Here is a 71182-nt window from a genome sequence, read left to right on the forward strand (position 1 = left end):
GAGCATTGTCTTGGTTTACTCCAAGGACAGGGAACACCCAGGGTCAATGACACCTCGGAGAGCCCTGGTGCAGTGCCCAGGCTGTGCATGCAGCTGCTGTGCTGAGTCAGCATCATTTCAAGGTCTGATTTTAAATCCTTGCTTCTCACACCCTCCACAGGCTTGCTCCAGCGTTTTGTTTTGTTTTTTTTTTCTCTCCACTTTTTCCAATCACCTGCCAAATAATTTTACCTCTAGCAACACCTCCCCATGTGCAGGTCTTGCAGAAGAGACTCGGAGTGTCTCTCCAGTTCACTCATTTCTTTTTATTTCTCTTCAAATAAACACCTCACCTCTTGCAGAGCCCTCTATTCCTCATCTATTTCATGCTGTTCAGTGGGAAACAAATCCCACAGGACAGGGTTGTGTTGGAACCAGCTCGCAGAGGGTGCAGGCACAGAAAGAGCCTTCACAGGGTGCTTAACCACTTGGAGTGTTTACCCTGACAATCATTTGGATCCTTAATCTGAGCAACAATGACTTTTCAGCTTGAAATTCAATAAACCAGCCTGGAATTACAGTCCTTTGGGCTGGCTAGCTAATAAAAAGCGGTTTAGTCATTCCAATGCACCTTATTGATATAAATGGGTAGTGACATGAGCTCTGAAAAATGTACCCCAGTGTCGGCATCCAGTGATGCTATTTAACCCCTGCATGCTAAGGATGGACAGCTCAGGCTTATACTCACACACACTGACACTGATCTCTGAACCAATATTTTAATTCAGTCTCATGTGAGCTCATAACAGTCAGCGGGGCTGAAGGAACAATTCATTACAGCATTGTGGGGCCACAACACACTCTGGCTCACGAGTTGGCTAACAAGTCCCAGGTTTGATAAGAAATATTTGGCAATATTTATTGTGTGTACCTAACCTGATACGATTCAGCAGCTCACCTGACTGTGTCTCTGATCAAGCTTGCCAGCATATTAAAATTTGAATTAAAGTTTCACCTACCTCGTTGCTTTGTTCCTACTAAGTATTGGTTCAGGAATTGCTTTCTGCTGGCAAAGGAAGCAACTCCTGAGAGTATTAGATGTAAGGGGGCACCAGTCCCCAGTGTCATTTGTGCAAGGTCCTTGCTGAGGCCAGCACTGCTGCATTAGCTCAGGGCGGTGCCTGAGTCCTGCTGCCTGCCATGCTACACCTGACAGCTCAGATGTGCAGGGGGGAGCCTTCACAGTGCACCGAAGGGATTGCAGGGGAAAGGGAAGTGCCTCATGGCATCACACTCAGTCTCATCGCATGTTTTTTACCAGCAGTGTCACCAAAAGTGACTCAATGGGATGGCTAAAACTTCTCTCTCCCTTCATGCCTCTCCAGAGCCTCCGTCCCAAGGGCTTTGGGACAAGCATCTGACAGCCTGTCCTGTCCCCATCTTCTGAACAGAGAGGCAGAAGGGACTGCTAAAAGCATTCACACCTGGAGCCAATTTTGCTGACAGCAGCCTTCATTTAACTTATTTTGAGACTATCAAAAGGTTGCACTTCGATAGAGAGAGATTAGCAGTCTCAGGCAAGGCTTTGGAGGTGTGTGAAGGGAGAGAGGGGTTTTAGCCATGCCAATGCCCCCAGGGCCTGAAAGGCTCCCCCAAACCCTTCCCAGGACAGTCACTCTCAGTGGCCAAGCCCCCAGTGGGGTCCAGGCTGATGGAGGTGCGTGACAGTGACAAGCCTGGACACTGAGAGCACTGCTGACCGTGCTGTATTTCAGCCGCTTGCTCAGAAAAGGGCAGGCACTCACCATCCCTGAGCTGCTGAAAGGGAGTTGATTTTCATTGCTGACAGCTCTGGATATTAAGGGGATAAACAAATATAAAGTTCTGGGAAAGGAATGTTTATAAAGGGTAAAAGGAGAACAAACATGTTGGCAGAGAGAGTATCCCTGCAAGAAGGGGGGTGCACGCTTCTACCTTGAGGGGAAAGAAAAACTTTGGGGGTAATATACGGCTTATGGCATAACAGTGCTAAAATAAATGCAATTGTGTTGTGCAGGCTTTACTAGTCTATGTACATGGATTGATTTGGGTTTTTTTATAGTAAGAAAGTGCCTGAGACACAGTCCAGAGCTGCAATTTTTGCTGCACAGCACTACATCTCAGGCTCTGTTACAGTGGCCACCACAGCGACAAAGCAGCATCAGAAAATCTGCGCTCTAGTCAGGTCTGTGCTCCCCGGTCCCACGTGAGTGTGCTGCACCAGAGGTTAATAAATGGGAAACCTAAAAATATCCCACTCTAGGGAAAACTGCAAACCTTGAAGTCTTTCATACAGGACTATCTCAATACCCCTTTGATTTCCTGTTGTAAAGGGCTTCCAAATGTTATAAGTTTTTAGTTTTCCTCCAAATGAAAACCAGTTCAAAGCCATTAAAGGGCTGAGCTGACTTGATCCGAGGTGCAGACCTTTATATGTCCTAGCAACCTTAAAACTCCCCAGGTTCAGATCAGCCATTTCCATCCTGTTACTCCAGAAGCATCATGAAAACGTTTGTCTTCACCTGACACAGAGGAACAATCACACTGTGGTGCTTCTAAAATGCAGCCACAGTGTGAGAAACCACACTGAATCCTCAGCAATGTTTTTATTTCAGGTGCAGGCTTAGGAAAGTTCCTGATCCTCCTTTGCTGCTCTCCGCTTGGAAAATGGGAGTCGTAATAGTAATAATATTAATAACACTTAGTAACAGTAGTAACAGTATCATTACAACAACAATCTCTACCCTAGTGACTTTACTTGAGCACAAAATTTGGCCCTGCTTCTGCAATTTTGCCTTCAAAATACCGACGCCAACAACTCCTCATGCAGTGTTATAATTATGCTGCTGTTGTTTTAATTTTTAGCGGTTTTCTGGCACTACCAGCACAGCAGTTATGAGAGCAAACATCGTGCAGCTTGACGTGCTGCCAAGCCTTCTCTGTGACGGTGAAATAATCACTTTTTATTTATATGTCTGTTTTTCCCCCCATTGTTTTCATTTAAACCAACGGTGTCACTGGCGAGGGTCTCTGCTGACATGTAGGATTTCCTCGCTGCAGCCCCATCTCAATGCTTCCCCACACAATGCAGCAGTATTGAGATGTCAGAGTCTCTGTGCCTGATAAAGGTGTCAAGACAGATCCCGGTTGCAGCGACAACAGTGCGAACTCCGAGCCCTCCACAGTGGCCACGAGCGATCCCCACTGTTTGCCCTTGCTGAAAGCCAAACCTCCACACTGCCCGGCTTTTCCTCTGACCCAAACGAACCCTCAGCTTGACTCTTATGCAGGTTGGGTTTTTTGGGCCCCTTCTAGCAGAGCATTTTCAGCTCTGATAATATTTGCATCTATTTTCGGCGAATGAGCTGCTATGTCAAGTGGGATTAAAGCAGAGCTGTGACTTCTCTGTATGAGGCAGCTCAGCTCGCTGTCAGCAGTAACTGATGCATGTCACTTCAGCAACTCGGCCGTGTCAGGGGTCACTGAGATGACCACCATATCCCAAACCATTACTATGATAGTGACTAGATCGTTGTAATTGTAATTGTAAATGTAACTAGATACATTTAATCAGACTTTATTAACAAAGAGCAAGTCCAGTTGGCAGCAGCAAACACACAGAGTCGCGTGGAGGCTGTGATTACTCTCATCAGTGGTGGTGAGTGTGGGTGGGTGAAGTCAGGGTGCTCGAAGAGGATGGCTCCACTTCGGGGTACAGTGTGGCAGCCCCGCAGGGGGAATGGGTGCCTGGGCCATTTGCTGCGCAAGTCCCAGGCTGACCCGAAGTGCCGCACGCACAGAGCTGCCTCCGACCCACGGATGCCCTTCCAGCCCCTCTTTCCAGAAAACGCGCTGTTCCAGAGACAGGACAAGGGGACACGCCGTTGCGTGTCGCGGCGCACGGTGCCGCTCAGGACCCATCACGGGAGCGCTGAGCCAACTTCAACCTCACGTCTCCGGGAAGCGGGTGCCCGCTCCACCCCGGGGGCTCGGTGGGAGCGGCCTCGAGCAGTGGCAGCCCCCCCGTTTCCCCCGCGCAGCCCCGGGGCCGGGCGCGGAGCGGGGCGGGCGCGGCCCCCCGCGGCGGCGGCGGCGGCGGGGCGGGGCGGCGGGGACGGGGCGGGCGGCCCGGCCCGGCGGGCGGGGACATCGCGGCCGCCCCGCTCCGCGCCCGCTCCGCGCCGAGCAGACGCAGGAGCGCCGCGGCGGCGGGCGGGCGGGTGGCGGCGGCGGCTCCCGCGGGCGCTCCGTCCCTCCCTCGCTCGATGCGCGGTGCGCGGCCGGCCGCGGGGCTTGCGCAGGTAGGGCGCCCCGCCGCCGCTCGGCACCGGGCTTGGCGCGGCCCCCTTCACTTTTTTACTGCCCCCACCACTCCTTTTTTTTTTTTTTTTCCGCCTTCTTACTATCATTTTTTTCCTGTTCCCCCCTCCGCGTGGGCACCGGCGGTCGGTCGGGGTTCCCTCGTCCTCCTTCCCCGCGCTGAGCGCCTCTCTCCCTCTCCCGGCAGCGCGGCGGCGGAGCGGAGCGGTGAGCGGCGGCAGCGATGCGGCGGCCGGAGGATGTCTGAGGCGGGCGGTGCGGCGGCGGCCGCGCTGCCCCGGCGCCGCTCCGGAGGCATGCGGGCGGCCTGGGGCTCCGTCTGGTGCCTGTGCCTGGCGGCGGCCGTCGGCGGGATGCCGGCGGCGCGGCGGGGCGGCGGCAAGGCGGCGGCGAGGAGCGGCGGGCAGCCGGCAGGTAAGGCTTGCGCGGCCGCGCACACGTGCTCCGGGGGCACGGCTCCGGCGGGATCTGCGAGGGCTCTACGAGTCCTCTTCCCTGAGCGAGCGGAGGGGGGCGGATGGATGGAGACCGCCGGAGCCGTCTGTGGAGCGGGAGTTAGGAACGCGGGCGGTGGCAGCGGGACGGTGTGGTTCCAACCTTACCGTGGCTCCGGGGAGCCGCGGAGGCGCCCAGGAGGGACAAACTGCTTTTAAGAGGATCCCCTGACTGCCAGGAGCCCTCTCTCAGTGTTACACTCTGTGTGTAACAGCGGTTGGGAAGGGAAGATGCCTCCGTGCGTTAGTAGCGGCGCATCTTCGGCGCGCGTCGGAAATGCTCTGAGTGCTCTGTGTTCGGGTGGGAAAAGTAAGGAAAGTTCATTTATATATACATTTTGGGATCAAAAGTGATGTTGCGACAGCTCCGGGTAGGCACACGCTGGGTCGCAGCTGAACAAGCGGCTGTGCTGAGAAGGGAGCTGCATTTCGGGGAAGCCGGTGATGATCTCCCCCCGAGTGGCAGCGCCGCAGTTGCAAGTGAAAAAAAGTTAACACGTCGGACAAAAGCTGTTTTTTGAGTTTTTTTCTATTTCTTTTTTTTTTCTTTCGAAATAATATACAGGGGGTTTGAAACATCGTGCCTCTCTGATCCGCCTCAGCTGCTACCTGAGTCCCTGTTTATTTTTCAAAGCTCTTTAATGGAAGGGAGCCCCCTCGCAACCCCCTGTCCTCGGGCTTGCATGGACCCAGCAGAAAGTTTCCATTGTTCAGGAAAGGGTTTGAAACCTGTTTGCCAAAAAAGTGACAGGGGAATAAATGGACTTCGTGAAGGCTGGGGGGGTGGGGGCATTACTTTCATACCCCTTTTGGTTAAAGCTATAAATCACACCGGGGGTTGGTTTTGTTTTCAGGAAAGTCCTAATAAAACACCAGATTCTTAGTGTAACTCGTTTGGCTCATTTTTCACAGCCAAAAGAATTGATTTATGGGGCAACATCGCAGGGACGTGGTCAGAGCAGATGAGGTCGGTGTGCGGGAGGCAGCGGGCAGCCTGTGCTGGGTGGGAGTGACAGAAGCGAAGTGTCCCCAGTTCTCTCTGGTTTAGCCTGAAGTATGTATTGGTGCTGTCACTTCAGGCACATAGGGGCAAGGAGCAACCTCGGTGGCTGCCTCGGTGGTCCCTGGGCTTCCACCCACACCTTCAGCCTGTAGCTGGGGTTGATGACGTGTTGAAGTGGTGCTAAACCCTTCCCGTGCTCTAAGACACTTTTGCAAGTTAAAGCTTTGGGATGCCGTTGGAATTGCGGGAAGTGGTGTACTCAGAGGTCACACAGAGGGAAACATCCCTCCAGCGATGATGACTGTGAGCTGAGCGGTGGGTTGGGATCTCCAGGGCCTCCAGTGGAAATCCTCAGGACAGGCACTCTTCCCACTAGGACAGCTTTCTCCAAAGCAAAGGTGTCACTGCCAACCCCCACTGTGCTCCCTGGGAGTGGGATTTGTCCCTGAACCTGGGACATCAACCCCAACGCCTAGTGAAGTCTCCAAGAGTTGCCCCATCACTATGAGCTGTTGAAAGTTCCCATGGATGGGGACTGCAAGGGCAGAGAGGACTTTGCAGTACCAGTGGCTCTCCCACCACCATCCATGTGCGTGGGGAAGCATGAAGCCGGTGCTGCTTGCCCAGCTCTGTGCCAAAGCCAGTGGCTCCGTGACCATGAGGGCACCCGCTGCCTGTCTGACCTGGGGGGGAAAAGGTTGTGCAAAAGAAACTGTAAAGAATATAAACCTTCAGAGCCAAGTAAAAACACATTTTACTTTTTCAGTCTTTTTGAATTGAATGGTAAAAAGCAAATTCTTTCTCCTAGTCAAATGGGCCATGGGGTATTGGCTCATTACTGAGGGTTGTTGTTCGCTGGGCTTTGCATTTACAGTCTAAGGCCTTATTTTCCATAAAGGGGCTTGGAAGGATTTTTCCCCAGTGATCTAATTCTCCACACGGGGCTGTGAAGGCTATAACAGCTACTGCTTTGTGCCTATACTCAGCTACATAAAACACACATTGAAGGGAGGCATTCTCGAGGTATGTGTATGTTTGCTAATATGAATACTGGCTATTAGCAGAGGTGGAGGGGGTGCAGGTTTTAACATCTCCGCAGGGAGGTGTTCGGCTGTTGGCAGGAAGGAGGCAGATGGCGGGGCTGTTGCTGAATAGAAGCTAAACTAAAAACACCAGGGGCCTCATCTGGGCTGAGTTTCTCTTCTCTCCCGTTCTTGGGGCTGCTGCAGGAAGAACAATGTCAAATTTCCCCCTCCTTCTTTTTTTTTTCTTTTTTTTTTTATGAATGAAAGTAGAGAGGCGAGGCAGGATTGAATGTGTATGTCATTCAGCGGCTATGACAGAGATGATTAGGGAGGTCAGTGAACTCCTTTGCAGCCTTGAGCATGCGGTCACTCTATTCAGCAGCCACAGAATAGACATCAATATAAAAAAGCCCGTCCAATTTGCATTAGTATTCAGATAAAGATATTACTTCGTACGATTTGTGAATGTCAAGTAACACTGGCTGTTTTCTTAGAGAGCAGAGCAACTGAAACAGCAGCATTTCACTTTTAAAAACTTCTGATAACCAGCCTGTCTCCTGTAGCCGGTTTGTGTGTGTGTGTCTGTGTGGGGTATATGTGAAAAAGGCAATTTCTGGGCTTTTTAGGGTTTGTGTTGCACTAGTTAGCTGCTGAAGCTGTCTGCATGCATTGAAAGAGTTGTATAGAGAGCTGCTAATGTTTGATCAGGTTTGTGGAGGAAGGGGAGGGGAGAGTCAATCTGTCAGGAGCGAGAACCGAAGTTTCCTTGTTCAGCACCGGAGTGGAATTGTCACCCGGAGTTAATACTGCACAGGCAGTTTTCTAGTCCAGAAGAACGGAAGAAGGGCCGTTTTGGGATTTTGCTTAAATTGAATGGGACGGCGTGTACCAATTCCTGAGACATTTTGCTTGGAAAGAACTGGTCATTCGCTGGTTGAGGTATTTTTTGTGCAGCTGATGGCAACTGGGTTCTTGTGGCCTTTCAGCCCGTGCCCAGCAAGGGGTGCAAGGTGTAGGGTACTGTGATCTGTGTCGCTCTGCTTTGTGTATCTGAGCGTTTCAAAGTTCATCCTGAAATTATAAGGGTATTGAAGTGAGTGCCAAATGGCACTGGCTGTTCCTGGAGCTGGCCTTGGGGTTTATGTGTTCAAACCCTCTACAAAGAGTCTCTCATATGTTGATGGTGCTGCTTTTACTTTGTGCCCTAGACCAGAAATATTTCGGGTTCAGTGGGGCAATGGTAAGAGACAGTTTTGAGATTAAAAGTTGATCCATTTGTTCTTGTGAGCAGCATGCTAAAAAAGCTAATGAAGTCTTTAATGTCGAGATTAGAACTATTTTACTAAGCAATAAAATAAGAGGACACAAGTAAAGATGATGAAATATGGCTTCTTTTTTAAAAAAAAATCTATTTCTAACCTAGCAAATAGTGAACTAGAAAGTCTGTTCCAGTGCAGAGATGGACTCAGTGTATTCAATACTAGCTGTATAACATCGGGTCTTCTGTGCATGTTGACAAGGGTCACTCCAATTAAATCTGAGGATTTTTTTCTTTTAGTTAAGACTTTATTAGCAACTACTGAGTAGGGAATGTGATAAAAGTAAATCTGAAAATTGTGTAGCAAAGTGTTGATCTGCTAATTAAATCATGTAATTAAAGTAAGCTACTCTGAGTGGCATGTTAACTTGTATGACTTCCTCCAAAAGATCTTCAGTGCTGTTTGGGAAAGTGTACCTCTCCTGAAGCCTGACTGAGAGTGGGTTTTGAAGTAAGGTGAAAACTAAAGAAGTTTTGATTGTGGCATTCCCACTGTTTCTGGACCATTTCCATCCAGTGGGACCCAGTCTGTTGCCTGGATAAAGCTGAAATTTTTTGTGAAGTTGGAGGAGGTTCCCCCCCACCCCCAATAAGGCTGAGAAACAAAACTTCTCCTTTTAAAATATGGTCAATAAAAGTGAACTTTGATATCCAACTACATGCTTAGAAAGCTGTCCTCCCCGAACACTTGCTGTGTCTATCTGCTATTCACTTAAGAGACCCTAAAATATAGGGAATCAGCCTGGTTTCTGAGCAGTCAATAAAATTTCTGTTTACAAAAGCGTCGGACCAACGTGTTTCTGACAGTGATCTGTCAGCTGGCACGAAGAGCTGTGACTGAAGGCGTTTGCTGAACCTTAGTTTTAGCTAAGGTTAGGGCATGGCCTGCTGGTGGGTTTTTTCTGACTGGTCATTGAAGTGCATAGGATTGAGTGCAGGAGCCTGAGCATGAGCTGCAAGGCTTCATGGAGAATTGGCTGTGTTATCATCATAGTTTAGCTTTTGCAATTTTTACTATATATAAGGTAGACCCAGCACGAGTATAACAAATTTGGATATTTCTACTGAAAATACAGTTGACATTCCCTTCCCAGTTTGACAAGTTTTTCCCAGCTTGGCTGAACCTGATAGATAAACAATGAAACTGAGTTTACTTTTATTCTGTTTCCCTGTTTGAATATATTTTTCTCTTTTCATGTGTTCTGGGACTTTGTCTGGCTCTGCATACCCATTTCTTCTCTTTTTTCTGACCCTTAAAAAATCCCCCAAACTTGAATTTGTCCGCTGACTCAGCATCCTCCAAGCCATTCAAAGAAGTGGTTTGAAGTAGCTGCTTCAGTGTTTACCATTTCATCTCTTTTAATAGTGGTTAGAAATAAACTTCATTCTCCGTATACCAGGCTGTATGCCAGAGAGGATGGCGGCTGCTAAAATTCACCTTTTTTTTGCAGCAAATGGGACAGTGGTTCAGCACAGCCATTCATGGTATGTGACAGTGGGCAGCCCAGGCTGTTAGAGGAGTAAATCTGAAAGCACCTCTAAGCAAACACTGGGCTACAACCATGTCAGAAGATGCCTACAATGCCAAAAGCACCTGAAAATACCTTGTTACACCCAGATTTTTTTTCCTCAGCCTCCTACATAGCTTATCAGTTTAGCATTTGCCCTTCTTTTGGCTGTTTATCTGGTGATCTTGTAAAAAAAATACACTCCTTCTCTGAAGTAGAGTTGACTCCTCCAGTGTCCCCTTTCTCATATGCTGACAGCTCAGGTTGCCAAGTGCCATAGATATGACTTAAAGCCCTGTATGTGTGAAGAAGGGCTTTTATTCCTCTGGTGAATACAGTGTTCCTGGTGTACTTACCCCTGAAGTATCTGCTTCGTGGCTTGAATGACCAGGAAGTTTCTGTAGTATCAAAAGCAAACAAGAATTGTGAGATATGGGCTGAGTAAAACCTTTAGTAAACTTAATAGTTAAAATGTGAAAGGTAATCAGACGTAAACCAGCACTATTATTCTGATAGGCTATCAGGGGTTGTTGTGCTCAGGTGGATAGGAACTAGGCAGGAGGTAGTTAAATCAATTTTTTTTTTTTTTGCTATGGCACTCAGGTTTCACAATATAGCAGTGCTATTTTTGAAGAATAGCAGCACAGTCAAGTAAGAAAACATTTCTCCAGCAACTGCTTCAGTTTCAGACGTATTCATCTAAAAAAGGGGTGGTATTTGTTGCAGAAGGGGAGGTAGGTCTGGTGTGCTGGCCTTGCTTTCTCAAATCCAGAGAGCAGGGGAAGATAATGAGTTGGTTAAATAAAAAGGTTCTATTAAAACTTGGAAGCAGATTTCTTTATCACGCAGAACTGTATGCAAAACAATTACCATGTGCTTACATGTTTAGCATCAGTGAGATTTTGGGGTTGTGCCATTTCTGCAGGTTGCGAGGGGTTAAAAGAATTAATGACTCAAGTGAGAAGGGTTCCAAGTTTTCGGGTGAGGAAAGGACAGCAGCCTAGGATCGCTCTCTGGGAGCAGGCTCAGCTCTGCAGGGTGCTCTGTGTGCCGAAGGCTCTTCCCTGGGAACGCCACAGCCCCAGGACCCCAACACTGTTGTTTGCACCCAGGGCTAGTACTCTGAGCTACTGAAGTACCTGCAAATGTCACGATGACACATGGCAGCGTGTCAGTTTGGGGTTTTTTCCCCTCTTTTTGTTGAAGAAGCCAAGCCATCACTATGTTCCTTGAGTAAAAGGCTTCTAGGGAACAGACAATGATAGTGCACCATGGCATGTCAGAAACTTTCAAGGGTGCATTCGCAACTGCTGCTTCTTGATAACTGATGAAAGTGTTCATCAGCTTATCTCGATCTAATATTTTTGCCCTGGAAAGTGGAGTGTTTTGTAGTAGTGTCTTGATTGCACTAAACTCTCTTGTGCTGTTTGCAAGGAAACTCACTAAATTAGTTCAGCTGACGTAGTTAAATCAGTAAAGCTTTGGAGATAGATTACTGCTAGTTTATAAGAATTAGACTAGTACTCAGAAGTAATGGATTTGAAGCATTTTGGACTTGACCTGGGGTGAGTTGGGTGGAGGGGAGTCAGCAAAATAGCTGGGTATTGCTTAGGGGCCAAACCTTGTGGTGGTTATGTGGTGCGTAGGTGAGTTCCTACTGATGCCAAGAGGGAGGAGTGGTGTAAAGTAATAGGCAAGAAGTGCAGAACTTGACTTTTGGAGAGCTCCACGGAGGGTGCCAAGGACAGGAGCGTCTCTGGGGCTCCTCTCACAAAAGGCAGGTGACACCTGGCCTCTGCGAAGACAGAGTGCAGGCATGGTCCTTGTAGCAGGACCCATGTCCCTTAAGCCTTCTGGTCCTCTTGTGTTGCTGGTGGTGGCTCTGCAGAGAGGACTTACTGAGGGGTTTCATTGTGGAGTGTGGCAGAGGAGGTCGTGTGAACCCCGGAAGGTGTTTCTGTTCCATGGGGTACCACAGGGTAACTGGCATCACCCTGAACTGACAGCTCGTCCCCTCTTGCTCACTCCCCCTGGGGAAGGTAAAATACACGTCTATGAAGGCTTTTCTTTTGAGTAAAAGGGAGCTACGGGAGATGTCCGTGGATCCAGATGATGAGGCCAGCCTTTCTCAACCTTACGCTTTCCCTGTCAAAAAACTGAAAAGCTCCCAAGAACTGGATTTTTAATTTTATTTTGATGCTTGACAGAGCTTGTAAAGATCCTTCATAGCGAATTTGGCTCCCGGTTCTGAGGGTCATTGCTTTCTTTAGGGGTTTTGCTATTCTCTGCTGCTTGTAGTCCTGTAAAAATAATAATGAGGTCCTGATCTTGCGCCTATTGAATCCTGGGCAAAAAAAGCCCCCATTGATTTTCAAGAGAGCAGGCTGAAGCCCTTCACAGATCGTGGTGGGAGCAGCTATTTAGCATAAGCAGGGATTGTTTGGAAAGTTTTCTAATGACCCAAACATTTTAACAAGCAGAGGAAACTCTGGCGAGTAAAAGGGCTCCCGGTTTGGGGGTGGGAATCGCTGGAGCTGGCTTTCCGTGACCTCCCATTCCTCTCTAACTGGCTGTTAACACAGACCTTCACTTCCCATCTTGCTTTTTGTTACTGCAGCTTTGATGCGAGCCAGCGACAGCATCACAACCCAAACGCGAGCACCAGAGGCGGTGGCGGCGGCCACCACCCGGGTCCCCGTGACTCTGTCGCGGGTCCGCGTGGAGTCGATCCGCAGTCCCGCCGCCGTCCCCTTATTCTCCATCCTCGTTGCCATTGTATCAGTGTCGGCCGGCATTAGCCCCAGCGCTAATAATAGCTGCGAGCCGCACAATGCGCCGGGGAAAGTGTTAATAATCCCCTGCGGGGGTCTGCGGGCGAGCCGGGGCTGGGGGACAAGCGCTGAGCCCCGGGACTCCGCACCAAACAGGGGCCAGCAGAGGACCTTTCCTGGCACTTTGTGGGCAGACAGAGTACGGGGAAAGTTTTCCCATACATAGGGTTTGGCTTTTGGTGTTTTTTCATTTATATCCCTACTTTCATGTACAAGACTCAAGTGCAAGCAATTCCCTCCCAGCAAAATACTTCAGCAGCTTGTTTGGAGACTGTAGGGCCTGAACCAACTGGTGATTTTCATTTTTGTTTAAATTTTTTTTTAACTTCTCTCTGTAGATTCCCCCAGGCAAGCGTTTTGTTTCTAGCCAGTAGCAGGATCTGTGTGAGATGAGCTGAGATGTACCTTGGGAGGTGGGGGTATCACAGCTAAAAGTGAAGAGGAAAAACCAGTTGCAGTGGGAAGATTAGGGAGTTCTGAGTGTGCCCTGACAACTAGCATGTGCAAGTGAAGATAAATCCTCCGTGAGCCTGTCTTTAATTAAAAGAATGATTGGAATTAGGCATAGTACCATCTCTCCTGATCTGTATCATGAGTGTCTGTACGAATAAAGCATTTTTGAGGAGGGAGAAAAGAAAAACACCAGATTTTAATCTTCCTTTGGTAGCCGATATGTCTGCCTTTTGAAAGGACATTATTCTCCCTGTCTTGGAGTACCCAGGCTTGTTGACAGTAAACAACTGTCACTTGGCAGTTTATGAAAGAAGAATGTTTAAGAAAACATGTCCAGTTTAAATAGTTATGTTAATAAGCTGGGGATTCATGCAGAAGTGAGGGGGTCTGGTAAATGAAGGTACATAAATTAGAACCATAGAATCATGGTTTGGGCTGGAAGGGACCTTAAAGATCACCTAGTTCCAGCTTCTAGTATTTACTGTGTAAGAGATGAGCTGAATGCAGTTGGGGGAAAAAAAATTAAAAATGCTTTAACTTTTTACAGCCGGCGTGTTATGCATGATTTCACAGCTTTCTGTGAAAGCATTATTTTTTTTTTTCCCAAAGAAAGTTCGGAAAGCCTCTTTCTTCCAGCGTGTGGTGGGTTGGGCCCTGAGAGGCCCCTGAGTGGGACAAGCCACAGGGCTGGGAACCCGATGCTCCCACTGACCGGCCAGAATGCTGCTCCATGCTCCACAGGCAGCACTTAGACCTTGCAGCCACCCTGCAGTGTCCTTAGCCTTTGCCTCGCAGGGGTGATCGCAAGAGGAAACAGCAAGAAGACTCTGTCTCCTGATTTGTGAATTGATTAATTACAGAAAGGAAGGGGGGGGGGGCAAAACAAGTAAGAAGCAGCAGATGGTGTCCTCTCTGCATCCCTGCCCAAAGTTGCTACAAATCCATCACCCACCTTCTTTTGAGTTACGTTCACCACACTGGTGGATGTAGTGAGTGATGAGTGAGCGCAAAGCATTTGTTCCATCTCAGCCCAAAGCCATCAGTGTCAAAACATAATGAGTGAGGGCCCTGTGTCAGGCACTTGAAATCTATAATTAAGCATAAAAAATACATTTAAGGCTTTCCAGGCTCCTGGTTCCCTTGGCTTGGGAAGAAGGGTGTAAGTGACTACTCAGGGTTGTGGCATTAGCCTTGAAGATACTGGGTAAAACCACCCTTCTGCATCCCCAGCTGCCATCCTAGCTGGGATACAGTAAAAATGCTGTAAATACTGTGGAGTTTTAAGTACATGCAGAGTAGACAATGTGTTACAGATACTTTATTTCAGATTTGGTTATCAGAGTTGGGGCATCTTGGCAGCGGCACCATCTCTTGCCCGTGTTCCAGATAGAGCAGAGAGCTGCAGGAGCAAATGGGAGCCCTCAGAGTATTGACTAAAGCATCACACTCAATTTTCTTTTGCTCAGTGGTTCAATTAGTATTGCCATTATTTGAACTGGGAGGCAAAGGAAACACAAACATGAAGCCTCCTACCACAGAAATGCTCTGTGATCTGCCCATTTAAAAAGGAAAATAATGTCTGGAAAGTGTTATTGAGATGTACTGGGCCTTCAACTTATGAATTTTTCAGCGAAGGAATGAGATTTCTGCCTCATTTTTATGTGTAGGCATGCTGGTATCTTGGGATTTGAGAATGCAGTGGGTTTCTCCATCGTGGAAGTCTTTGTGAATGGATGGGAAGCACAGAGGTGGCAGAGGGGAGCAGCAGGGGTTCTCCTTTGCCCTGTTTCCCTCAGTGCAGGGGCAAAAAGGGGCACGTGTGTATCCACCACTCTGGTCTCAGTTGTGGGTCGCTGCCTGAGAAACTGGACTGCCCTGCCCACCTGACCCTGGACCTGGTGACCCCTTGCAATGCAAATCCTGCCTGTGAGGAACCATCAGAATGCTCTGAACAAGGTCATCTTGTGGGTGGAATGTGTTATGGCAAAAAAAAGCTCTGAAACCTCCTCAGTCAGGTGCTTTCAAAATACGTGTAAATGTTTGAAGTAGAGGTTTTTTCCCCCCCTGCCCCCTCCTCCCAGCGCATAGCAAATAAAACACAGACAAACAGCGCAGTCTTTGCAGGAATAACTTCACCCAGTGCTTAAGCCTGGCTGTTTTAGGGATGAGAAGGAGCAGTTGGAGGAGCAACATGTGGTGTCTCAGGGCAGGCAGGAAGAAGAGATGACCCTGAATTAGCCACCCTTGGAAAGGGTGGGCGGCTCTTGCTCCATTTATGGGTTATATATCAAGGGAGGCTATCCAACTTTGTTTTCACTACTGGTACTAGTGGTTCATCCCACCCAAGGGAGCATGGCAGGAGCTTAGCTTTGGTTCCCAACTTTAAGACAAATCCAGTCCTTTGGTGGCTGCTGGGCTCAGTTTCTATAATCTGTATTTTCCATTTGCCAGAGAGAAGACGCTGTTTTCTTCCTCTCTTGGTTTGCCTGCTGCAGCGGCCATCCTTTCTGTCACAACTGCATCATCTCACCTGGACACTTAGATTCATGGAGAGAAGGAGATTTTAAAAATGTTTCTGGTAGGGAAAGGAAGGGAAAAGCTGGGAAAATCAGACATTGGAGGATGGGGGAGGTATCCCAAAGTGCCTGTGGAAGGTCTCTGGTTCATGCAGGTAGGACCAACCTTGTCTTTTTGCAGGATGATGGAAATGGCCCTCTGCTGAGGGTCTGCATTTCCTTACAGCAGCATTAAAATACCTTTTCATAGAGGTGTCTAACCTGCTTCTGGCATTACTGGATCCTAACCTAGTGCAGTTTGTAGAAGATAATTATTCGGGGGCATTAAAACTGCTTGAAGGCAGTGGGAACTGAGACACGCATGACTTCCTTGAACTTTCTCTTAATTTGTAATGTGGAGTCCAAACCCTGGTGTAATAGATATGGTTGCAGGAGACCATTAAAAGGTCCGTTCTGGTGAACCTGATGCCCTTCTGTTGCTGCTGGAAATGATAAAGCTCTGCATTCGGGTTGGATGGTATGCGATGCTCTGTGTGTATGCGCGTATGCATGGAAGCTGGTAAGTCCTGCTAATTTAGGGATTGTTTTCCAAGTCTGTTTTCTATAACTCTGTAGACTTAATACAAATAAAGAACTGACTAAGTTTCCTGTGAGAAGCGCAGAACAAACGCTAAGGGTGGGATTTGAATGCAGAAAGGTGAAAACACAAATGTATACACAAACAGCAAGTCAAACAAGCTGAAAAAATATTGTAAGGTTGATTTAACAGAGCAGTGAACTCAAAGCTGTCTAATCCTTTTAGCAGCCTTCTTTAAAGAGGAGAAATAAAAGAATTTTTTACATTACCTTTTTTTTGCCATCTCTCTCGACTCTTTCTAATAATACTGAAGGATAAGACGAGTTTAGCACAAGGACAAAATGTTGCAGCTCTAGTGACAAAATTGTTTGTCATTCAGGACTTCAGATTAGGGTGGATCAGACTTCCTGAAAGGAGATTACTGGTAAAATTTCTCCAACTTGGGTACCTGGCACCTAAATCTCGCTTGAGACTCTGAAATAACAAGCTTGGTTTTAAAAGATGCTGAGCCAGGTCAGGCTCTGCATTTAAATTGCTTGAGCACTCTCAAAATCTGGCTATTCATTTTGATGCCTAGATATGGATTTCTGGGATTAATCATCGACCTTTTAATTTCAAATGTTTGACCTTTATTTTCTTTTACTAAGTATGCAGACTGAGTGGCCCCCAAATTATTACTATTTTTCACTTTTACACAGCTGAAAATGGCCAGCAGAGAAGACTTGAAAGTTCTGCGTCTTGTTACTGAGAAATAGGGATCTTTGAAAAATAGCATTTTATGTAACTCATGGGAAACTTGCAAAAAGGAGAATATTTACTTATTTTCATTCACATGAACATGATCCATCATATATCTAAACTCCACAATCAGTTGGGAAGAAAAACACCCAAACTACCCTAAACCTTTGCCCTCTCTTAATCCATATACAAGAGGAGGTGTTTTTTTTTTCAAATGTGCTCCCCCCCAACCCTAACCCCAAACCCCCCTCCCCCTGAAATAAAGGCAATTGATAGGCTCATAAACAAATACCAAACATTAGGTCCTAATCTCCATATAGGGGATCTTGACCCTTTTTATGGAGAGAGAAGGTAGAGGGAGGAAACGGGGCCAGGAGTTTGAGGTTTAATGCTTATTAAAGTTTTAGTGGGTGGGAAAATGCAATCAATAAATTTTGTTTAATGCCTCGAAACTGGTGTTAGTTTTCACTAGCTACACTGGAGAGTAGTTTTCATTTTGAAACTAGGACACTCGTAGTTGGAATGACAATTAATGTGGAGTGAATATGGTCCCAGTTGGAAGGCGATTTTTTGAATAGCGTGAAAACTCCCCCCACCTCCCCGCCTTGGCTCCGGAGTGGGGTAGCTTCCGTTTTTAATTAGCAAACCAGGCAAAATTTAGCTCATTGTGTCTTTCTGCTCCTTTGGCCCACTGGATAGCTTGGATTTCTCCATCTTGCTGTCTTGAGGCTGTTCTTTTTATTTTTTTTCTTCAGTTTTGGTGCGGGAAGCAAGGAGGGGGGGGGGCTTCAGGATACTTAGGATTAAAGTCATTGTTTGGGGGTATTTGCAGCCAGCTGCCTGCATTAAATGAAGATTAGAGGAGTGCACATTAAAAGTGCAAGGGAAATGCAGAGGACCTGGGATTTGGGAGCTGCATAGCTGTGAACCGAAGGGGAAAGGTTGGGGCTTTATGGCAGATTTTTTCTGATGCCATGTGATCTTAAAGCCCACTTCAGAAAAGCATCACAAGTACCAGAGAAGCATCACAAGTAGCTGCCAGGGCAAAGCCAGCCTGGGAATTGTAAAGGAAACAGGAGCATTTGCATCCCTTAAAAAGTTACTCTGAGGTAAACCTAAACTTCTGGGCCTGGTGAACTTATGTATTGCTTAAAAATTCATCTGCAAGAGCACTTAAGAGGTGGTGAAAGTTTCATAGAATTCACTAAATAGCTGAAAGCCCACTCCGGAGGTCAAAACTCCAACAATATTTAGTTTTTGAAGGATTTTTAGGAAGCAAAAGAGACAGTAGAGGAAGATCCCAGGAAAAATAACCCAAAAGAATTATTCAGCAAAGTGTGCTTATTCTTTTAAGTACCTATAAGAAGGTTTAAAAGTATTTTCAAAGATAAAGTGGCTTTCCTTTCCTTGTACTTTGTTGAGCACTCATTTTTGTAAGGTGCCGTCCTTGTTGCAGACTTTGCTAAGTGCTTGGTGCACTTCACCTACAAAACTCCTCCAGTTAACCTGGTCCAGTGAAGCAGGAGGGATGGTGTGGTGCACTGATGCTGAAGATCTCAGGGCCTCCACAGTTTAGCAAGACCAAGTTCTGGGGACAAGCTTTGCCCAGTCCGTTGGGATGCTGGGAAACCTCATTCTGTGCCTCAGTTTCCACAGCTGCCGCCACTGGCTTTGAAAGGGCTTGTGGTAGTTGCTTTCTTGCTGCAAAGCTGAGGTTTTTTTGGACTTCCTCAGGCGTGTGGAGCAGGAATGTAAAACATCAGCCGTTTTGTGGTGGGATCTGTCTGTCAACATCAAGCCGGGATGCCCCTGCTGTGCTGGGCAAAAGCTGAGGCCAAGTTGGCCACCGTTCTTCAGAAGCAACAAAAGGAAGACACCAAAAGGATGACAACACAGTCTCTTGTGCTCCACCAAGGATCAGCCCCAACGGGTGTCCCGTCACTCTGCCTTGAGCAGGGAGCGGTCTGGGTTGACCACGTTTGGCCACCGTGGTTGGGTGAGGTGGGCTGTGTGACATGCAGGCAAATAGCTGCAAGGATGTGCTCATCTGTGCCAGGCTGGGACTGATGTCATCCCCACCGTGAGTGTGGGCTGCTGAGAACTGACACAGCTCATTGCTGCCCTCCTTGAGGAGAGCACAAATACTTTGGCACCTGGGAGAGCAGGACATGCATGAGCATCCCTGAGCAGGAGCTTTCGTAGCCTGGGGACCTCAGCATCCCCATGCTGCCTCCTGTCTGCTGTCTGCTGCTCCCTGTCTTTAGGGACCATTGAAGTGGAGGACATTTCATGTCAGTTCTTTTATTTCAGTTAAAAAAACGACGTGCAGAACTCTGAGCTAGCTAGATACGTATGAGTGGTGGTTGCTTCCCTGTTTTATGTTTTGAGTTGGGAACCAAGGAAAGTGAGTGTACAGTCTGGCCAGATTTTAAGGAAAATTCCCCGTCACTGTCTGTTCCTTTAAGGCAGCAAAGCTGAAGGCTGTCCTTGGGACCATCTCTGGGCTCTCAGCAGCAACCAAAGTTTTTTGCCTCTTGAGAGGGTTTACATTCTTGTTTTTTTAGGTGTAGCCAGGAGACCTCTTTGATTTGTTCTCTGGCGGGTTTTTTTTGTCCTGCTCAGGACTTTCTAAGTGTCAGAGAGAAATCCCTCTGGCCAAAGTGTTTTTGTAACTGTTTTAGCTTTGTGACAATTTATTTCTTCTAACTCTCAGCATCTGAATTGGGTGATCTGAGAAAACAGTCCATTAAAAGGAGGATACTGTAGAGTCCTGATGAATCCTGTTTTCTACTTGGCCGATGGAACAGAAAGCTAATTGCCAGTAGTAAATCCATTCAAAGAAGGGCTGGAGGGAGAGAGAAAAGCTAATATTCCTCCTTGAATGCCATTTAATCTCTGAAACCTTTCATGCAGATGTAAATTAGGATTTGCACAACAGAGTCAACAGTTGCTCTGTAGATAAGGCAGATTTGCAACATCTGCTTTTTCCATTCTGGAAGCTCTTCCAAAGTCTCTGTCGGGGATAGCCAAGCTAAACACTAGAGATTTTTTTTCTATTCCTTTCCATAATCTCTTGTTTATAAAGAAAGCTGCATATGACAGAACTAAACCTGGTTATTGTTCTGCTAATTCTCTAGGAAAAAAGTTTGCTTTTCTCCTAAAACAGATTTAAGAAAACCCCCACAGGGTTGTAATACAGAGCAGCACACTTACTTGTTAATGTCTGTGGAAGAAATGCTGTCCAGTAACAACTACATAGGCCACTGCAGTGGTAATACAGTATAGACAGTCTGCTTTGCATTATTATTATTATTAGGAAAGCTGTTATAAACTCTTCTAGGAGAACTGCCTCCCTCTAAGCAATTACGTGCAATAGGTGAGAGATAAAGTGGCACCTTTGAGTGACCTGGTCTAGTGGAAGGTGTCCCTGCCCATAACAGGAGGGTTGGAACTAGATGATCTTTAGAGGTCCCTTCCAACCCAAATCATTCCGTGGTTCTATGGTTCTGTGAAATAATGGAGGCAAACCCTTTTTCAGATATGGTTTCCTAAAGACACATTTTTCTGTCAGTTTAGGCTTTTACAGATGCAGCCAGATGTTTTATTTTTGCAATATTTTGTTTCTGGGTGTGAACCCCACTGAGCAGGGGAGATAACCCAGCAGAACACCATTTTGGGAGATGATACTGCTTCAGCAAAGCATCCTGTGCTGCTGTGATTGCCAGAGCCCTTCTTCGCAGAAAAGCTGCAGCTTGACACTGGGAAGTGTTCTGTGAGAGGGGTCTTCAACTCAGAAGGGGAGAAAAGGGGGGGAAGAGAGAAGACAGGATATGTATTTTATAAAATACTTACAATTTTATATAAAATATAATTTAAAACATATAATATACACAACATATATAGTATTATGTATGTATTTTATATATTATATTTTTCTGTGAGGTGCCCTTTGGGATGGCAGGGCCATGGCCAGGCAGGAATGCTCCACCACTGGCACCATCACAGTTGTTGCAGGAAGGAGGGGAAGTTGTACCTTGTATAAAGTGCTGCCAAAAGTACATATATAAAAAGTACCCTGTCAGCTCCCTGTAGTGCAGTGAGGGTATGCAGCGACTTCAGATGAGCTCTCTTGGCTTCGAGGCCGCTCCCTCGATCTTATCTGCCCTGAGAAGGCAGGTTCTTGGGTAAACAGGTGATCCCACGATCTTATCATGCCCATCTCTCCCAGGGGCTGTAGTGGTGCGGGGCCTGGGGCTGGTTTGGTGGTTTTTAATATTCCCCCCGGGGCTCATCTGCCTCTCTGGGGGAGGGAATGGGGTTGTGGCACAGTTTCCCATTCATGGCATGGTTCTTGTGGGGAGGTGCCACTGGGGCCACTTGTCGCCCTTCCTGGCTGCTTTTTAAATTTAAACTGGTACTAAATGAACAATGTTTGGCAAGAAAGGTGTTTTATTTCCCTTCTGGAGTTTGCTCTTCCCAATGCAGAAGTCCTGAGGTGAGTTGGAGAAGCAACTCCATCCCAGGAACAGACACACAGGTATTGTGAAAAAAGCACTCGAATATTATTCACTGGGTGAATAATTCTGTGGGCCTCTGTTAACCCAGGTAGGACACTTATGGTAGAATAAACCAGGGCTAAGTATGTAGGACACGGTGCTGGTCTGAGCCTGGAGATAGTCTACATGTTCTTTGCCATCATGACCGTGTTCATCCCACTGATGCTGGAGATTTCCGTACCCCTCCAGCAATCATTCACCAGCTCAGTGGCTGAATTCCCATGATCCCCCTGGGAACAGGGTAACAAGCTCAACAGGAGAATGCTCTGGCATAGCTGTTGCTCTGTGATCCTATAATGTATCCTGTCACGGTGGATTTGGTGCAATAAAATACATAGAACAAGAAACGTTTTCAAATTAACCTGAAGAGAGAAATGCGTGGAGCACTGCTGTCTCTCTGTTTGTTAACATGCCAAATACAGCTTGTCCAGCTTGAAAAGGGAAAAATATGATCCGCTTAGAAATGAGCCTTAGTCCATTCCAGCACCGGGCTGTGAAGCAATCCTGAAAAGCCTCTTGGGGATTGCCAGGGTTCAGGGTAGTGTGAGGAATCTCTTACTGGTGGTACTGAAAGTCATGTGCCTCGAGCCTGCAGTGGAGGGGAGTCCCGGTGGGATTTTAGTTGTGTGGTGAATGTTCCACTGCTGCAGTGGATGAAGGAAAAGGATGATAATGGGGGGATGCATGCACCCCACCAGAGCAGTTCCTTGGGAGGCTCCTGAGCACTTTGGTGTTTTGAAAAGCAGGATTGCGGGAAGCTATTGCCGGGGAAAAAACACAGCTGAGGGGAAATAAATGGATGGAATGTCCTGGAGCCAGGACCCAGCACCCTGTGAGGTGACATTGGACCCCTCACCACACTCACCCTCCCACAGGCACTGTGGGCCTTTGGTGCCTGGGAGCAGTCCCCAGCAGCAGTACTGCAGCAGCACCTGGAAACAGTCCCTGACACTGAGGAGGGCACCAGCCAGGCCCTAGGTTGGCTTGGAGTTTTTTGGGGCCATAAGCAGCCCAGTAATAGCCCGCCACCCTCCACATCCTCGTCTTTTCGTGCCTGAAAAATAAATAACTTGAGAGCTGCATGCGTTAAACCAAAAATAAAACGTTTCCAGGCTCAGCCAGAAACAAGTATTGATGTCTAAGAGGAGCAGACAGCTGATGGAAATACTGACACGCTTAAGCACTTGGAGCTGCAAACCACACAGAAAGTGAATTATCGCTGGGATGAGCCAAGCAGCTACAGAGATGAAGTATCTTATCCTTATAAGTGAATACATACAAAAACATTTTAGCATTGCTGGGCCAACTGCTCCTCATTGTGGAAGGTGTTTCCTGGCTGGTTCCTGCCTTTTTGCTCTTCTGAACAGCTTAGAAATCTTGTCTTTTTCTGCAGTGTGTTTGCTACCGGCAGCAGGGATGCTGCTGCAAAAGCTAATCTCCATCAGATGCATTTCTTGGTGATTCTCAACTCATTACTGCCTTGACTAAATGAATAAATGGTCAAATTTTAGTCATATCTTGGAAGCCCACAACCCAGACTGCCACCTTCTCTCAAAGAACCTGTTAAAGCTGCAAACATGTTAATCCCTGCTCTGCTGGCAAGTGGCAGAGTGGGCTCCTGTAACCCCTACATGAGTTAACTCCCTGGTAATTTATACCCTTCCACCTCCATTACCCAGTTTTATTGCTAAGCCTTATGATGTCATATGGTCTGGAATATCCCTTGGGTCAATTGGGGCCAGCTGTCCTGGCTGTGTCCCCTCCCAATTCCTTGTGGCTGGATACTTGGCTTCACAGGGGACAACTTCATGGCTCCTTCATGTCTTGGTGTCTCTTGTTGTAAAGGTGTTGGAAACATGAGGCACTTGCCAGCTGGAAGGCAGGAAGGAGGTACTGGTCTCTGGGCACCCTGTGAGAGATGTGAGCTCTGGTTTCTTGCTCTAAACTCCAGCTGTTTTCAGCATGGAAATGAGACTGTCTATGCTTTTGGATTTATCTCTGTATTTGAAAGCTATATAAGGAATGACAGTAACATTTTGTTCTCCAAGGTCACAGTTGGGCAAAGTGCTTAAAAGCGTTTGAGTGCACATTTAAATACTTTGTGGAGATCTCCAATTTAGGTCCTGCTTACTTTTTAAGGTATAGACACATAAACTGAAATTTGAAAGACAGTTTAGAGAAGTGAGATTAAGACCATTCTCCTTTTAATTCACCACTACATATTGCCAGATATTATTTCTGGTCAGTAGGAATAAAGTCACAAGAACCAAACTGTACATCACAATATCTGCTGGACACTAACTGAGACGATTCGAGGACAGAGATGCCAAAATAAACTTGTCAGAAACAAGAGATGATGCTTCATTCCACAGAAGAAGCTTGAGAACCCAGTTCCTCTGCTGAGTCTGAAGTGACCTTCCTCTTAACTTCAGCATTCTCTATATACATTTTATAAAAATAGTTTGTTGCTAGAGTTATTTGCTTTTAAATGGCTAAGCAGTACAGTTTGGCTTGTGCTTAGTCTGGGCTTGTTCCTGTTCGGTAGGTTTATAATACAAAAGCCAAAATATACAAGTCTTGATCATTTGGCAAACATCTTTGGTAAAACTGTATGTTCAGTGTAGAGGGATTGTGCAGCTGTGTGGGGCTTGTTTTCCAGTAGATTAAAGTAGCAAGAGGTTCCATCAGAGTCTACAAAGTTAGATCAGTACCCAGTCCTGCAAGTGTAAAGCTCTACTCAGGGCTTTTTAATTTGAAGACAAAATTGGTAACAGTGAAAAAATCTGTATAGTCTAGAGGAAGGAAGAAAAAAACTTGGAATAGTTAAGCCAGAATATTTCTCAACCATATTTTCCCCAAGGATATAGCTGAGTTGGGAAGAGACCATGGGTGAACACTCAGTGTTCCAATGAGTGCTGGTCTGATAGGAAGGAGATGCTGGATGATGCTGAGTTTTCTTTTTTGATTTACTAAAAGCATATGCTTTCAGGGAAAATCTTGTTTTAAAAGGAAAAAAAACCAAAAACCAACACTCCAAACCTTTGACTGTATGAATACCTCAAAATTCTGGCCAAACCCGAAATATTTGAGTTGGAATTGCTGCCGAGGTATCAGGGGAAAGGTTCTTTGTAACCCCAATGAGTGTGGGCTTTGCCTCCTGCAAGATGGTACCTCCCATGAAATACCACATTTTCAGGCTCCCAGAATTCCTTAATTCTACCCTACAAGGCTATTGACTGAAACATTTTTACATTTTTAATCTTTACATTTACCCGAGAATAAAAACGTGCAATACAAGAATTAAAAAAGCAATACATTTTTTTCTTATAGCCTGCTGCAACTCTTTCACTTCAAGGCAAAAGAGCAGCTTGAAGCCAATAATACATCCTCAGGTATTTGTAGCTGCTTTAATTGCATTGATTTCACAGCAGAGTTATAGCCTATGAATATGTCTTTGGTTCTGCACTTCTTTGTTGCACAGAGAGTTACTTTAACAGGGAGCTAGTGCTGGTTTCATTTATTTTACCTATTCCGGCCTGCATCTTCTGTCCAGCCTTCCACATGTTTTCTTCAACCCACAGACGTTGCCTTTGGGTCACCCAGAGTCAGCTGAGAAATTTGGTTTGTCCCCAGTCCTGTTTCTTGTGTCCTATCCTTGCTGGGTCTCGTAGGGTTTGTGGATGGATTCACGGGAATAAACAAATGGAGATCCAGAGAGTGAACTGTGAACTTGTCAGCACACACTTATTTCTGCCAGATCTCCCCCCCCCCCCAGCACTGTGTGTTGCAGTGACCTCTGTGCAGAGGTCTGTGCTGTTTGTTGTGATGCACCTGGTGGGGTGCCCATGTTTTGGTCACTACAGGGGCAAATCTGTCCCTGTAGATCAGGCAGAGACCTGACTGTAGTGTCACAGTTGCCACTTTGACATTGCTGCCTGCCCGGGGCAGGCAAGGCTTACCTCTGGCAAGGAGAAGGTCTGGGCCCATGGAAGCATCAGTAGGACAAATATAAGATATGTTTCTTTTTTAAATGCCTTTTCTGTCTCTTTGTACTTGCTTTTATTTGTTCATTTCCATTTCTTTCTCCCTTTGCAGAATACTTGAGGAGCGAGACCGCCTTTCTGGAAGAGTTGGTGTTTGGAAATGGAGATACCATTGAACTTTCCTGTAACACCCAAGGCTCTTCTGTGTCTGTTTTCTGGTTTAAAGACGGTATTGGGATTTCACCTACCAACAGAACTCATATTGGACAAAAACTGTTGAAGATAATCAATGTGTCATATGATGACTCAGGGCTGTACAGTTGCAAGCCAAGGCATTCCAACGAAGTCCTGGGAAACTTTACAGTCAGAGTTACAGGTATGTGCAGAAATACAGCTGTCTCAGTGATTTTTTAATTTTTTTATTCATTTATTTATTTTATTTTTGCCCTTTCACGTGTTCAGCACAGATGGTGATTTGTGGCGTTTGTCTGTACTTGGTAGGTCTCTACCACTCTGGTAACTCCTGACAGAGTAACTGACTGACAAGACAAACCAATTGAAGAATGCTTATGTGTCCATACCAAATGTTAAAGCTTGATGTTAATACTGAGAGAGGCTTAGAAACGGGGCTAGTCAGATTAAACCCCAAATCCCCCCTTAACACTCAAATAGATGCAGTGTGCCCCAACGATATGCCTTTGAAGTCTTTTGTGAGTGAATGAACTGTGGCTCAGGGAGGTTAAATGACATTTTCCAGTTTATGTGACAAATCTGGCAGAATTATATGTAAAAACTCAGAGTTCCTGAAAACTAGTTTCTCTGTTGTAGCTGATAAAATTCTGCCCTCCATCTCTGTTATCACAAGTTGCTAGTTGTTTCAGAAGTAGCTTATCTGTAAACTGTGTGTACCTCAAAGAAGTGCTTCATCAAAGTTACTTGTTAGGATTCATATATTGCAAACAAGTGCTGTGTTAGCAAAGCACATGCTGTCATTTGCTTGGCCACATTTTTTGTCATCAGGACAATAGGGCAAGACAGCTACAAGCTGCCCAAGCCTGCATCACTAAACAGAGAGTGCCAGAAAAATCTGTTGTTTCCAGATAGCTAAGGTCATCTCCATGATTTCAGGCTGATGCACTGGTAGATGGATACTCAGCATCTGCATACTCTGCATCTGCGAGCAGATGGAAAACCTTCTGATGACATAGATTAAAACCTCGAGTTTTTGGAAGAATTAGTCCCTTGTGAATCTAAGGTTTTGAAAACTTTCCTATGCCCTTGTGCTGTTGGAGCTTTTTCAAGCATCCTTGAATAGTAGGTCTTTGCTCCAGAAGTTGAGTTCCCTCAGAAAGTAATGGTCTCTGTCTGAAAACCAAACACAGAGATGTTTGTGATTGTGAATCACATCCACTCCATAAAGAGCTTTCTCGTGCCAGCAATAGGATTTTGTGTAAGTGAATCAAACCATCGTGAGAATAAAAGCTTGTTTCAGCAAGCCTTTACCAACATCTGCTTTTCATTGAATGTTACTGGAGATTGCTGTGAATGCTTCAAGGTCATATCAATTAAATGGTTAAAGAAGTATTTGGCCCTTGAAAGGGTTTCTTTAACTAGGTACGATTATTGGAACTATCCAAGGAACTGCAGGTTGTTAGAAATGTTGCTCTCTCTGTTTTTTTCTAAGTGACATTAAAATGCTTTTGAGTTCAAGGGGCAGCAGGGAGGCAGGAGAGGGCAGCTGGTTACACGCTCAAATGAAACAGCTGCCAGCCCCAAAAGTTCGTAAAGTGAGAAATTGTTTTTAATAGTGGAAGGACTGATAATCCTCTGCTTTTAAAAAGTTTAAGCCCCTGTATTTTTCCTGTTCGCTAATAATAGCTAATAACAGCTTAAGAACTAGAGAGTAACCTGAACCTGCTTTCTGACAGCATTATGAGTCTTTGATTCTATTAGCCCACTGTCATTACCACCGAAGTGCTGGTAATGTGGGAGTCTCTGTTTTAGCTGTCAACAGCACTCGTTTTAAACTTTGAAGCCCTGCTTTCTGTGGCAATAGTGGCGCCTCTCGTATGCTCAGATATTTCTTCATAATTAGTATTGGTTGCTCAGCGTGGCACTGCAGAGATGAGATTGTTATCGGAGATCAGTGGTTTGTGTTTCCAATTCTTAAAGGTAACGCCAGCAGTTAACTCAGCTGTCTGGTCAGGTGTTTATGTGGATACCTGATGTTTGGGGCTGGAGTTGTTCTCTATGTTAAAGTGGTTTAAATCTATACTAACAAACTGGAATTGCTCTAATATGTTTTCTTAAGTGAGTGAAACTAGGTTAGGTGAGTTTGGAATAGCCAATCTACATGTAAGTTCCATTTTCAGAGGTGCTTTCAGATTCCAGGGGCATAAAAGGATTTTCAATACAGAGCCATGAAATCTGAGTCTGCAACAAATTGACTGTTCTGCATTGTGCACAGTGAGATGCTTGATGCTGGAAGTAGAGCAAGGAGATGCTGGAGCTGGCATTTCAGGGCTGAGAAAACAGGTTGATTAATCTCTTTAAATTTTCTGGTCTCTTTAAAATGCCTCCCTTGACAGACAAGGGCTTGAGTGTTTTGCTAGTTTACAAAAGTAAACGTACTGTCCCCTTAAAACCTGAGCACTTGGAGAGGATCACAAGTGGAGGCTGCATGCCCAAACTGATCTCCAGCCCTGTTGGCAGAAGCTCTGTTTCTGCAACCATTTCATGCACAGAACAGCCTTTGGATTTAGTGGCCAAGCAGCATCCCTGTGATGAGCACGGACTGCAGGCTGTTGGTACCAGCCAACAGAGCTTTCAAAATACCCAAGGCTAAACATTACAAAACAGGTGACTAAACAAATTAAACCCCTTTCCATTCATAATTAAGACCCTTTTGAGAATATAATCTAGCAGTTCTTGCTGATGCCAATACTCGACAATTTCTGCAAAAGATTGCTATTTAAGTAAATCATAAACAAATAGTTTATAATTTTTAGTCACCTTTTGAAAAAGGTGAAAAAGGTGTAACCTGAATAGGACAGTAGCTATGAACATGGGATATTTGGTCTTAAAATTTAAGCTGCACCTCTTATCTTAAACACAAGCAAGGGCGCAAAGACTTCTCTCAACCTTGCGAAAATGTTTTTGAGTTAGTTTAAAAATTGCTTCTACTCCCTGGTCCTGATGCATTCACTGGAAAGCAGAAGTGAACTTTAATGGGTAACCAAATCTGAGAGTGCAGAGCTGAGAACGTGCTGGTTTCTCTGTCAGTGCTGGTGGGGATTTGGCTCACTGTCTGCCTTCGCCAGGACTTGAGTAAACCTGCTGGATCAGCCGAAACACCTAAACATCCACTTCACTCTCAGCAAGCCCCATGGCATTTCCCTAGTTCTGCTGCCAGCAGGACCTCAACTGTGGATTTGCAGTTAAGATACGTGCTTGAAGTCGTCTTTGAGACTTTGCCAAAGAGAAGGTGGAAAGCACAATGTGCCCCTGCAGTCTAAAACAGGGAGATGGCTCCTGTGTTACTTGATTCTGTGGATGCTGAATATAGGTCTGGAAGGTCCTTCCAGATTCTACAGAGAAAAAGTATTTGTTGTTGCCTTTCCTTCTTTTTTTCCCCTCCTCTTCCCTCACCTTCCCCCCCCCTTTTTTTTTTGCCTTTGCATTTTTACCTCTACTGAACTGGTCGGAGAACAGCAGAAAACTCAAGTGCATCTCAAAATAAAGGATGTTCTGCCTGGCTTGATCTAAAGTAGTGCTTTGCATTTCTGGCCACATGTTGAACACTCAGAAAGTTTCCTGTTTTCTAGTATTTAAGGCCAAGTTCTTTTGCCACTGTCTCAGAATATAAAGGCTACTGGGTTGATAGCATTTTGCCTTTATTTAAAAGAGAAATTCCTGGAGATTATTATATAAAGTCAGTGATGTTAAATCTTCAAGACTGAGTACAGTACTGAACTGTACTAAATAGTGTAGACTAAATCAAACACTAAGCTGCTATTTGATAATGGGATTTACATTTACAGTAGTCATTTGGTGGACAGCTTGGAGAAGGTGAGATATTAGACCACATTAAAAGAAATAGTTCAGGATGTTTTGGAAAGATATAGATGGAAAATTCCCACCTGTTAACCTGTATTCAGTTACAGCCTCAAGGTACCTCTGTGGGAGGAATACAACCCAAGGGAACTGGTTCACGGAGTAGCCATCAAAATGTCAATGGAGAAAGAGATTTGATTGCAAGGAGAAGTTCAAAAGCTTTGGTCTTAGTGGTTGAACAAGGAGTTAATGAAGGGAGACATGGCAGGGGTATATTGAGTTAAAAGAAAAATGCAGGGAAAGTGAATTAGAAATGCTGACCTGTAGCTTTGAGACATGGCTCAAATAAAAAGTCTTCACAGTGAATGCTAGAGGGGGAAAAAAAAAGCAGTCAGACAGCTTGTTCTGCGAAAAGAAACTTTGCATTTTGGAATATCTTTTGTATTTATTAGGAGAAGAGCATTTCACACAGGAAGAAGTATTTGGCATGGGACCCCAGTTTCTGGTTGCAGAGCACTGGCAAACTCATGACACCTCTCTCCCAGTTTAGAAAGCTCCTGGCTGGTTGTCCCTGGCCCAGCAGTATCGAAGGGATAGGCTGGTGGAGCTGCAGGGAAGGGTGACCCATCACTTGATTGTCCTCCCTTGCTGGAACCCACCATGACACCAACAATCTCGTCCAGCATGATGCCCCCACATACCATCCTCTTTCTGCTTCACTTCTTTTTCTGTCTTCTCCCAGATTCCCCTTCGTCGGGTGATGATGAAGATGACGACGATGAGTCAGAAGATACAGGTAATTTGTCTTTCTGGGGTACAGAGGCCTTTTCTTTCAAGGGGATGTGGCTCCCAAGCGGTGCAGCTCATCTGGATGTTCACGTGGTTGGACAGCAGCTCGTTCTTTGTGTTGAAGTCAGTGACCTTAGGGTGGTACCATGATGATGTTTATCTAAAAATTTAGAAATAGCTGCCAGAGTGGTATAGCTGCTGTGGAATCCTACAGCAGCAGTTGTGTATTTTGGAGACTCAATGCTGCAAATCTGAATTGATGAGTAGTTATAAATCCTCCTTGCATGCAAATCCAGACAAACCCACTTAACAATATTTATTTTTTTTTTACTACACTGACATTACACCAGTGTTGTACCATTTCAAACCTTGGACTGCTTTACTTTTAACTGTTCTGATTCTGGTCCTTACCAGCATCTTGGCTGGAATCAGAGCATAAAATTTACACTAGCCAAGGGGCAAATTTACTGATGCCATAAGTGAGAGCAACCCCTTTGGATTTACTGGCTTTTTCTTTTGCTCATGTGGAGAAGGGAGTCCCAGGACAGAGCCTCTCAGTGCTTTCACTCTGAATCTCTTTCAATCCTAGTGCTGGTTTCTTTAAGTGCAATAGCATTAATCAGGATCATTACATGCTTCAGAGGCATTAGCGTTGCATTTTATTCTGCTCTTTATATTTCTGCAAAGTGAACTGCCTGGGTGTATGTGTTTTTAATAAAGAAATGTCTTGTATTTGAACTCCTAATCAGCTATGTACACTGGCAGAAGTTCAACACAACTGGAAAATCTCTCCTGCCCATAGTGTTGGACATGCAGGACTCTTTCAAACGTAATAAGTTCATAGCGCTGTCATACAGTATGTGGGCAGTAATGGTAAGTTACAGTGCCAGGAGACCCATCAGCAGCAGTTAGTGGTTTTCTGGTAGCTTCTAATTAAGAACCAGACCCTGGGAGGTGACAAGCACCTTTGCAGAGCTGCTCAAGGCTCCTGGTGCCTGCTGAAACATGGTACAGGCATAGGGAAGGTCTGGTTTGGTCAGGATTTGTTCCTGCTGCAGAGCAACTTCTGATGAGCACAACTAATCGTTCAGTACATTTTTTTTGTGTGGTTTGTAGAGAACTCGATCTCTTAGCAACAGGTATCACAAAACATCAGCTGGTTTATGGTACAGAAAGACGTTTTTCTTCGCTGAAAAGGAAAACACACGTTTCTCCGCATGTATTTATAGCCTGTTTTCTGGGTCTTCTTGACTTCGGGCTGTCTCTTTTTTTAGACCTGATGGCTGGCTTTCCTTAAGGGTCTCATTGTAAAAAGTGGGATTCTCTTCTGCTTTAAAAATGGTTGGTTAGCTTAACGTGTCTGTGTGGTGAAACCTCATGGCATTTTGTGACATGGATGTGCTTTATGTTGCTTTCTTTGACATCAGATCCTCCATCTGACCTTTGCAGATCTCTTGAATCTGGGGAGCCATGCTGTTAACCCTGGTACCACCACTGTTGGGACATCCCACCAGGAATAGGGGCTGCAGGACCATCCCAGGCAGGCAGACACAATGTAGGCAGTGCCACATCCTCTGGACAGCACAAAGGCCTGGGTCCTCCATCTCCTGTGGCAAAATGTGCCCTACTAATGAGGTGTATGAGCCCCTGCATGGCCGTCAGACATAGCCAGTCAGTAGTTAGAGGAGGAAAGGCAACAAACACACTTTCATGCAAAAGAAAAATATCATAGAATCATAGGATGGTCAGGGTTGGAAGGGACCTTAAAGATCATCTAGTCAATATAACTGATAGTGTTTCATATTTAGGGGTCATTAATTCATCCAGGACTGGCTCATTGGATGTTGCCATACGGTATATCACTGAACAAAATCCTTGTGTCCTGGCCCCTTGTGATAAGTTACTTTTCTGTCTTAATTTTGTTACTCGAGAGAGTTTTTTATCCTCGTATAATGGAGAGCTTGGAATGCTGGTTCCCATAGCGTCAGGAGTTTGAAGCCAATCTTATTAGTTTTAGGGTTTTGATGAGCTGGAAATACTAAAGCAAGAGGATAAGAGGAAATTTGTCCTAAAAGAAGTTAATGTTTGGTTCAAAAAGTCTTGGAGAGCATGAAGACAGGCCCTCCACATGGAGTGGCCTGCTCTGCTCACCGTCCTTCAGGCTTCCTCTCTGAAGGGCAGTACAGAAACAGGGCACCCCTTAGGGATGGGCAGCAGAAAAGTATAAGGAGGAACTACAGTGCCTTCAAATCATCAGCCTGTTTGTTGCAACCTTGTCACAAACCATGATCTGCCTTTGCAAAAAGAGGCTTTCCAATACCTCTGTTCTCTACAGCTGTTTTTCCTGGCCCTGAAACAAAAACAAAACTCCCTTTTCACACGCTGCACTTCTGCCCCAGTGCTCCCTACCCCTCTGTATCTGTTTGTTTGGAGCCCCCACTGCGCAGCCCCAGCACCTTCAAAGAGCCCCTATAATCTCCAATTAAATCTGGCTGTGTCCTAGGAGGCGTCAGTTGGGGAAATTACACAATTAGGGTTGATTTTGTCTGCCACAGAATTTGGTGGCAGCTCCTAATTGCTAAATGAGCGCTCGGTTGTATTAATTATTCCAAGTATCGCTCTCAGTTTTTTTTAATTGGTCATTCCAGTTGGATGGGTGGCCGGTGTCTTTGACAAACAAAATGGACCATCAGGCTTAGTGTTTGATGATGGGAAAGGGCCTGTGATAATGTTTGTGGGTCCCTTTTTTTTTTTTTTTTTTCACACCTGCACATGCAAAACCATTGCTGGTAATTAATTTAGAGAGAGCAGGTCTAGAAATTTTTCCTGTCTTTCATCCTTCCTCCTTTCCCGCTCCCAAAAGTCTCTGGAGCTTTGCAAGCTTTTCTTGAAAAGAAAAGTTAGCAACATTTTCAGCCCCTTCAAAAGTGGTAATGAAAGGACTCGGGGCAGAGCAAACCAAAAGCAGGGATGTTTTGTTCGCTGCTCCGGCAAGTGAGAACAAAGGCACTGTTTTCAATGTGTAGACGCTTTCTTCCAGTTCCAGTTTGACTGGAGAGCGGTGCCCTGTTTGAGTCTTGGCACATTAATCCAGGGGTGCCCAGCCCTGGCAAGCCCTGAATCTCACAGAAGAGCACCCAAACGAAGGGAAAGCACTCAGGGAAGAAGCCGTGTCTAATTGCAGGAGGCAGGAGTGAATCTTGCCTTTGCTCCATATGGAGAATATCCCCAGCTGGAAACTTTCCTGGGCTCCTTGCTTGTCTCTGATGTCTGATAGCAAAATCTCCCTTGGCTTCAGTGACAACATTTGCAGCCAGTGAGTTGATGGGTCTCCTGTGAGATTCAGACTCATCTTTTGAGTGAGAAAATGGGGTAAAACATCACCCTGCAGCACACACAGCTGGTGTGGAAAGGGTAAGGATCCCAAAAAGCACAGCACAAGGAGGCCCCCGGTCCTGGCAGGGTGACCATGCGATCCAGTTACACCCCAGTGCCCAGTGAGTGTCACGGGCACCATAAAATGGAATTTATTGTAGGCAGATATGTTAATCAGACAACAAACAGCAGGTTATTTGTCTGCCCTCCCTAGTGTCAGCAAAGGGGGACTTTTCCATCTGTACCTGGCCTTTCCCATAACTCTCCCCTGTAGCCCTGTGAAGTCCCCAGGAAATTGGGGTGCATCACCAAAAGGAAGCGTTTGGACAGAAAACAGCCCATGCTTCAGAAACCAGAGACCAGACGTCTCCCAACATGGTTTTTGGAGCTCCCTCGTCTTCAGCCTTCACAGCACCACCCCAAGTGTCCTCCTCCACATTTACTCCCCTGCTGCTGCCTGGGGTTTTGCCCAGCCTTTACTTGGTTTCTGCCCTTTCCAGTTCATCTGATAGCAAAAGCATTTTACCATCAAGACCTGCTCTTCCTTCAGGGATTGCACCCACTCTTCTAACATTTTTTGAGGATATTCCCCATTTTTGTTCAGTTCTACCATTTGGAGTGGTAGATGTCTACCTAATGTCCCAGTTTGGCCCACATTTTCACGTAGTATTTGAGGCCTCCCCTGGATGTGTCATGTGTTCAGAGCGAAGTTTTTAGCTGGGATTTTGCAGGAGCATGGGAATTACGGGGATTCCTCCTTTTGTTGCTGTTTGTGCTAACCGTTCCCCTGCCGTATCCGGTGCCATCCTGGCAAGAAAAGGGCCCTTAAGCAGTTTCGTTGTTTAAAAAATGAGGCGCGTACGCGGGATGGGTGAGCACAGATCCCTCTGATACGTGAGGCTGACTCTGATAGGCATCACAGAGCATTGTGCAAGGGAGGCTGAGGGCAGATGCGAACCCTTAGTACTGGATTTCCCTCCCTGGGACAGCATTACTGAGGCACTTACATCCAGTTGCAGAGGTGTGAAATCAGATAAACCATGGGAGTGATGTCTCTAGCAAGTGGAGGGCCTTCTAGATGTAGCTCCTGACATCCAGTTCCTCATGGTCAGGTGGGCTTTGCAAGGACAGAGGACCATGAGGAGAGTGTTAGTAGGTGCTAAAAATAGGTGGGTGCACGGATTGCCCTGGCTGAACCTTATGACCTTGCCTGCAATATCCCTGGAGCTGGAATGCAGCAGGGAGCCTGTATGGGGGACACTGGGGACTTAAACTAAGGTGGGATCATCACTGACTTACCTGGAATTGCAACGAAATGTGTGTCATGGAACCAAATGCACTAGGGCTAAGTACACCTGGGGAGTGCTAGAGAAAGGAGGGAGCTCCTGTGCATCTCAGAGGCATTCAGCAAGAGGTACAACTTTGTACACAGTTGTCATTAAGGAGAGGGGGATTACGGAGCCTTCGGAGTAGTGCTGAGATGGGGCTGTGATGCTGGATGGTGATGATCCTGAGCATCGTCACTGCTGCAGGAGAGACCAGCAGTGATGCTTTCCCAAAAGCCTTGGCAGCCATTGTGTTCTCCAAGACAGTTCTTGAAGGGCCAGCACCTTCAGTTTGTCTTGGCCAGAAGCACACAAGTCTCTGCAACCAGGGGGTTTGGGTGCTCCGTGTCTGAGTGCTTCCTGCACATCTGGAGGAGATGCCATTTACCCTCCTTGGCCTCCTTTTTGCTATTTTATAGCCCAAACACTGCCCCCCCCGCTGCCAAACACATTGCCCCCATCTCCCTTTGGCCTCAGTGTGGAGCACAGATCTGGGGGCTGGATGTGGCCCCAGTGTGACAGGAGGAACACAGCATGTACAGCTCTTCAGTGTTTCCTTAAGCAGAAATGAAAGCTCAGGAGGCTTTTTTAAAAAGCTTTTTCTTTCTTCTAAGTATAATGAGTTTGCCGCTGCTGCTGCCTTAATTTGGAGTTAATATGTAATGTTTGTAACACAGCCAAGGAACGAGGCTGTACTTGAGGCAGATTATAAAAAGTATCTCATGCTAACACTGGTGTTTTAAAACTTATCCCTGTTCAAAGGTAACATGAATCTTTAAAACTAAAATCACTCGTACTTACAGAACATAAACATGATAAACCAGTTTGGCGCTGGCGCGTTTTTTTCTTCCCTTAAGGAGACTACGTTTGTACTCAGTGAGGAGGAACATTTTCCAGTGCAGTCAGCTCACACTTTTTCTCTGCTCCCTTGCTGGCCCATCAGCATTCTTTTACAGTTCTAACATCTTTCTGCTGTTTATGCTTCTTGGCTGCTATTGTCTGTATCTTTTTACATGCTGAAGCCAGGTTCTCATCCTGATCTGGGATAACTCTACTTGTTGATTTAAAAGCAGCCACTTTAGATTTATACTGGCATTACCAAGACAAGAACCTGGTCATGAACCTTTCATCACAAAACCAAAATGCAAACACCCTGTCTATGTCTATGAGAGTCATTTAGCTGGAAAGCATTTCTGTGTCATTTATCTTGACTGCAGCAGGTAGCAATTTAACTGTCACTCCGCACATGCCAAATCCTCCTCAAATGCATCTGCTCACCAGCTGATATCCTCTGTGGCAGAAAGGGGCCTGTTCAACTTGGTTTTTCCTTTCTCAGGTGTCCCCTTCTGGACCCGGCCAGATAAGATGGAGAAGAAGCTGCTGGCAGTTCCCGCCGCCAACACCGTTCGCTTCCGATGCCCAGCGGGTGGAAACCCAACTCCTTCCATCTACTGGCTGAAAAACGGCAAGGAGTTCAAAGGGGAGCATAGGATTGGGGGCATTAAGGTAAGGACTTGGTTTGGATCTCAGTTTTTGTTAGTAGTTTTCTACCAACTAGAAAATTGTATTTCACAGTGATTAACGTTGGTGGGTGTAAGAGCTAAGAGCTCTGTCCTGACCGTGTAGAAACAAGGGTGGTTCCTGCACCCCTAGGAATTGCTTGATATCAGTTTTAAAAAGGACTGCTGTCCTTTGGGATTGAAGGCTAATTCCTTCTGAGTTTGTCTATGGTGGTCATTCAGGGAGTAGGTAGAAATGGGGCTGGGTTTATGGTTGCATTGTGAACAGTGATAAAAATGCAAGAGCAGAAACTTCTGTCCTAATTTCTGGAGATCAGCCCAGTGCATTGAGATGTGTTAGACCAAGCTGTAGCTACTCCCAGCTTTCAAGGAAAACCTATTCAGTATCCTTTGAAGGTATAGGAAGGACCTCACCAAAGAGCTGGACACTCATGCTGGTAGTCATTAACATTTTTGTGGTATAAATCACTGACCCTTGGTCAAGTGTTGGATTCCCTTGTAGCCAGAGTAATAGCATCTGCTCCTTGGCTGCTCCCTCCTTCCTTTCTACCATGAGGTGTTCTGGAAAATGCTCTGGCTCATGTTTATAGATGGAGCTCAGGGACACTAAACCTTAATGCAGTCAAACTATTTAATTAGCCATAAGTTTCTGTGCTACTGTATATGAGGAATTATGGCAAGATTTTAAAAGGAAAATCAGCTTTTCTCTGACTTTGTTGTTGTTGTTATTACTTAAGGTGACAGTAAGACTCTTTTACTCTTTTTTTGTTTTATTTGGGGAGGACAAAATTGGCAGCAGCTGATTATAACAAAATCATCATAGCAGGAGGGACTCCTAAGCAACAATTTTTGTCTGCACTGTGCCAGCCCTGATATATCCCCGGGTTGCTGCTCAGGAGAGAAGGTGACTTGTAGGAAAGCACTTTCATCGGTACTTGGAATAGCTGTGTGCTGATGCCTGCCACATCCGTAGTGTTTTGAAGGGGCACCAGGCATGCAAAGCGTGCCGTGCTCCAGAAACCAGAGAAGGATTCAAAAAAGCCCTCCCTCCCCGCAGTTTTGGCCTGTTTCTTTCCTGTTAGCTCAGACCTGTTCCTGAAAGAGCCTTTTGTGATTACTTCAGTGAAGGCTTTGAAGCTCCCTCCTCAGTCCTGTCCCTACTCCAACCAGGATAAGGCTGAAAGCATGCTCAGGTTTGGATCTTCTGAAAAGTTATGGAGGAAAAAGAAGAGGGGAGTCGACTCCTGTGGGTAAACTGCTTTTCGGCAGATGACATTCACAAAGCACAAGCATCTTTTACTAATTGCAGGCTGTAAGGATCATCATGAAGTGTTTTCAGGCTTGCGTGCGCCACTCCAACGGCTTTTCACTAAACTATGTGACATCAGCTGCACTAAATTATGCTTGCAGAATAAAATCTAAAGCTGAAAGCAATTCCCCTACCCACTTTCCAGGAGTTTTAATCTGTCTTTGAGTTTAAATTGACACGTTTCATCCTCTGCAACATGGTAGTGAGTCTTTGGCATCGCTATACTTTGTGTCTCTAGGGACACCTTCCAGCAACAAGCCAATGCTTAAAAGAGCTTTTGAAGGCACTGTCAGGCCAATTACAGGAAGATTGGTTTAAGCTCTCTATCTGTCTAGGTGTAGTTCTTTGTCCCATTCTTGGTATAAAGATATCTTTCTCTCTCTGTAATTTTCCTTCCTTTATTTGCTTGCTTTTGCTCATGGGCCGCGGTTAGATGTAAGTAGTCTAGTATAAATCTCATCTAGTATAAATATACTGATAGGTATCAGCTGAGATTTGAACCAGAAAAGGAGATTGAAAACCTGCTCGGTATCTCATGTATTTAAGATTTAAATTCCCTGTTACAACTTAACTTCATAACAGGATTAGGCAGCTTGAAAAGAATGGGCAAGATCCAGATCTGGCAGAGTTTGGTTGGCTTACTTCATCTCGAGGTCTGGTCTTAACCCAGAAATCCCTGAGCTGGGAATGTTCTCATTTGTTTTCAGTGCGTGGAAGAGTTTAAATGTTGATTGTGAGAAGTCTGTTGTCAGCAAATGAAAGCTGACCACTCTTCCACGTCTGATGCTTGCACATGGCATTTAGACCCTGTGTGACTGCTGGGCGTAAAGCCTGCAAGAGAGAAGGGTGAGTGTTGAAAACATGAAGGGCAGGCTAACCTAGTTTTGTTATAGTTCATCCTTAACTGGTAAAGAAATTCATATGACTTATCATATGAAATTTCCCAAAGAGCATTAATGGTTAAATCCTTGTTGGAATCTCTAATATCGTAAGCCTGTGTGTGTTAAATGACCCTAGAAGGGAAGATTGAGGGGGAGGGGAGATGGAGGATTATCCCTTCCCCAGACCATTGCACTAACTTGCATGCCAGTCTGGCAAACACAAGGTTCCAAGTGTGTCTGCAAATGTTTGTTTCACAAGGAGCCAAGAATGACAACACCAAATAAACCAGAGGGATTTCCAGTATCTCACCCACTTGATTAATATCTACACTAAGTCACTTCATGTTTCTTGTCTTCATTCGAGTGCAGTGACTTTTCTAACTTGGGAACATCCCATTTTATTATCCTTTAAATCTGTCAGTCTCAACCTTAGAAAACCAAATTTGTTGCTTCTCGAAGGGTTTCCAAACAAATTCTACCCCATGTCTGTGACCCCAGATTCTTCTCCCTGTTCAAAGTCCCCATCACAAACCTGAGGAAGTTCTTTGAAAGTGTCATATAAGTGCATCCTTAGTAAAACACCTAATTTGGACCTGATTTCATAATACAGGTCATCCATGTGTCTGGAGCCCCATTTTTTTGAAGTAGCTCCTAGGGGTTCGACATGCAAACACTTTGCAATGCTGAAAAGTGGATTAAAAGAGGCCTTTAGACACAACTATGAGACAAGCCAGTATGGAAATGAGCCACTGAACAGCCACAGATTTGCATTGAAACTTCCGAGACAGTCTGGTACGTTCAGCTGTGAACTTGGGGTCCAGGCTCTCTGTTTCCAGAGCTTCTCTTACCCTGTAATTGCCACACAGTTACAGAGATGCAGCAAATGGGATGTTGCTCTACAAAAGGTGTAATGTTGGTTGTGCATTGAGCTTTTCCATTTGTGCTGTCCTGGGTGGGCAGAGGTGCAGTCAGACGTGACTGGAGATCTGCCACAGCTGAGATGTGTGTACAGACTGTTTAGTCCCAGCCTCCTGTTACATATAACCTGAAATGAAAGGAAATGCCATATTCAGTGGTCTCTGAAAAGTGGGGTGCTCAGCAGTGCTGTTTTCAGGGATGCAGAGATCTACAGAGCTTTGTTAAAATGACTTTTGCTTGCGCATCTTGCAGCTAAGCTGTCTAGTCCTATGATTTTAAACCTTCTCTTTGCAAAATTCTGGCTTTGATTGCAACTTAGCCCTTTAAAGGGAAGCATGTGGATGCAATTTGTGTGTAGCACAAGAGGTTAAATGACTTCATATTTGAATTCACCTGCTGCAGCAAGAAACCTCCAGGAGCAATTACACCCTTGTTTTTTCCATCAGCCCTTGACATACTATAGCACAGTGCTATTGTAATCTCCTGCTCCTGTGTCCTTGGGGTCACCTTCAAAACATTTAATAAAGTTAAATGTTCTGCTTTGGGCGGCAGAAGGCATCAAATTAATATCCAGAGATTTGGAGAGCTTTCATACACTGCGTCCCCTGAAGTCATCTTTGTTACTGTTGGTTGCTTTCTGTATTAATTCAAGATTTGCTTTCCGTATCCGTTATTTCCTTTATAATCATTAGAGACAAACATTCTAGCTGAGATCACAGGGCAGCAGGTCAAGGTGGAGACATGGGTTGTGCTTTCCCTTCTGCTACTGAACAACCCTTCTTAACATGAGCCACATCCAGAAAACCAACTAGTATAGAACTCTGTGCCAAAATAGAAGGGCTGACCAAGCATCCTAGGGACCAGACTTGTTTTCTCCTGTTTCTTATAGGGAATTTAGGAGACTAACTCGGTTATAGACACCCCTTTCTGTTCAGACCGATGCAGTGAGCTGTTGCCTCTATAACACACACATTTTAGAATATATTATAGGTGGGGTGAGAAGTATGATTTTATAGTTTATAGTCTTCTTATGGATTATATGTAGCAGTTGGTAAAGGTCTACAGCAGTTGGTAAAGGTCTACAGCTGAGAGTACAATGTTTTGAGCTGACAGAGCCTCTGGACCAGAGTGGCAGAGGGGACCAGCAGATTGGAGTTATCTAACCTGATGCCTTCTGAAGTCGTTATTCTAACGAGAGGTGCCATGTTCAGCTGTGAGCTGGTTTCATTATTGTGGTTATTGTGGAAGCATGTAGAAATCCCCATTGAAATCTCAGTGTGTTACCTTGTGTTAGTTTTTTTTTGCATTGGTCTTAATGCCTTTTCTCAGACTTTAATGACCCTTGTAATGGGTCCTTGTGATGTTCAGGCCTACTCTGGAGTCCATTCATGCTGGCCAAGTATGTAGAAGCCCACTGATTGTTTATTGGTTTGAATGGTCTGGTGATGTGGGTGCTTGACCATGAACTTGGTTTGTTTTCTTCTAGTTGCGACACCAGCAGTGGAGCCTGGTGATGGAGAGTGTTGTGCCGTCAGATCGAGGGAATTACACCTGTGTTGTGGAGAACAAATATGGAAGCATTAGGCACACGTACCAGCTTGATGTATTAGGTGAGATTTCACTGTTTTCTCTCTACAGCTGATCTGTGGTGGTGGTGTTGAATAGCTTCATGATAGGGTATGGGAAGCAGGAGCTTAGTTTCTTTCCCAAGGTGCTGGATCATGTGTCTTCTAAAAGCAACAACAAACTTCTTTTTGGCCAATAATTCAGGCTCAGAACTATGATCAGTAAATTACTTAACCAGTCTACAGAGGGGCCAGAAAAGGAATGGCAGGGCTGAATTGCCTCTTCTGTTCCCTGGTGGCTCTTCTCTGTTTGGCTTGAGAAGCACTGGGTAGGGCAGTGGTCAGGACACCTGTGGGGGGCAAAACTTTTTTGCACCCTTTCTACTGAAAAGCCAGCAGAGGTTTCAGAGGAAAATACTGGCTGGAAGAAGGACAAGTAAAAGGATTTCTTCTCTTTTCTGTTTTTCAGAAAGGTCACCCCACCGACCCATCCTGCAAGCAGGGCTCCCTGCCAACCAGACCGTGGTGGTAGGGAGCAATGTGGAGTTTCACTGCAAGGTCTACAGTGATGCCCAGCCTCATATCCAGTGGCTGAAACACGTGGAAGTCAATGGCAGCAAGTATGGACCCGATGGGACCCCATATGTCACGGTGCTGAAGGTTGGTACATGCTCCTTCTTCTCGCCCTCAGGGCAGTCCTTCTGTAAGTCTGCGCCGTGGAACGCTCTGCATTTTGGAGGGAATACAGCAAAAATGTCCTAAAATCGATATTCCAAACTCTTCTGTTTGCCAGAGATAACACTACTACTGTAGTGGCAGAGAGAAGCAAAGTAGTTGAAAGAGCTGAGGTAATTGTGAGAAATGCAGCATAATAAAGGAGCTGTCAGATTGCACTTGACCTAAAATTGTAAAAATAACCTTTTTTTACAGCTTCAATAGAAGTATTTTCAGGGCTTGTTAAAATAAAAGGCTCCCAACTAAAACACATTCTTCCTTTTCCAAATAAACATACTGCAACATGCACATACCTAAATAATGCTGAACAACCAGCACCTGAGAGCCAAGATGGTCTTGTTCCACCCGCTAACATTTGTGAACGTTGCTGTTATCCGTGCTCAGGAAAACTTTTTTTTTTAATTTGAATAAAAACTCACATAGTAAGACTTTACTTTGCTAAAATGCTTTCTTGAAAGGGAACTTGCAGATTACAGCTAGAACAAAGCCAGAGGGTCTGGTTCTCCTCAACCAATATAAATATAAGAAGTAGGGAATAGAGAGTGAAAAGACATTGGACCTCAAAAATCCGTTTTCTTTTTAAATAATTCAGGACATTATGTGTTGGTGTTTATTAAAATATATAGGGCAAAATGGAGTTTTTCTGACTCTGCAGTTCATGCTGAAAGCAGATTTTATCTCTGCAGCTTCAAGCTGAGGTTGTCCTGTGTGTGGACATTCCCCATGCTCATCCTGCTGCACACACCCTTCTTCTCTTTGTATGAAGTTTAAAAAAAAACAAACACTTATCAGACAGTATCTACAAAACTGTAACTCAGCCAGATACATGATAATAAAAGCCAGAGACCCTGGAAATAATTACACAGATCGAAATAACAGATTGGTTGGAAGAAATGGTTGGAGACAGTTCTTCAGGACTGGCAACATGTGCTTCTCACAAGTTGATAAAACTTTTTATTTCTCGCCATCTCTCCAAATGTGTTTGAATTATGCATATTTGAATTTCCCCCTGGTTTCACAGCCCAGTACCAAGCTCTGAATAGCTGGTTGTGTCACATGCCATCTCGTATAGTCTCCGAGCTCTGTGTGTGGTCTCCCCGTGGGATAAAGTGCTACCTTTTGGAAGTTTGCAGAGCCGCTGCGAACAGTGCCTTGTGTCACAAGCACAAGCTCCCATTTTGCTGTGGCAAAGAACATATAAATAGTCCGTATAAATAGTGTTTTAAAATTAAGTTGGAGCGGCACCGGGGTGGCTAGGTAATTAGAATTGCCAAATACCTTCTCTTCTGTGAGCGGCAAAGGCTCCGCATTCCTCGAAGGGGAGCACAGGCAGGCGTTTGAAAGCACAAGTTTTGTTTGGTTTTATGTTTTTTGCTGAATAGGACCAGCACACGTCTATTTACTACTTCTGGTTAATCAGGAATGCTTTGAATTGTATTAATGCCGGCATCAGCACTGGGGCACAGAGCATTTCCATTTTGGGATGCATCTTTTGTGCGCCAGCACTGGGCCTCCACAGAGCTGTGTCAGGCCCAGCTTTGCAGGGATTTATTTTCTTTCTTTAATGTATGTGTGCTTGTTTTTTATAAATAAATATCTGATAAAATGATCTCACTGTCATCTTGGGGCTCTCTCCTGCCCCATGCTGTGCTGCCTACAGGGAGATAAGGAATTTTTTATCAGCCTGCCCTTCCCTTCTGCCTTCAGGAGATTTTGTGGCGCATAGGAGCTGCTATGGGGCAGTTTATGTATGGGGAATATCCCAGTCTCCATCACATGAGGGGGACAGAGTGATGCCTAGCACATGAAATTTCCCCCCACCCCCATCTAAAGGGGGGGAGTCAAACCCCACACCAGTCCAGATGGATAAGTTGAATGCTGTATTTCAACCCATTTTTTAAACAGCTTGACAAAACCAAGCCATCACCTGCATCAGTTCCTGAAAGCCTGGGCTAATTCGTGATCAAAGAAAAACCCTTTTTCTTTGCAGAAGAGCACTAAATGCATTCTAGTTACAGGGGGGTGCTGGCAACACTGTGCCCAAGCTTTGTCAAAGGCTAAATTGTACATTCTGCATTGAAACATGCCCAGTTTAATTATAAACAAGGCAGCAACAGCAGGCAGGCACGTTTCCCCACTAGTCAGGGCAGACAAACTTGCCAGCGCATAAGCCTTAGAGATGAGATCAGGTCAAAACCAGTGGTGTTTGTCATCAGACATGGACACTGGGGTTCTCCTGGTGCCTCCTCTGGGTTCAGTTAATAACCTATCAGAGCTGGCTGCTCTGATGATTTTAATGGGCTGCAAGTCATATTGGCAGGATCAGGCTTTGAAATGGGAGGCATCAAGACTGGGCTGGGGAGCATAAGACCAAAACTGAGAAGAGAATTGTTTTATTTTCATTTCCAGAACTGAAGCTTCTTCTGAGGCCACTTAAAACAGTTGTGCGTTTTCAGCCAAAATAAAAACAACTGTTTAGTGTTTAGGGAAAAAACTGATGTGCTGTTGTGGCAGCATGGAAGAAGATAAATAAACCCCTTGCTTAAGAGTCTGAACTTCGTTTGATTTATATGCACCACTTTATTTAGTAAAGAAGAGGCTCCTATAAGCAGTGGAAAAAATTACAGCTAATTTCTGAAAGGCAAAGTCAGCAGCGAGTTTCAGACCGCCACTGCTTATGTTTTGTTTCCAAATTCTATTTTGGAATCTGATAATTGAAACAGTATTTGCTGAGCTGAGTTGCAAACACAAATCTCTGCTTAAACCCTTTCTCTGGTGCTCCTGTCTGCAGAGTTATTAAGAAACCGAGGAGATGGAGAAGGGGGAAACTGGTCTGTTTCAGAAAAGAAATCGCATGTGTGAAGGGAAGGGAATTCACCTGCACGTGTTTTGGGGGCCAAATGCAACTTCTCTTCATCATTTAGGTCCTGGGTTAGGTGTCTCACCGCAGGGTGAGCTGGGGATGTTGCCACAGCTGAAAAGAAACCTGCTGTGCACAGTCAATCCTGTCTGATGTAGGTGCGAAGGAGGTATTGTTTGGTTTACTGAAGTTCAGGTTTCTGTCTATTCCTGCAGTCTTGGATCAGTAAAAGCGCTGAAGCCGATGCTAACCTAAATCTGTTCAATGTGACAGAACAAGATGAAGGAGAATATCTGTGTAGAGCCAACAATTTCGTAGGCATAGCCGAAAAGCCATTTTGGCTCCACATTCGCAAACCGAAACCAGGTAAACCATAGACTCTGTCCCAAGGGCCTGGCAACTGCGAGAATGAGCTATAACATTTTTAAGAATCTAGTGATTAAAATTACTATTCATTTTGTATTATACCCTGTCAACTGACGCTGAATGGCTTTATCTTATTTCCTTGCTAATTTTTTTTTACAAGAATGTAACGCCTATACAGCAATTGCCATGGAAAAATTCCCACAATAAAATGACTGTCAAATTTTGCTATCAACTCTTCATACTTCAATTCCTTTCCCTTCCTTACAATTGAGTGCTGATAACAGAATTGCATGTTAATGACCTCTGACGTTCAAAGCTCTGAAAAACCAAGCTGTTTCAAGTTTTTCACCCGTAAAACTGATATCATCAGTTCTGTCCCTTGGAGAAGTAATGGAGAAATAAATATCAACATTGGCTCATGCAAGCAAACATGTTAACTAAAGAACAACAGCAGTCTCCTGGGCTCTGGGTTTTGACTCCAACCTGGAGGGTTTGGCTGCTGTGTTGTTCAGTGCCACTGCAGGAAAGTTCTTAACAGGAGTTATATTGCAGTATTGAGGGCTGTGTAATCAACATATGGCTCTGAGATGCCCACTGAAGAAATGATAAAAAATTATAAAATTATATATTTTTTTTAATGAACTCATGAACCAAAATGTTTGTATATTCCTCTGATCAGCACTTGAATCTTTCCCCACTACATCTCCCCTCCTTTATCCTTTCTTACTGTCTTTCCTCTCTCTCCTCTTTCCTCCTTTCTTTCCCCACCCCTGTACTCATCCTACTAACCCAAAGTCAGTCATATTGTGGGGGCAATTTTTCATTTGGATGCTTTTGCTTGCATGCTTCTTTAGTGGGACAGAGTAAGAACCTGGTGAAGGGAACTTTTTTGTTTGTTTGTTTTTGACTACAGGTTGCAGAGGGGAATGAATAAATAAATGTGGAAGATGGGCCATTGGAAAAAAAAATAAAAAAAAAAGAACCACCTTAATCTGCTTTTAAAATTTGCCTGTGGTGTCCTCACACTTGCTGGGAATGTGGCTTATTCTCTGTTTTCCCTCTTTCTATATGTGTGTGTTTTTTTTCCCTGTAGACGGCAGGTGTTAACACAACGGATAAGGAGCTAGAGATTCTGTACTTGCGAAATGTTACTTTTGAGGATGCTGGGGAATATACTTGTCTCGCAGGGAATTCTATTGGGTTCTCACATCACTCTGCTTGGCTGACGGTGCTACCAGGTATTTCCTTCTGTGCTGGCTTCTCCTTCCCTCTCCAGGATGCCTTGATGTTTTGCTTTAGAAATGCCAAGTTCCCGCAGACCGCCTCTTGCTTGGAAGAGGGGTGTTTTCCAGGGAAGGATTTTCTGCAGACCCCTGTTGCATACTTGCAGCTGACTCTTTTTGCACTGCATCTAAAATTTTAAATAATTGCGGTAAATAAAATATTATAATAAATTAAATATTAATTAATATACTAAATAAAATAAATAAAATGCACGGGTTTTGGTTTTTTCCTTTTTATCTAGATAGCAGGGAGGTGTTCACAGCCTCTTTGTTAGGAGACTGTTAGGTGCCAAAATAAGGAGCTTTGTCTTCTTACACTGCCAGTGAGAGAAGGAAGCTTCCCCATGAGATGATCCAGGGCACCTAAATTGGACATGGATTGTGGATCATCTTATGAAGGATCCTTTCTGTCTGACCTCATATCTTAACCTAAAATTAGATGCATAAGTGTCTGGTGTGAGTACACCCTTCCCTGCCTGTAGCATTATTTCCACTTCACGGATGAGCAGGCCAAGATAGTGATCTCAAACAGAAGGTCAAGGAGAGTCATCTGCAGACAGAGCACAGGAGTCCTGGCTCCCAGGGGCATTGCATGCTGCCTGCTCCAGCTGGGATCGATGAAAGCTGCAGTGGGCTTGAAACCCGAGGCCAGAGTGACCTCAATTTTGTGGTCCTTTCATGTGCAAAGCTCTTATTGACAATGAAGCCAGCACAGAATATGCAACAGAGGGATCTGGTCTCCAAAAGGGGGAATGAGACTGTGCTGCCCCTTCACCTGCAGAATCTGCCTCCAGCTACAGGGCAGGCTTGAGCATGGTCCAGAGAAGCACTAGCAATATTCATATTGAATCTCATATGTGCTGTGCCTTGCAGAGGGTGCAGAAACAGACCTGGAGTATGTTCAATAGACCCTTACTGAAAAGGCGTGCAAAATCCTGGACAGCCCACTCTGACTCACCCAGTCATAGACCACATTTGGGTCCATCTCACAACACATCCATCTCATGATGTGTTTAGGAACTGGAAACTTTGGCATTTCTAATCTTGACTTTATCTGTGCGGATGATTTGGATGCAATTGCTTTTACTGGGGCTTAAGAAGGTCTGCTCCATGCCCGACCCTGCAGCTGGTGGGATCTGCTGATCTTTCCTGTTTATTTGCCAACTCTGTAATAGCTGATCTGATCCTGTTTCTGCTTCTGACATCCACTGGATGAGAAATCATTTCCTTTGGTTAGAAGACTAATGTTTCTGTTATTTTGAGAATCTCACGATATTGTCTCAACCGACTGATGCTCTGTTTTTACAATGTATGAATTTACACCTCTTACTTTATCAACGAATAAGCAGGAGAAAACCCACCAAAAAACCTGAAGCAGAACTTTATTTTGAAGTCAGACACAGCGAAGGACAGCCGTCTGTGCAGCAGCAGGCCTCCACAGAGGGGGTGCAGGATACAGCCTGTCTGGGGAACCTCAACTTGTAAACCCCCGTGGATGCTGTGGGAGGAGGGATGTGGAGCAGAGAACGAGACAGTGTGAGCCAAGGCAGCAGAGCTGTGGCACCAACCGTAGTGCCTGGTCCCAGGAGATCTGGTACCCCTTTCTCACAGGAAGGGATGGCTGTTTGGCAGGATCAGGCCCTCCACAACTGGCACACAGGCTGGTGCAGCCCCCACTGTCACCGACAGCCCCTTCCCCATGTCCCCCTGGACACAGCCATCCATGACCTGATACGGAGCCTGCTGCTGCCAGGGAAAGGCTCCTGCTGCTTGCTGAAGGGGCTGCTCAGTGGTGGACACGATCCATCAGTGAGCTGCCCACGCCGGCATGACTTCATTATAAAGTTTCCCACTGCTGACTGTTCCTCTGATGCCAGCATGCCTTTGTGGGACAGAAAACCAGTCCTACCATGGCCCCTTTCTCTGGTCTACATGCCTGTCCTGAAAGAAACAAGAGGGAAAACACAGCTGAGCTTTGCTGGTCTCTAAATAAAGTCTTGCTAGCAAGTAGCCACTGCTGATGGGCTCATGCCATCACCGTCCTGGCTCACACACCTCTCTGAACCAGACCTTCCAGCCTCTACCCAGCAAAACTGTTTTCATTGAATAATTAAACAGATTATTCTCTTGAGGCTTTTTCCCTGTGTGATGCCTTATTGCTGGGTGCTCCTTGAGCCCCTTGGTCCCTCAGGGCAGGCACTGGTCCAGTGGAAATCTTTGCTAGAGAATCTGAATGAGCAAAGTGAAGCAAACCCCAGTCCTGCAGCTTTTGCACATCCAAGGCATGCAGCTACATGGTGTGGATGTGTGGAGAAAGCAAGATCTGGGTCAGAGGGACAGCGCAGATGTGTGAAGATGCCTTCAGCCTAGAGCAGTGATTTTCAGTCTGTGGGCTGAATACTTTTAAAAACCAAAGGTTGCATCAAAGGGCAGTAAAATTACCCCAAAGAGGGCAAACTGAACTAATGTTTTAGCTACAGCCACAGGCAGAAAACCACTGGCCTGGGAGAATCCCCTCACTGAAGTCACTCAGCAAATTGGCATAGCTGAGCAAGTCCTCCCCAAATTCTTTGTGCTGCATGTGCGTGGTTGCCTGTGGGCAGCTGCCTGCCCTGTCCTGACTGCCATCTCTTGTCACCCTGCAGCCGAGGAGCTCATGGAAATGGATGATTCAGGCTCAGTGTACACTGGCATTCTCAGTTATGGCACTGGCTTTTCTTTCCTTCTCCTGGTGCTGGTCTTGGTGATTGTCTGGAGGATGAAAATGCCAAACAAAAAGGCCATGAACACCCCCACTGTACAGAAAGTCTCCAAATTTCCACTCAAGAGACAGGTAACAGAAAGTAGATACAAGATTCCTATTCCCCCCTATGGTATCCCTCTTTTTTTTTTTTCGTCCTCCTCTTTGAAATTTTCTCTCTAGGTGAGAAACTCCACCAGAAAAACATTGCCCAAGAGGGACATAAGTTGGCTGCAGCCTAGAAGTGTAACCCCCTTTTATTCATTTCTGTGCCAGTGGAGCAGTGGCAGGTGGCTGCTGACTCTGGTTCATGAGCAGCCCCCAAGCAGCAGCATCGCCGCTGCCCTTGTCCAGGAGGGGCTGGCAGTGCAACTGTGGGTGCCCCAGAAAGCACATCTGGCAGGGGAACAGTTCAGTCCAGGCTCCCTGATGGAGCAGGGGTTTGAGGAGGAGGAGCACTTCTAATTGTGCTCCTTCCTGCTTTCACAGGCGTCACTGGTGAACCCTGAGCAGTTCTCATGGAGGTGGCAGAGGGTCCTCTGTGCAGTTAGAGGAATTGCAGAGGGGTAGGAGCAAAAGACACCATGTGAAACCCCATAGTGAAGGATACGGATTTCAAGCTTTGGCTGCAAGCTCACAGTGGCTGTTTACAGTGCCAGAATGGAAATCACTCCATAGCCTGTATGTGCTGTGGAGATGAGCACAGAGCAACTGAATGGATCAGACCTCCTGCTGCTGGAGGGCACTGGCTGATCTGTCCCTTCTTTCCACAAGCTAAAAACCTGACCACAGATGCCTAAATGAGTGCATTTCTGCAGGGGTGGGGGCATTTCCTGGTTAGAAATTTCCAGAAATGTGTGTCCGTGGGCAAAGAGAGCTCAGACCTCCTCAGTGTTCCATCTCAGGCACTGCCTGCCCTGGGAATACAGTTGGCAATAACACTTCATTTGCTCTACCCAAGCAGGTGTCGCTGGAGTCCAACTCTTCCATGAATTCCAACACGCCCCTGGTCCGGATCACGCGTCTCTCCTCCAGTGATGGGCCAATGCTGGCCAACGTTTCCGAGCTGGAACTGCCTCCAGATCCCAAGTGGGAATTGACACGTTCTCGGTCAGTCAAACCCGTGGGTCGGGGTCTCTGTGCCTGCTGGTGATGTAGCCACACCAGTACCCCCATAACATGCCTGTTTGTTCCTCCCTGCAGCCTGACCTTGGGGAAACCTCTTGGTGAGGGGTGTTTTGGCCAGGTGGTGATGGCAGAAGCAATTGGGATTGATAAGGACAAGCCCAACAAGGCCGTCACGGTTGCTGTCAAGATGTTAAAAGGTATGGGGAGTCCACAGAAGGCAGAACAGCATACTGTGATGGGATTTCCTCTGTTTGCCTCTCTTTTAAGTCTTTCATACAAACAGATACAGTAGAAGAAAGCAAGAACTGCCTTTCTTCCCCTTCGCCCATATAGCCTGGGGGTGAGGGCTGTCCTTGGAGAGCAGGTAAAAGTGCAAATCCCATCAGGAAGAGGGACTAGGAATTACACCAGTTCTCTGCCAAGGGGTAATAGCATCCCTGAGAAGAAGGGGAACCCCCTTCACTTCTAGCCAGCTCCATGAATCAGCCCACTCCTTGCTCCTCCCATAAGCAGCACTCCCTGTTCTACCAAAAGCTTATGCAGCAAGCTCAGGTGGGGTTTGCAGAAATTTGGTTGACAAACCCCTTCTTGAGGAACTTCATGGAAAAAACTCAATCCCAAACTTGCTGGAGCAAGTAGGGCAGGTGCTCCAGCAGTGAGCAGTGAGCAGCCTGGGCTTGAGGTTACATGGGGTGACACTGTAAAAAAAAGTAATAGTTCTTATCAGAAAAGGATTTGTTTAATTTACATTTTCTTCAGTCCATTTTTAAGCTGGGTTTGGAAGTAGGAACATTTACATCTTTCCAAATCAAAGTGTTTTTTTGGGAAGGTTTTCCCCCACTTTTCTACTTTTGCAGAAAGGTTTATTTCTACTGCAATAGAAAAATTGCAGTTCTCTATACAAAAAATACAATCCTTCATGTAGCCACTCTCCCAGCTCTTACCTTCCACCATCATTTACTCTTTGCCCGTGGAGCTGAGGGAAGGAAACTACCAGAAAAGCATGTACCAGGTACCAAAACCTGACTTTTTTTCTGTAATACTTGCCAGGATGAAACAGAAGATGAAAGGCATTATTACTTTCCGTATGAACATTTATCTCCGCTTATTTGTTCTTTTATCTTTTTTTGTTCTAATGGTAGTAGATTTTGGTTTTATTTTGATTCTTCTTCCTGAAGTAGAACAAAACCAAATAAAGCCATATTTTGAGTATTGTTTCCACACCAAAGCCCCGCAGGGCTACACAGCAGTTGTAACTACTGTAAGTAGTAACTACTTCCCTAAACACTTTATTTTTTTCATGACTTTTTTTTGCTTTCTTCTCCTACCTTTTCCAGATGATGCCACAGACAAGGACCTTTCCGACCTGGTCTCTGAGATGGAAATGATGAAAATGATTGGAAAGCACAAAAACATTATTAACCTCCTCGGTGCCTGCACACAGGATGGTACGTAGCAGAGCAGCCCAGTGCTCACAGGGTTGTGGGAGGCTCAGGTTTGGCTGTCCCCCCGTGTAATTACTCACTGGCTGTCCAAAATACCCCAGATGAGATTTTGGTGGTCAGCTCTTCCTCTGCTGGACACTGATGTGCCCTTCTTTGCAGGACCACTCTATGTGTTGGTGGAATATGCGTCAAAGGGGAACTTACGGGAATACCTCAGGGCACGTCGCCCGCCTGGCATGGACTATTCCTTTGACACCTGCAAGCTGCCCGAAGAGCAGCTGACATTTAAGGACCTGGTTTCCTGCGCCTACCAGGTGGCACGGGGCATGGAGTACTTGGCATCTCAGAAAGTGAGTTGAGAAACATCATTTGGTAGAAGCTTCCATCAAAGCCACGTATTCAAAGGCAGGCTTTGTGTATGTGGAACAACCTCAGGCAAAGCACTGCAGGCTTCTCCCTTTAGAGACCAGACTTTTCCCTATGAAGCATCTTGGCATTTTTACTGGAGACTTTTCCCTATGAAGTGTCCAGGGGTTTTTGCTGCAGTCTTCACCCATATGCAGAAGTCCCTGTGTGCTGGCTGCATTCATGAACCATGCAGCTGTGCAGCCCTCGCTGTCACCTGCAGGACCATTAGCACCCCCAAAATGCCTACAAAACACAAGCAACTCCGTCCTTGGTGCCTTTCCTGACCAGTTCAACCTCTACCACTGGTAGAGGTAACTGAGCTGTGCAGTTCTGAGGCTCGGGCAGCAGTGGTCAGGGTGAGTGTCACGCCAAATTGTGCACTTCCACTGCGGGAGATGTTAGATTGGACAGCAGTGAGAAGCTGAGTGCAGCCCTGTTCCCCTCACCTCCTTTCTGAGATCGCTAAAGATGCAGAGCACTCACAGGGAAGCTGAGATCCTGAATGTAGCTCATGTGTTTGCAGCTGTCACGAGCACGTGTAGGCTCAGTGGGAGCAGAGCCGGAGGTGGATTTGGCTCGATGCATGGTGGTGCCCAGGATGCTCCCAGGAGAGCACTTTGCTGGTGCTGAGCCAGCTGCTGCGTTTGCTTACATCATGCCCTGGGATTATTCCTGATTTACCCTGACATCAGCAAGTGGAGAATCAGGCTTTGGTTCACCAAGCTGTGCCCCAGCCAGCATGGCCTTTCTGTGGGCAAGGGAGCATTGTAGCAAGAGCAAGTTCAGTTTCAGATGTCAGATGTGTTTGTCCTCTGCCTGCAGTTCATGGTGGGTGGCTCATGGTGGCTTTAAACTCCCTTTCTGCACAGTGCTGACTGATTTAGCTTCTTTGTCAGCTGACAACTATGATGTTGGGGGTTGGACTAGGTGAGTTTTAAAAGTCCTTTCCAACCCAAACCATTCTATGATTCAATGTATTTTGGATGTATTGGGGATATCTGAATGCAAGGATTTTTTTCCCCCTCAAACATCAGCCTGCACTCCTCCTCCTGGCTTCACATCCCAGTAAGTGCCCATAGAAGGGCTGAGTTGGCATCCCCTTTGGAGAGAAAAGGCACGTGCATGGCTGTGTCAGCACTGGGGCTGCTGATTAGGTGTTGCTAAGAGGTGGTTCCCACTGAGCATGCATGATGGGGCGGTGACACAGAAAGCCAGGAGTTAAGCGGTGACCACAGCTTTATGAGCTCGGGAGTCAATGAAACGGCAGCTCATAAACCACACGGTGCTGCCGGTTCCAGGCGCGAGCAGCTAACGAGCCCTTATTTATTGACTTGCTCACCTTCCACAGTGCATTCATCGCGACTTGGCAGCCAGGAACGTGTTAGTCACCGAAGATAATGTGATGAAAATAGCTGATTTTGGCCTCGCTAGAGACGTTCACAACATTGACTATTACAAGAAAACCACCAATGTAAGTACAGCGCTGCCGAGCACACGCAGTTCTCCTTCTGGCAGGGAACTCGGTCATTCCTGCAGCAAGTGGCCCTTGTCCCATATCTCTCTTTCTAGAGGGGCTTAGGAGGAAGAAATCTGATGGGGACCTCACCTAGGGAGAGACTGTAGATAGTCTGGTCCAAGGAGTCTATACACCATCTGTTTTCTTCCTAAAAGATCCTGCTCCTGTCAGCAGCGGGTTGTGAGGTCTCAGCTCTGGCCAGGAAGCTTTAGGCTAAGAGAAACAGAAGTTTCTCCCATAGGGGAATGGAACCTTTTCAAGTCTGCTCCAATACTGTTCCTTAAGGTCCCAAGGGGCCAACTTCTGTCTCACTAGAGCCCTTGACAGAGGAACATTACTTGTTGTATACCTGGAGCTACCTGGTTTTCGTGCATTTCCCTTTTTTACATCCAAGTTCCTTGACTCCCCTGCCAAGAGTGAGAAGATGGTCCAGGCAGTCCTTTGAAGCCCACTATGCCCATACTTATCCCCTCCAATAGTATATCAGAAATCTTTCTTAATTGCCAGGATTTCTTAATCATAAATTAATAACAATTCTTGGGAATTTTAGTCACAGATCAGATGGATTTTCCCTGTTTGACCTGTGTTGGACAGCTGAAAGCATAATCCCATTTGTGTATTCCATCTCTAGTTGTCTCTCTCAGTGAGACAGTAGGTCAGAAGAGGACAAAGTTCCCCCATAGCCAAATTATGGCTTAAACATGAAACAGTTCTTTCTGACTCCCTCCAGGGGCCAAGCAAAGCCCCAGAGAATTATGATTAATCTAGTCTTTCCCATTTCATATTTCTCATGTGACAGCCTGTGTTTATGACCCTGATGTAGGATGGGATCAGATCTCTTCTCTTAGCCTCCAGCAGGATCAGGTTTTGTTTCTTAGAGGATGTGGCCCTTGCCTTCACTCTTTAGGAGTTCCCTTCAAGTTGAGCCTAAGCTGGGTTTGGATTTGTAATCAACTGTTTCTTCCAACCAAAGAGACAGAAAGTGTTGTCCCATGCTCTGCATCTATGAGCAGTGGATGCTGTTCCCATGCAAAGATTTGGATGCACTGATACGTTAAACCTGTCTTGGCAGTGAAATACAGTCCTTGACAGAGAGCATTTACTGCAAAGATTGTCAGTGAAGATCCAGGGATCAAATGCTCTAATCTGTTTATATGTGGCCACTGCTGCTTTGCCCAGTGACCGGGAAGGCAGATGTGGTTGTTAATGAAAATGTTTCAAACTGGATTACAAAAGAAGATTCAGATGGTGCCGTTGTGGCTGGGGAAATATGCTGATGGGATGTTCCCATTGTCTTCCTAATTACAGGGTCGGCTGCCTGTGAAATGGATGGCTCCAGAAGCCTTGTTTGACCGGGTCTATACTCACCAGAGCGATGTGTAAGCAAACCTACACTTTGAAAAAAATAAAATAAAATGACAGGAAAATCGACACCTATAGTATCTTACAGACAAACATACTGCTAAGCATGACCTGGGGCGCCTGAGGATGCAAAAACGTAGGAATCAGTTCCAGGCTGCATCTTCGCACACGTGGTTTTGTTTTGCCGTTATCTGGTTGCTTTCATCTGAGGATCTCTAGTGAGCTGCTGAAAAATTATTGGAAAGCAGGCAGGCATTTCTTGTCCAGCTTATGGATGAGGTGATTCATCTGGCGGTTGAAAAATACTGTGCTAAAAAAAAAAATCTCCATGAAAAAAAAATCACCCTCGGCATCCTCCACGCTTTGCCCCAGAGAGTTAACACTTCAGTCAAGTATGTGGAATGAGCTTGAAATACTCTGTCTGCTGTTAGAATTGATCAGAGAGTATTCAGCAAATATATCCCCAGATTAATTTTGCCACCTTTATTTCCTTTATTTTTCCTAACCCTATCTAGTTTTTCAGTGCCTCTGCACAGTAAGCAAGCAGCACAGCCCGCCTTACATGTAAGTCGGTATCACATCTGAATTTTGCAAGGGCCGAAGCAGCTCCACATGCACACTGGAATTTTTACTGCAATATTTGGTCAATAATGGCATTTTTACAGTCAGCCCGCCTGCTCCCCAAAGCTCACTGCTTGCACTTGCACAAACAAATCTTATTCTGTTTCTGTAGTTTTCCCATACTTTGGCTTTTATTGATCTTAAATCATAGTTTCCATGCTTAGGTAATGCTGCAGAAGGCATGACAGATAAATCAAAGCTAGAGAACGGGAGAGCGAGTGTGCATGAAAGCGAAACAGAGACAGATAATCCCTGTTTTTAGAAAGAAAATGAAGAAGGCAGAAGATATTTTTGAAAAAGAGGACTTTTAACCAGAGCACAGCTGCAGGACTGGAGTGTGTAACATTAGTGCTCTGCTGATTTTTGTTGGAGTATTTTTCTCCCGGCTTGGCCAGTGAAATGAGTGTTGTAACAAGCAAGTTTTGGTATCAGCTTGCACAATTAGTGGCCTGTGGTTCCAAGCCTGCAATTCAGTGAAGCCGTGCATGAATAATTTGATTTGTTCCATTCAGTGGAGCTGGTGGAAGACCTAACAAAGAGCTGGGGGTGATAGATGGGCTGTCACCTATCTGATTAAATGCTCATTTCAATTTCAGACTTGGTGCCTGGGATTTCTTTGCTATTGAGTTGGATCAGCAGAGATCTCCAAGTAACTAGTAAAAATGGCCTAGGCAATTAGTCATGCTATTGATGACTTTGTTAGCTATGCATGGCTGCACAGAAATAAAGCCAAGCCAGGGGGAAAGGGATATGGGGGGATGCTTGGAAAAAAAACCTCATTGAATTTTAAAGATCTTTCTTTGGTTTCCAGCTGGTCCTTTGGAGTGCTACTATGGGAGATCTTCACTTTGGGAGGGTCTCCATACCCGGGAATTCCTGTTGAGGAACTCTTCAAGCTCTTGAAGGAAGGCCATCGGATGGACAAACCTGCGAACTGCACCCATGATTTGTGAGTGTGTAGTGCAGGCTGACCTTCTTGCACCGCTGACCCTTCCCTCTATGGCCAAATAGTGTCCTAGGCTGTTTGAGCTGTGGTTTGAGCTGTTTGGGCATCCCCACTGCAAAATTTTGCAGCCATCTCCAGGTAGACTTACCCATCCCAACTCATTTTGACTCAGCCCATGACTACTGAGCAGCATACGGCGCCTGACCTCGTTTGGCAGGTGCTGGTTGGGGGTGTAGCTCTTCAGGACAGGTCCTCCTCCTGCTTGGAGAGCACAGTCATGCATGAGATGATCGGTGATGAGGGCCACAGCTCCACAAAACCCTCCTCTTTCCCCCAGCCGGCCACGCGCCGAGGCCACCATGATTGGGGTTGCGTTGACCATAGCTGTTCTCTGAGGCGATTTTGGGGTGGGTGGGCAGGCGGTGGGTGCTGCATAGCCCCACCAAGGTGACTGTCCCCTCTCCCCTCTCACGCCAGGTACATGATCATGCGGGAGTGTTGGCACGCCGTCCCATCACAGCGACCCACCTTCAAGCAGCTGGTGGAAGACCTGGACAGGGTCCTCACCGTGACATCCACCGATGTGAGTGTGGTGGGGCGGGCGCGGGAGAAGGTCGCTCGGTCCCTGGCGGGGGGCGCTCACTGATGGGTCTGTCACCCTGGCAGGAGTACCTGGACCTCTCGGTGCCCTTCGAGCAGTACTCGCCGGCTGGCCAGGACACCCACAGCACCTGCTCCTCAGGGGACGACTCGGTCTTTGCACATGACCTGCTGCCCGACGAGCCCTGCCTGCCCAAGCATCCCCCCTGCAACGGTGTCATCCGGACGTGAGGACCCCTGGCGCAGATGGATGGACGGATGGGCGGGCGGACAGAGTGCCCACAGAGGTGCGAGTGTGGGGCGCCACCGAGGGTGAAACTGTAGTGAAGGATCTTCCAGTGGAACTGTGTGATGGTGCCCGGAGATTTGTGTTGTTGACGAGCTGTTCAGGGTAAAAAAAAAAAAAAAAAAGATTACCTTTTTTTATAAATTTTTTTTAAAAATTTTTTTTTTTCTCCCTATTGCTGTATGAAAAGTCAAGAAGCACTGTTTGGCCTGAAGGAACTAATCTCTTGCCAAGATGATCTATCGTAGATGATTTTTTTTTGTTGTTGTCATTATTTACTTTTCATTTTTTTGGGGGTTTTTATCTTTACTACGCAGAATGTTGAACCTGGGGGGTGCTGACCTCCCAGCCTCCGCGCTTGCGTTTCGAGTGCCAGAGTAACCGTTCTGTGCCTGCAATAAGAAGAAGAGAAAAAAAGAAATCTTCCTTTAAAAAAAAAAAAAGAAAACAAAAAACACACACACACAAAAAGGTGTAAAGAATGCGGAAATTCTTGGCTTATGCAATCTGTACATGAACCTTTTTGGTGGAGCTGAAAAGCCACGTTGCCTGCAGGGATTCATATATTTATAAAAATATCTATATTTTTGTTGTCGTCGTTTTTATAGCTTCATGATCGTGCTACCCAGCTGCATAGAAGGAATCCTTTTTGGAAGAAGAAAAAAAAAAAATTTAAGTAAAATGCAAATTGTCACGGAGAAATGAAAATAAAAAATAACAAAAAGAGACGCTCAAGTCACCTGAAGCGTCAGTGCTTTGGCCCTTGCACTGGGCTGGGAGCATTGGGGCCGTGCCAAGGCAGGAGCAGACCTCAGGGATGGGCAGAGACCCCATGGGGTCCCTGGGGAAGAGAGCACCACCCATCTGAGAGCGGCGGGGTGCCCTGAGACCTGGCTCCTGGGTGCCCACACAGCATCTCAAGTCACATCCTGGCCTCTGAGAACAGTCATTTTTTGGGGGAAGAAAAATATCTCGCTTTTGGTGTTTGCCTGTTTTTGCTTGCCAAGGGTGAGTGGGGGGAGCAGCTCCTCCACCCACCCCTCGATGCCAGCGGTTTGGCTCCATCTACGTGCAGTGACTCGGAGAAAGAAGTTACGGGTACCTGTAGGCAAGAGCCTTTAACTTATATCAAAAAGGTTTATTCCAGAGAATCTGTGTATATATCTATAAATATATCATGTATATATATAAATAAATATATTAAAAAAAAAGAATGTATAATACTAATGCAACATAAAGCAGTACTGAGAGAGAGTCTCAAAATATGAGCATTGCAATCTAGGATATACTGATCTGGGCAAAAGAAAAGATGTTTTTGATTGTTTTATATTTTCACAGTTTTGTTTTAAAAATTGTACCTTAACGTGTATATTTGTAAAGTTATTTATAGATATTAACATATCTGTTCATTGGTTTAAATAGCATAGCGTTACTGTAAACTTTAAATTTCACCGAGCTTAAGGGTGTTTTTTTAACTTATTAAAAGTGGAGAAAAAATATATTAATCAAGTTTTTCCTTTGTGTTTATGGGAAATATTGAAAGAATGTATAGATGTACAGTCTTTAACAAATTACATTTAATGTTATAAATATATATATGTATTCATTAAAAAAATATTAGTTTATCCTGGATTGCAGTGAGCAAAGGTAAGTTTATTTTTCAATACATCACCAGTGGTTAAAACCAAACAAATAGCAACAGAGAGATGATTTTTACATATTTCAGAAAAACAAGGCCAAGAATTCTTCCATCAGTTTAACCACTGTGCATTAAGGGGGTGTGGGTGTTTATTTTTCTATTTTCAAATGAAGGTATTCTTTGTGGTCGATTTAATAACAAGTGTGCAGCAAAGCGAAATGTTGACTTTGGATGATGTGGGGTAAGGGTTTTTTTTTTCCCTTTTGCCAGTACTGTTGTATTTTGGGTTTCAGAAATGCCATGTGAGCAAAATAGTGACACTGTTTGCAGGCGAGCTGCTACAGCTGCGTATTTCTTTTGCATCTAACACGTTGGAAAATACCAGTGACGCCTGATATTTGGTGTTTAAAATGCTGTGCTGTTTTGTTCCTCAATGCCAGATAGCTGTTTAAAAGCACAGGACTGAAATAAGGAATGTTAGCACGGATCAGGCTGACAATGGGGGAGGTTTGGGCTGAGGATTTTTTGTGGGTGGGGTGTTTTTTTGTCCAGGAGACTTCATGTACTACCACAAAGAGGCAAGGCAAATTGCATCCTGAATTCTTTCTTTCCATTTTTCTCTGGTGCGTATTACATATCAATGTTGCGGAATAACAGGATGACAGCATCTCATTTTAAGATTTTTTTTTTCTTCTTAGAGCCACAAAATCCTTATCCTAAAATAAATAATTTATAGTTTGAGGTTACTTCAATGGAAGTTTGAGAAGGTAGATTTCTATAGATTTTTGTTTTGTTGGAATAAAAAAGAAAAGAATTTTTTGGTATTTTCTTACAAATGTCTGCTAATTGTGTACATTCCAAGTACTCGAAGCATCGAGTTTTCCTGTACTGAAAAAAGAAAATGTACAAAACTGTGCATGATTTTAAATGTTACTAGATATTATAAATATATATATAATTTATTGAGTTTTTACAAGATGTATCTGTTGTAGACTTGTTGACTTTAACATTTCTTATTCAATGCTTATATAGTTTTATAGCCTGGACTATTATCTTTAAAAGCTTAAAAAAAAATTAAAAAATTCCAATTTTGTTACATTTTATACTGTTGATGTTACAATCCACAGGTTTGCATAGCGTGATTTTTGCAATGAGCAACTCTGTTCAGTTTATTTTAATACTGTATTTCTGTGCCTGACAGCTGTAGCTGTCAAAAGGTGTGAGATGAACACTAAATAAAACTATTCTGCTTTTGTTAACATGGGAAACTTACTTCTAAAAAAAAAAAAAAATTAATAAATAAAAGATGTTAAATTTTGGGATTTACACCCAGTTGTGAGGGTCCTTTGCAAAACCAGGTCTTCCAGGCACTGGGACTTGTAGTTCCAGGAGGGTTTAATTTTTATAGTGCTGCTTTGCAAGTCCTGGCCAGCACAGGATTTGAATTCATAATAAGTTTATAGCAATTTTGGTTGAAGGACCGTATTCTGTATTTGTTAGTGAGTACATTTATAGCCACACAAGCCACTGTGTGCACAGAGTTGTTAACCCCTGCTCTCATACGGAATTAAGCACATAGCAGTAGCAAAAGGGCAGGAATTGCTCATTAAAGCTCCCAGTGGGAGACTTCTCCCAGCCCAGTGGAACAGGCACAAGGGACCTAATCCTGCCTGGATCCCAAGGAGCAAGGGGTGACCAAGTTTGGCTTTGGATTCAGGCTCAGGAAATCCTGGCTCAGGTAGTAGCAGACGATGCAGGGGGATCTTGCAGTTGGGAAACATTGGGCCAATCCTACCAGCCCTTTCATATAATATTAATGGATTTCTACAAGTGATCCTGTTGTACTGCATCCCATACATCTTGATTTTTGCATGCAAGTTTGTCTACCTTTGTATAGCCTGCCTACAGGGACAAGCACTTGTGTTTAAGTAGCTGGGCATGGAATGGCATGCATCCAAGGAAATTACATCTGTGGCACTGGGACTGGCACCACCACTGTTCCATCCTAATAGAATTTAAAAAATAAAAAAATTACATGGGATTTAGGTCATTTCCCTGCCATTGCAAGAGAAAAACACATTCTTTTAGCACCACTAAGATCCGCTGCATTGTGGGACGAGTCTTGCTGCCTGAAACAGTTGTTTCCATGCTTTAGGGACATGCTTTGGTGGCCAGCCCTGAGCCCTGCCCCAGCAGGAGGAGCGTGGGCCAGGGGACAAGCCCTGATCATGCAGGGCTGCAGTCAAGTCAGAGTGCAGCTAAATGGCCTTTTGCTGGCTCATGTGGAAATTGCTTCCTTGTGGCAGGGTGGTGAGGATGTCATGTAACCATTTGCTACCACCAGGACTTGAAAAGCAGAAGCAGAGCAGATTGTTCTCCAGTGAGCTGTGGTGTGTAGTGTACCTGTGCTTTATAGCTGTCCCAAAAAAAAGTCCTCTTAGCACACAGATAGCACAGAGTCAAAGTCACAAAGAGGAAATTCTCTGTCCCAGCACGGCACTGACCCATGTGTGGTGCTGCCATGGTATTTGCTTTCCCTCTGGGGTTTCATGATGTCATTCTTCCTCTGCTGGCCTTCACCCTCAGCAGTGTTTGCTTGTGGCCTAGGGAGGAGGGGGTAATGTTTAATTGCCCTATAATGCATCCAGTTCTTAGTCCAGGATGAATATTTGGCTGCAGCGTGTGATGCATCAAGTAACGCACAAAACAATCTCAGGGAACTTTAGCAAAGTTGCTCAGTTGGGCTGTGTCCCTGAGAGAACATCCCACTGCAGCTCATCTCCCCTTTGTTGGCTTCAGCCTTCCACCCAAACCCTATGCCCTTTCCACATGAAAGAGTTATTTTTCAAAGCAGAACAAATGTCTTCTTTCCTCTGCGGGTGACTACATAAACAGGGCCTCTCACTGGCTGCCGTGACCTGTTTCATAGCAACATTCAAATAAATTCCTAAAATTGTGATTTATTTCCATTGGTCATGGCTCCATGGTGAGACAGGGAGGATTTGGCAAAAGGAAGAAAAGTCTGAAGCCCTGCAGGTGTCAGTAGGAGATGGCAACTAAAACCAAAACAGCAAAGTTTCCTGGTGCCATTTCAAACTCTCGGAGGTGTCTCCTGCTGGTGGACTCCTCTGAGCAAGTTCATCCCTCCCAGGAGTTACATAACCTGCAGAAAAGAGAATATGGAGGCATGGGTTATGCTGACATGGAAAAGGAATGTAAAAGGCGAATGATGGCTCTGCTCAACACAGCAGAGCTACTAACAGTGGGAGGGCATGAGGGAACAGCCAGAGGAGAAGCCAGGAGCTAAGTGCTTGCTTTGTGGCCTGGGACCATGGGCTCACCAAAAGACAGGGAAAAGGATTTGTCACTCTTACCCTCTTTTCCCTCCCCTTTCTATGTAAGCCCTGATTTAGTTCGTCTGTTTCATCACCATCATGCAGTTTCTCACAAACAGCTTCTCAGGTGTCAGCAACATGTCAAGCGGAAAAAGTATTGTGCCCTGCCCCAAAAGATTATTATCTAAACCCAGGAAAGAAATCAGTGTTGCAATGCCCAGTGATACAGCCAGCTTTGAGCTCTGTGGGGACATTTGTGCCCACACACACCACTGTGTGACTGGCTCTCCTGCTGGTGCCCACCAAAGACGAGCTGTAACCATTGTACCTGTCACAGACCTGTTTTGTTTGCTTTTTCTGGGGGATGTGGAGGGGAACAGGTCTGGTAGGGGATGGTAAAGCATGCAAGCAGAAGAAAGGTCTTACCAAATGTGCAAGTGGGATTGGCCTATGAACAATTTTGCTGAAGACCAAAGTCTGCATTCATCACCCACCAACCATGGCTTGCTCCAGGTTCTTCACCAGTGCAGGTAAAAGTGTCTTTTCCATCAAGGAGGAAGGACCCCAGCTGGGAAAGGAGAGCAGAAAAAAGGGACAGAGCCAAGTGCATCTTCCAACCAAATGCTACATTGAAATAGGCATTGGACACCAAACTTGAGCAGTGAAAGCAAGGGGAAATTTGGCACCAGGAGAGCATCAGGTACCTCCTCACTTCCATGACACTGGGGTGCACTCAGTGCACATTTGGACGGAAAATAAGGCAGAACAAACTAAAACCCGCGCTGGGCAGAACAAGACAACACCACGGATAATGAACACACAGCCTCTCCAGTGATAACACACCCTGTCTCACCCTCGTTAATGGCATTTAGCTAAATGCCATGCACACTCACCTCTGAGGCTGCCTTGCCCCCCCTCTGCATGTTCTCGAGGCTGAGATGGGTGAAGGTGGCACCACTGCCTCACATCAAAGGTGGGTGCCTTACGTCTCACTGTGTCTAGGCTCGGTACCCCCTGAGCCAAAGGCCATACACATGGATGTAAGTGTAATCAGAGGCTTCCCAGATGTTACAGACTGTATTGAAGAGCAGGTTGCAAGCAGGGGTGTTGAAACTTTTAATTCATGCCAACAAGACCTCTTAAGAGGAGAGGAGCAGAACCTGAAGTTCAATAGCCAGCAGAAAATCAAGGCTGAGAAAGGCAATATAAAATATAACTCATCCCCTAAGGGCTCTGCCAGACTGGTAGAACTGGGGAAAAACCCAAATGAATTCTTACAAGCCCTCACTGAAGCTGCCTCAAGGAACTCTCTGCTTTGGAAAATAAATGCACAGACTGCACAGACACAGCACGAAGCCCTGTGGAGAAGTGCTGTTATGCACTCCTGACAGGTTCCTACACAGCCCAAACAGCTGCCTGGACAACCAGGATCCAGCCAGCAGCTTGCCATTTTCCCGAGAGCCAGCATGTGAGGGCTCTGATCCTACCAGAAAAGCTTGAACCCAACACAAGAGGAATCATTCCTTGTCTTTCCTGGGTATCACAAGTATCTTTTTCCCAATATAGACAATAACTTGGTCAAGAAATTATTCTTTCTGCTGACCTTCCCTCAGACACTTGTCTAGTCTGCTCAGCAAGGCAGAAAACACATTTGTTGATTTCAGTCGATTTTTCCACTTTCAGACCAGAAATACAGAAAAGGCAGACAGAGACCATTTTCTCCCAAACAACAAATTAACTTGACTTTGTGGATGTTTTTAAGCAGACCCTGGTATTAAACCTTCTTTAGTAGAGCTGACCAGTAATCTCTTCATATTGCAGGGGATGGAGATCTGTTTTCACCCTCTTGTGCCCCCCTGCAACGTTTAACTCCCCCAGCCACGTCTGTCCCACAGCTGATGACAGGCTCAGAGGTGATGGTACCTGAGGCCACTCTGCAGGAACAAACTCAAAGAGCACTGACAGTTTTTCATTGCACAATTACAGGGTTCCAAAACAATCATCTTCCTGTCCTGGAATGACACATACACATCTTCCACAGGGGAAGAACATGCACTTAAATGCTGATGTTACACTGAGCCCACCACATTTTCGTCGTGCACCTCCATGAGGGCTGAGCAGCGGGACAGGATCAGCTCTTGAATGTGGCTAATTGATTCAGTTTGCACAGTGGCTTCAGAGGACACGTAGTGCCAGTCTTATATTTTTGCCTAATATGGTCTTCTAGTAATGTCTTCTCCCAATTGATGTCAGTGTCTTGTCTCAGCAGACAGTCTTAGCAGTCTGGCCTCCACTGCAAACCACTGCTCCAGGCAAGGGAACCACAGCAGGATGCTAACTACAGGACCACGGACCTTGGGTCCTTAGGAAACTGCTGAATACATCAGCATAATGGCACTGAGATGTTCAGCTGGTGAGGAAACCAAATAAGAAAGAGTAGAGAGAGGCACAGGGATGGTGAAAACTGAGTCATCTTCATAAAAAGGAGGGAAAGGACCGAGCTGCCAGGTGGTTTACTAAGAAAGGTGGAATAACTTTCCAGGGACTTATGAGTCCACACACTGGGAATGTGCTGCTGTCATAAAGGGCTACTCATTTACAGCCTACATGTGAGAATATCAACGTCATGGTAGTCTGAATGTCATCTCAGGGCTTGTTATACAAGTAATTCAGATTTCCGGTGATATTCTTTCTTGGACAGAAACCATGCAACCAACTCTAACCTACAGGAGATAAATTTTAGGCCTGTTTGATCTGGCATAGTAAAATGCATTTGTGGGAACACCCTCATCAGTATATACATTCCTACCAAATGCTGCTGTTGGAGGTTTATGGCTTACACATGCAAAACTTCTGTAAATACCTCCCAAAGGCACTTATGGCCAAACTCTTGGAGAATACCAGGAAAATCCAGAATTGTACCATCTTGATGAGACCCTGCAGACTCTTCCTCTTCAAAAAAGCCATTCCACTCAGAATAAATCTCATCACCTCAGCCTGGGGTATATAAACACCCAAATAATAAAATTGTCTGTCAAGAAGCCCTTCACAAACTACCAAAGGAAATATTCATATCCCAACAGGAGGAATGAGAAAAACACCTGAAAATTAGGTAATGCCTTCGCAAGTTTTATCATCTTCCAAATAGCTCAAGAGAGCTGGGAAACTGTGCAGTATAACCCTGATGACCAGGGACTTTCAACTGGTAAGGCAACCACCAAGGTCTGGAACAATCATACTTGGCTTCAGGGCAGCACAGGGACTATAAGATTAAAAAAAAAAGAAAAAAAAAGCAGATAAATACAACACACATTGTGAGGCTGATGCTGAACGAACACCAAGATCCAGACAGGGGTGCTGGGTCCAGACAGCAAGGGAGGAAGGCAAAGGAACTCCCAACTCTCCTTGTCCAGGCTCAGCAAAGATGTTTACGGTGGATGAGTGGAGTTGACCAAGCGCTGGACCTCCACCAGCCTCACAGTACATACATACATACATACACATTCTATTTTTATTACAAATTATTATTTATTTGTGGTGATCACATTTTTTTCTCTTTTTAAAAAAATAAACAGAAGTTAAGAAACCTGAGCCAGTGAGAGCCTTTAGATACCAAGTCCATTTCATACAAAACCCCACTATCAGCTTTCACTCTTGAAGAATGATTTTAATGACATTTTCAGGAACTGAGTTTGCAAAAGCAAGGTTGTTACTAGATATTCAGAAAACAAAAAAGTAAGTGCTATATTCATTACAACATTACAACGCTATGTTGGCACAGAAATGGTCATGGCTTTTCCATCGGCCTTGTACTTAAATACAGAATTTAAGAAATTTTTACAAGGTAAAGAAAAGGCAAGAAATTATTGGCAAAAGGGGTGGCTCTGAGGTTGCAGAATCCAAAATAGTTTTGGTTGGCTGATCAACAGCTAGTTAATTTTTCTGAATGCACCACAATCCTCCTGTCGGTGGTATTAACTCACATTTGCCTTGCCCAGATCAGTGTGTCACATGGATTTTGTGAACAGAGAAAAACATAAGAGCCCTATGAGCCCAAGGAGAGCGGGCAGCTCCAAAAGGGAAACACTCATCCTCATTGTTATGGTCAACTTAAGGAGCCATGTAAAAGGCCATCACTTCAGTTGTTAGGCAAAATCTCCAGCAAAGCCAAGAGAGGTTTGCCTGTGTGGGAGGGACTGGAGAAGCAAGGCCTCTGTGCATGTGTGAGCATGTAGGACGGGGCAGAAAAACAGCTGTTTATGCAACATTAAAGTTGAGAAATGAAGCAATCAAGCAGTGCAGCGTTAGGGGTGAGTGCTCAGGTGTAATGTTGCCTCCCGATATTTAGGTGTCGGTGATCAGAGTCACAGAATCACTAAGGATGGAAAGGATCTCTAAGATCATCGAGTCCCTCCATGTTCCCAAGTGCCTCATCCACATCCCTTTTAAATACTTCTAGTGTGGTTTTGCACATCACTACGACTCCATGTAATAACCAAGATCTGTGAAACATGCTGTAGTTGGGGTTGTTCAGTGACAAATCAACCTGTGATTATCCTGTAAAGGGAGAAAAAAAAAAAAGCAACACTTTCAGACCTCACAGTCCTCATAGCCCCATGCTTTGTCCTTGATCTCCAGGTGTGTGGGCTGTGCCTTGTTGCAGGGGGCCACTTCACACTCTCACCAGGAGAGAATTATGCCTAAAATAAGACTGTCACTTAGTTGACCACAAAGTGTTTCACACTGGATGTCAGCATCCGATTAAGAGTCTAAATGTGTCACCACTGACTTTAGCTCCTGCTTACTCTGCAGAAGGGCACCAGGGAGGTGAATGTCCTTCATGGCCTGTGCAGCTCCACAAACGTCACCAGACCAGCCTTTCCTCCTCAGCATCTCCTAGGAAAGCTGTGTCATTATTCACCCAGTAATTTGCTGGTTCGTGGTTCTTGATCTAGGATGCTCCTCACAGCTGACACATATCACAGCAACTGCCCCTTCCTGCAAGCACAGGAGCACCTGAAAATGGTCCTGCAGATACTGCTTTACAAAGCCCACATCATCTCTCAGGATTCAGCTGTGAAAGACAGATAGGGCAAGCACAGACCCATGGCTTAGAGTGACACCTTTCTTCTCCCTTTGAGAAATGAGAATCTCTGGCTACAAAGGGACAGATCTTCCACATCCCCGTGCCTTTCAGAGTTTCCAGCTTATTTTGCATATAATTCCAAATGATCAAATATAATGCTGATCTGATCTGTGTTTATTTTTCTTTCCTCGGTGTCCGAGTGATACATTTGGCTCAGAAAATGGATTTAACTATCATTTCAAACAACTGCTAATTACAGTGACTGAAACTTAATACTTAATTCCAGCCTCAAAGGAGCCAATGGTTCACATTAAATATTAGATGAGGCGAAACATCTCAATTTAGTTCGGCTATACATTTGTCAGATTTCTGTGCAGAATGCACGCATGAGCAAGATACAAACAAGACAGGGGAAATCAGATATCACCAAGCTCTCAGTAACACTCAAGAAGCATAACTGAAGCCATTCATCTCAGGTACCTTGAAGTTCAGGCACTGATGAAGCAAGTTTTGGGTGGGAATGTGCAGAGAGTGGGAATTTCAGCAGCAAAATAAATTATTAGAATCATAGAACCGTTCAGATTAATCATTACTCTCTCTATTTTCATATCTTATAGGTGCTGAAGAAGAAAGACCTCCGCAAATTTAGTAGAAAAACAATAATGCATGCTTAAGGAACAGGGTGAGCTGGCGACAGGTCTCCCAGGTACACAGAGGTAGGCGGGGTCCAGTGACAAGTGGGGGCACCAGGGGGGGCTTTTCAGCTCTCTGCATAACCTTTTAGGTTGGTGCTAAAGCTGTCAAACTCGAAAGATGAGTTTCTACAGCTAATTACCACAGTTTACAGATGCTGAAGCTAAGACACTTTATTTTCAGAAGCGCAGAGAGCTCCAATATGGTGCAAATTAATAGCTTCATTAACTATCTGATTGTACATGTAAAGCGTTGCAGCAGTAGCCCTAGAAACTGGTGCATGGGGACCACACTGGCACGCAGCAGAGGATTAGCTTCTGGGTTCCTCAGTCTTGCCTGGGTGAGGTGAAAGAGATATTTCATATTTTTCAACCACTCACTTACAAAAATAAAATAATTACAAGCAAAAAAAAAAAATTGGCATTTTACTACTTCCAACTAACATGTGGATTTAGCTGGCTCATTTTCAACTGCTCGGGTTTGAAAATTTTACAGACATTTTTCTCCCTGACATTAAACCTCACATTAGTCAGTGTTTGCTTCAGAAAGCCAAACACGGTCTATTGATAAGGCTGTAAACTGGACACAGATTATCCCAGTAATCCCACATACAACCATCCCAACGAGCTCCTTCAGGGGGAAACACCCAGATGCAGCATTTCAAGGGTTCAGTCACATCCCAGTAGTTATTTTTCCTGCAGTCCTGCTGCATCTGTGACTCTTACACTGGAGTACACCTAACGCATCCAGCTGCCCTGGAGCCAGGGCTTTACCTCTGCTCATTCACCATAAAACCCTGTTGTTCTGTGGGAACATCTGCTCATTTGTGCTCCACCCAAACACCCCACACATTCTTCAGAAATTTTTCTTTCTACAAGTCTGGTTGCTTTTTGCCAGCAGCAATGTACACGCTTGACATGCTAAGAAAAAGTATTTAACAGGAGGCAAAATGCGTTCCTCATAAATTATTCTCACTGCAGGATGAAAAGGAGCAAACTTAACACTCCTGTGCTTTGGGAAACGGTTTGCTAAAGGAAAGAAGCTAAACTGAGTCAGTTCAAGTGAAATATCTGCCATTCCCTCTCCATAATATGCTTCAAAGAGCATTTATGGTAATTAACCCAGGTCAATACTGGACTGAGTGACCAGGTGGCTGTAGAGCACCTCAGGAACTGCACTCCCCTCAATGTGAATCCATGCTCAGTGAGAGTCTGGAGAACGGATTTCTATCTGGACTTCCACCTTGGCTTTTGTGAAGTGGGCTTTCTTTACAAACTCTCCTTAGCTCTCTGGTGGAGATCCATCTCTGACACCAAGACTGAATTTCTGTGGAAGAGGAAGGGTCCTGCTTCCGTCGGCCTGGCAGAATACACTGTGCCAAGACAAATGCAGGGTATGGGGTTAATAGCAGGTTTCTGTACTAATAGACCCACACATTCACAATTCCAGCCCAAAGAAGCAGGACTTTTAATTCTGATTATTTTCAGTCTAAGTCACCAGATTTTTTTATTTGACTTCTCACTGTTTAATTTGGAAGGTGCTTTCCAAGGGCCATTTACAGCTTTTCTTCAAAACGTCTAAACATCATTTAGTATCACAAACCCAGGATCTAAGGTTTCAAAGAAAGGAAGCAAAGATAACAGTTACCAACTGTGCTTAGCTCACATTTAAGATAGTGTAAAATTAATTCTTTTTAAAGACAATTTCAGACATGAAAATATTTAGAAGTTTTGCAAAACTAGCTAATGGTTCAGTTCTGAATGCACTTACCCCTCTTTCCTTCTCTCTGATGATGACATTGCTTGGAGTAGAACAACCTTTAGATGTGTGGTGGTGACTGGCCACTAAAACCTCTCTGAGAGGTGCTATTTCAATCATGCTTGTGCTTCATGCTTTATCTTCAGCCATGTGAAAACAAGTGAGTAATACTTTAATACTTCGTGTCTAGTTGTGCTGGATTTATTGCTAAAACCTCTTCTCTTTGATGACCCAGTGCTCTTGCATGGAAACAGGCTGCTCAGTGAAGTGGTAGAGTCACCAGACCTGGAGGTATTTAAAAGATGTGCAGATATGACCCTTAGGGACATGGTTTAGTGGTGGCCTTGGCACTGCCAGGTTAATGGTTGGACTTGATGTCCTTAAAAGTCTTTTCCAACCTAACTAATCCTATGATTTGATGATTCTTCTTTGGAGACTCATCTTGAGATTGCAGTTTCTGTATGTTCTTCACACCAGGATGCAAACAACAGCCTCTCTGTGAGCAGACATGGGCAGAAAACCTTCTTGGTTTTAGTCTCACTATTTTATTCAAATATCGCAAGACTGAAAACTCATGGCATTGTGCAGTGTACAAACGCATGGCACCCAACCCCTGCCCTCTAAATGGCTGTTGTGGCACAAGCTGAGGTGAGCAATCAGTCTGTAGACAGCACCAAAGAAAATCAAGCAGTGAAGATAAGCAATCCAGGATCCAAAGAACCCAGCTCTGACTTTCAGACCCCTCTTCAGAGTTACATCTCTACAAACCCTTTTACCTAGTCCTCTTCAGAGTTACCCAGCTGGTCCAAGTGTTAAGCTAATGGGGTCATTTGTTGAGCCACCTTCAAGGCAACCCAAGAGTTGCCTCTGTTGGGATGTTTAGTGTCAGGGAGGTTTGCTGGACAAAACTTCTGTAAAACCTGTTCAAACTGCAGCAGTGCATTTCTTCCCTTTGCTCGTGCAGCTTCAATTAATCCAACTCGATCTAATCTCTCATAATTGTGCAGTGTGTTTTTATTTAAATTTGCCTCCAGTCTCCTACCAGTTAGTACATTCAGGTACCTCAGATCTCGCCAGACTGCCTCACTCACTGTTCCATCACCTTCAGCTCCTAAAATGCTCTGGGTCACTGACAGAAGCTGAGTGAGGGTATTTCTTCCTCGAATTCCAGACCTCATGAAAAGCCTTTTGTGATCACAGGGACTGCCCTGGAACAAGGGCAGAGTCATGAGCCTTATCAGCCACACTTTTCCTCTGTGACTCTCAGAAGTGGTTCCCATAGGAAGTGACGTGCTGATTT

At 45.3% G+C, this 71182-nt stretch overlaps 1 protein-coding gene across 5 annotated transcripts; it reads left to right on the plus strand.

Annotated features, from left to right (window-relative positions):
- The first annotated feature begins 4577 nt into the window (after window positions 1–4577).
- Window positions 4578–58333, plus strand: FGFR3 (fibroblast growth factor receptor 3). 5 transcript variants are annotated; one of them, XM_032685820.1, is made up of 17 exons: window positions 4578–4752; window positions 25453–25716; window positions 30136–30189; window positions 36219–36388; window positions 40997–41120; window positions 41545–41735; window positions 44886–45036; window positions 48965–49158; window positions 50024–50169; window positions 50263–50384; window positions 51525–51635; window positions 51792–51982; window positions 53389–53511; window positions 54865–54935; window positions 56351–56488; window positions 56963–57068; window positions 57152–58333. In XM_032685820.1, the coding sequence occupies exons 1-17, from the start codon at window positions 4578–4580 to the stop codon at window positions 57314–57316; spliced, it is 2496 nt and encodes an 831-aa protein (XP_032541711.1). In that variant the 3' UTR covers window positions 57317–58333. The 5 variants fall into 5 exon arrangements, with proteins under 5 accessions (XP_032541711.1, XP_032541712.1, XP_032541713.1 ...); XM_032685821.1 differs by having other exon boundaries at window positions 48965–49152; window positions 50021–50169; XM_032685822.1 differs by having other exon boundaries at window positions 48965–49152.
- Window positions 58334–71182: the final 12849 nt, after the last annotated feature.

The sequence above is a fragment of the Chiroxiphia lanceolata genome, chromosome 4 (assembly GCF_009829145.1).
Source record: "Chiroxiphia lanceolata isolate bChiLan1 chromosome 4, bChiLan1.pri, whole genome shotgun sequence".
NCBI lineage: Eukaryota > Metazoa > Chordata > Aves > Passeriformes > Pipridae > Chiroxiphia > Chiroxiphia lanceolata.

What these genes read in the sequence shown, in the direction of transcription:
- FGFR3 (XM_032685820.1), top strand. Translation starts at nt 4,578, where the DNA reads ATGTCTGAGGCGGGCGGTGCGGCGGCGGCCGCGCTGCCCCGGCGCCGC. An exon ending in TATACTCACCAGAGCGATGT is followed by an intron (nt 54,936 to 56,350) that starts GTAAGCAAACCT and finishes TTTGGTTTCCAG; the next exon opens with CTGGTCCTTTGGAGTGCTAC. An exon ending in TCACCGTGACATCCACCGAT is followed by an intron (nt 57,069 to 57,151) that starts GTGAGTGTGGTG and finishes TCACCCTGGCAG; the next exon opens with GAGTACCTGGACCTCTCGGT.